General features: G+C 48.2%; 1 protein-coding gene across 1 annotated transcript; it reads left to right on the forward strand.

The window, feature by feature from the left end:
- Nucleotides 1-16,936: 16,936 nt before the first annotated feature.
- CXXC4 (CXXC finger protein 4) lies at nt 16,937-35,614 on the forward strand (the record flags this gene model as incomplete). Its single annotated transcript, XM_082315050.1, has 3 exons — nt 16,937-17,752; nt 17,804-18,007; nt 35,570-35,614. 3 exons carry the CDS (start codon nt 16,937-16,939, stop codon nt 35,612-35,614), a joined length of 1,065 nt encoding a protein of 354 aa, XP_082171176.1.
- Nucleotides 35,615-71,541: the final 35,927 nt, after the last annotated feature.

Here is a 71,541-nt window from a genome sequence, read left to right on the forward strand (position 1 = left end):
AGGTTTGGAATCAGGAAAACTGAAAAAAAAAAAAAAAAAAAAAAGGATCAATTAATTGCAGAGGGAGAAAAGTTTAAAATAAATGGAAGCAAGATATAATGCAAAGGGAATATGTGGGATTAGCTAGATGTATTGTTTTCTTCTTGAGCAATATAGCTTCTATATATGGAAAAAGTAGCAGGGCTTTGCAGAGGAGCTTTACTGTCTTACTAAAACACAGTTCTCAACCTAGAACTTCAGGTAAAACACTGCAGTTGTCACCCCCCTGCAAAATGATACCGGGGCGACCCAGTTAGAGCAGCTGATATACTGTACTCTCCTACCAACACACAAACATCTAAACCAAAAGCTTTATCTGTCTAATTATCTGCTATGGCTAGTCTAAATGGTACCCCAAACTGTGCAATTAATGTTACTCAGTCCTCTGTGTCCTTAGTCTGCCATACGCTTATGGCACTTGAGGACAAAAATGATTTTAGGTTGAATGGGGAAGTAATCCATTCCCTTCACTGATGCATGTTAACGCTGTTAGAGTGTACACAGATGATACCATATTCTATTTGATCTACCCGACTTCATCTCAAGTGTTTTAAAGGCTGGTCATAGTCAGTGGAGGAAAACATCAAACAAGAAGCGTTAGCTGAGATGAGAGTACGACTGAAGGTAAAATGCAGGTTAAAATTGTTGATGCTTTTTACAAATTACAGGAACTGAATCATCTATTCTCTTTCCTCCTACTGCCAAATCAAACAATGTGCAACTGGAACCAAGAGAACTGTCCTTTTGCGATAGAAACAACATGTGATCGTTAATATATAGCTTATGTTTTCTATGCTGTATCAAGCCATGTATCCACTTTTTCCTGGGTCATAACCAGCCGCAACGAGTAGACCGACAGCTTCCTAATGAAATGGAAGCATTATGATATTTGACTTTATCGCTATTATTGAACCAACAGACTTCCCTGCTCGCTAGGTCTGTTTCAGAGCCTACGAGATAAATCCTTTTGGGTAAAAAGCACTGGAGGAATTAAGTGGTATTAGAGAAGAACGTGTGTATGCAGATCCCAATGTATTCTAAGGCTCTTCCTAACAATTTAAAAAACCCTTTTAAAAGTACACCCAGTGTACAAAAAAACAATCTCCAGAAATCCCTTGTTGGGCAGTCTTTAATAGTACCTCTTATGGCAATTCCTCTTCCAAGACAGGGACTGCAAGAGGTGGTAGAAACTTGGTTGCCTTTGACTTAAATGTGCTTAGACTTCCCAGCAATGCAAGAGGTAACGCTCTTTCCCTAGTACAACACACGTATGGTACTAGGCACTTCTGTTTGGAGAGATCTGAATATGTTATCCTTAACGAAGAGAGAAAAGGTGAGAGTTTCAGCCCTTTTGCTCCTTTACACCAGATAAAAAGAAAAGAATAAATTAAAGCCACCCTCAGTATCCTGTATCCGGCTGATGGAGATTGCTGGAAGCACGGCAGAGGCCAGCTGTGAGGGTCCCATTTTCCCTGTGGCAGGTATTGGCAGGGACAGGGCTTGGAGTGGCAAGAAAAGGAAAAAGGCACAAGTCTGGGGAGGATAACCTTGGAATGTTTATGAAGACTGTAGGACTTCCTTAATTACATCATTGACTTCTCCAGCACCCCAAATCAGGGTGACCTAAAGCTCTAGGACAGCTTCTCACCCTGGAGTAACTCTGATTTTTGTCTTTTTAGTTACATTATTGGCATAATGGATAATCAATTAGAATCACATAAAATAGGGAGGAAACATCCAGAAATTTAAGTTACTTAGAGGGAAGAGAGATTTTATAAATATAACAGTAAATGTGAAATTTAAAGTATAATTATTTTTTTTAATTCAATAAGTGGAAACATAGCAAGGAGAAACAAATGTTGAAAATGTAATCCTGCAAACTCCCGACTTGTTGAATGGTATGTTAATGAATTGCGAAAACCTAAAAACTATAGAGAAAATAAATGGTAAACAGAGAAAATTCAATTGAACCAGAGGAAACTGTTAAAATAGGAAAAAGAGTTCTTCGAGGTTCTTTTCTGGGACCTGACTGCTTTCTCTGACCAGCGTATATTGCTGCCTGTTCTCTCTTTCGCTCCCTTTCTCCCTCCTAAGTGTTGTAAGTGAGGAATGCATCAGGGTCAACGGAGAACATACTGTGACTGTACATGAATGGGTTGTGAAACTTGCTGAAGAGCTGGTGTACAGGCTGTGCAGGCTAGAGTAATTGCAATAATTATATGTTACTATTAACATATTTATTCATCTTGGTGGCAAGAATTACTTTGAGGGAAATGTTAGCAGGTGTTTTATGGGGGAAGAAAGTAAGACTTGCGTACTAGAGATTCCTGAAGACAGATAATATGGTTGATCTTACTTAGAACTGGAGCAGACTCTTCCACAGTGACAGACAGAGTGATATTACGTGACCGCTAGACAGAAGGAAGACCAGTGAGTCAAATCATGTCCACCTTTCCCTCCCATGGCAATATTAATTTTCTCTCCTTCCATAAGGATCTCTAATCCATCCCAGCTGCATCTGCCTTTTAAATCCTTCTTCAATATCCGCTTTATACTGCAATGCTTGAAGAAAACACCTTGCCAGAGGTACCTAGCTTGCTTAGTAATTGAGGAGAGATGATTTTATCTATAGTTAAAGAGAGATCATACATAAACCAGACCTAGTAATAACTAAAACTACTTTGATTCACAACTACCCCATTGTGCATCGTTGATGTGAACATGTGACTGTACTACTATTACTCCTATCTTTTACAGTCTTCCCCTTTTCGTTGCTTCTCACCCTTGCTAATCATATTGCTTCTTAAATTAAGTCTGCTGTAAATCTGATCGGTATTTGAGTTTTGAGTCTTCTCTGTATCAGTCTTGGATTGTGCTTCGGGAACCTGTCATTTCCCTGCACACTCTGTCTTACAGCGTCTGATGCATTGCCCTCCTCATTGCGAATGGATCATTTGGGCACTATGGGTTGGACTCATCTCACCTGACTTTACCTTTTAACATATAAATCTGAGTCAAGGGAGATAGATAAGAATCTTTAAGATGCCATTCGGACCTATCTGTGACCTGTACTCTAAAGCAAATTATGTTATTGACTGCTCAAGTTTGGTCTCCCCCAGGACCACTGCGCAAGCAAACGGCCATTGTACATATGTAAATGTACATATGTGTATGCACGTATTCATTTTGAAGTCTACCCTGGGAAGCAAAAATCATTTGGAAACTTCCAGTGTTTTGTTAGGAAAAATGAATGGGTTTGTTGAGTCGGATCAAACACAAAGGAAGGTCAGGTGAACTAATGGTGCTGAAGTGATTGCTGTGGGGTGCAGTGGCCAAGGAAGAGTATCAACCCAAGTCAACAGTGAACTCAATTCTGGAGGCTTAGCATGGGAATATTTAAGTATGGGGTGCATATATTATCTGTAGACACATCTATCACACTGTAACGAGCAGGATGCAGACAGATATTTGAAATACAGATTTGATAACAATAGAAATGAAAGATGAGTAACCCTAAAATCCTTAAATATAAAAGGACATTTATCATGGCTGCAGCAGGAAGTGAACCATGGGAATGTAGATAGAATCATACACAGTGATGAATTTCATATGGTAGGAAAATGTGGGAGCTTAGTACCCCTGTCAGTGTGTGAAAACATACATTCCTTAAAGGTCCATTTCTTTTACGTACTCTACAGGTCTGCTGCGACTCCATTGTTTTACAGTCACAGCATGGCACGAGCGGGAAGCTCGAGTGTTCCTGTTCCATTGAACTTTCTCTTTTGTCCAGAGTCTGCAGCAGATTTGGCAGTGGTGGGTTTTAGCAGCTGAGATTCTCCAGACAGGAGAAGGAATGATGGGGGGGGCAACAAAAAGCTAATTCTGAGACTGACTTTGAGAAAGAGAAAGGCTAAAAAGCTCCAGTCATTAAAGTCAAAATATTTAGAAGAGTTCCCAAAGGATACATTTAATTTCTGATTCAGAACAAGACTAATGTACCACTTTTAACCTACAAGTTTACATGAGACTTAAATGATACGCAGTAGGAACTCTCTCCAAAGAGATACAAAGCTCTAAAACTTGCAGCGTGAATTGAATGGCACATGAAAACATTCATATTTCTGAGGTAAACATATTATTGGTGTTCTCGGTACCTTGCTTTTAAAGATGCAAAACCAATACCTGTTTTAGGCGACTATTTATTCACTCATACTAGTGCTTTTTACAATAACACAAACATTTAAAGAATCGTAAGATAACACCTGCAATTTGTCTAGAAATACTAAAAGAAAATAATGTTTTGTTAAACAAAATGATCAGTGTCTGAGGTCTTTGACAACTATAAAAAACACACCCTTTCACAGGCAGCACTGTTAAATAATTTTTAATTTGCAGTAATAGTGGGGTTCAGTTTCTCTAACGATCCTGTGAAAACATCCACAAAAATGTTGAGAGAACATTTATTTTGTGGCAATACTAATCCTAGGTGACAGACAGTGTTCTCAAGGCCTTTTTTTTGTTGACAAAGACAACGATAATACTTCTTCATAAATAGCTGTATAATGACTACAATCTGCAAAATCCAAAGTCATTAAAAAAATCTACATTCAGAGAACACAGTCCTCACTCTTTCTGAAAGACAGTTTCCTTATTATGACTTTTTCCATTTTGATTGAGCCAGATGCCAACGAATTTCTTTTGGGGTCTATTCTTTAAAAACTGAGAGCAAATTATTAGCAGAAGCCAGCAGCAAAATAACAACAGAGTGCATTTTGCTGTAACAAACTTGAGAAATAATCATCAGCCCCCTTATGCATCTTTACTTTCTCCATGTTTTTGCTGCTGAAGAGCAGGATCATCATTTCCATGCAGATGCCAGGGCTCAGCTCCTTACTCGTAACAGGACTTGGCTCGGCACAGCTGCGATGGGGAACGCGGATTCACACCATCTTAATATGCCAAGCGGCAATCCCTGGGACTGCAGAGGACTGGCACAGCCTCTGCATTAATCTCGAATAGCATCATTTTGCCCTCAGGACATCAAATACTGCTGACCTCTCATAAGTCTGACCCACATCTTGTCATCAGGGCCAAGAAATCAACATCAGTCTTGAATTAGCATTCTTCAGTGTCACAACCCCATTAGAGCTGGCATAAACAAAATCAAGAAGCAATACTTTCCCCTTCCCACCTCCCGGCATCCTCCTAGGATGGCTGTGGCCATAAAACAAAGATCATTAAAGAGGACTTTTGTATTAATGATTGAGTGTACATTACAGTAATCAGATAATGGCTATATCAGCTTTCATTAGAGGTCTCAAGAAACCCATCTTTGCTATGCATGATAAACTAATTTCTTCTAAATACTTTGACAGCATTGTTGATTAAAGCCTTAATGCTCGCTTTATCTATAAGAGCAATTGTTTTTGGTCAGTTTATTACCTTGTGTAACAGCAAACCTGAATATTAAATGGGCTTGAGAGGTGTTAAGGAAAACTCTGCATACTGAGTGATCTCTACCCTAAAGTATTTGTATAGCTTTCTTTTTTTATATACTTACATACAGTCCAGGTATAAAAGAAATAACCCCGTTACTTGATCTCAATTATCAGCTAAAGTGTCTTGGGCCATTAAGTACCAAGAGTAATAAAATAATAACATTAATTAACAATGGGCATTTCTGTCATCCTGCTTAGGATAACGCTTTGCAACTTGGAATCAAGCAGATCCAGCGGAGCAGGGATAACAGACAGAATTTCAAGACCAAAGGTATATTGGTCCTTGTTCAATTGCTTGATAATATCTCCTGGTATGCCTATAGCATGTTTTAACAAGATCTCTGTACTCAGGGCCTTGTTTCTTCCGTTCTGCAGATGCAGCGTAAAGCAGGTGCGCGTTTGCTCAAGGGGGCTAAAGTTACACCCAGAAAGGGTTGAAGCACTAACTGAAATGTAATCGTCATTCAGAGCACGTAGTAAGGTGTGCAGGGAATCGGCTGGCACGCCAGCGAGTGAGAGAGAGGTGAGAGGGCTTTCTCTGGGGGCTCATCTGGGCGGCGCGGCGCTGGCTGCCATAATAACAACTCTCTTGCTAGCAGGAGAGAGCAGCTTAAAATATTTGTGTGAATGCACGTTTGGACGGGACTGCACACGTGTGAGAAAGGATAGCTATCTTGTTGAAATAAGAAAGTTTGCTTATGTCCCTTGTGGTCCCTTCTGTGTTTTGTTCTGCCCTGATTTTCCTGTTAAATCCTCACAATACATTTTATCCATATTTCTTCCACGGCTCTTACCAGCTTTTTTTTGTTTGCTTTTCAATGTGTTCATTCTTGTCCTTCCTAAGTCCAGTAGCTCACATTTTATTGCCATTCTTGGGATGTAATGTATTCTTCTGATCACCCATTGGCATCTGGGGTGTCATTTCCCTTTCCCAACATCCTCTTTCTTGAATGTCTGGGGCCACAGCTGTAAGTAGGTGAATATTGAAAAGCATTCAGGGAACTGGGGTGACAGTCATAAACTGATGGAAACTGGCATTATCTAAACCTCAGCAGTTACCTGTTCTGTGAGACAAAGGAGGTGCTTAGTTGCAGTCATCTAGATGACAGACGCTGTGCTGTCAGCATCCAGCTACTTGTAGCATCTTTTAAACTACCTGATGTGTGGAGCAGTGAGCTGGCTTCCACACCTGTGCTGGTTTTGGCTGGGGTAGAGTTAATTTTCTTCACAGTAGCTAGTATGGGGCTATGTTTTGGATTTGTGCTGGAAACAGTGTTGATAACATGGGGATGTTTTCATTATTGCTGAGCAGTGCTTACACAGGGTCAAGGCCTTTTCTGCTTCTCACCCCACCCCACCAGCAAGCAGGGTGGGGGTGCACAAGAAGCTGGGAGGGGACACAGCCAGGACAGCTGACCCCAACTGACCGAAGGGCTATCCCACACCATATGACGTCATGCTCAGCATATAAAGCTGGGGAAAGAAGGAGGAAGGGGACGACGTTCGGAGTGATGGCGTTTGTCTTCCCAAGTAACGGTTACGCGTGATGGAGCCCTGCTTTCCTGGGGATGGCTGAACACCTGCCTGCCGATGGGAAGGAGTGAATGAATTCCTTGCTTTGCTTTGCTTGCACGTGCGGCTTTTGCTTTGCCTAATAAACTGTCTTTATCTCAACGCAGGAGTTTTCTCACTTTTACTCTTCTGATTCTCCCCCCCCATCCCACCAGGGGGGAGTGAGTGAGCAGCTGTGTGGTGCTTAGTTGCCACCTGGGGTTGAACCGTGACAGCACCCCTATTCGTCTGTGCCTACCTCTGAAATCAGAGAAAGAAACTAATTCTGCGGGCATCGAAAGAGGATCATCAGTACTTCTCTGGGATCATCCATCAGTCCCACATCATGCAGCGTGCGGAGTCCCGTTTTTATGCCGTCTGACAGTAAAGCCGAGGGCTGATTAACATGACCTCAGGGGACAGTAAGGGAAATGACCATCCACTGCCTGCTGGTGCTTATTTCAAGTCAGAATGATGGCCTGTGGAAGGATACGAGTGCTTCTGGCACTGAGACCATCCTTGAGTCATGATTGATTGTCATTCTTCCCAATGAAGCCTTAACCATAAATAATAGTGTTGTGTGAAATCAAGTATTTGAAAAACATAAGCGTATTCCAGATGAGCCTGAATCTTTTAACAGTGAAAATGTGACAATAGATGAGGGGAGCAAAGCATTTACAAAACTGGATAGTAAAATATACACGTACCTTTTGTCAGAGTGTGAGAACTGAGATGCTAACAGAATCTCTGGCTATTTCAATGAGAAGGTGACCAAAGCTGTGCAACATCACAACTACAGAGAAAAGACTTTTCTCTAGAGAAAAATCTCACTCAAATTCCCTTCCTATAGAAGCCACCTGAAGCAGATACTAGTTTTTCTTTTGCTGTTTTATGAGGTAGTAAAAAGGGTTGGGTTTACTTACTATTTTGGTTTCAGATACTCTTCCAGTCCAACAGAGCCTGGAATCGCTTGATGTAGCTATCCTGGGCATCTCAGGGCCAAAGTCAGGGTTCAGTCAATAGTGGTAGGAGCTTGATTTTTCATTGGTATAAGTAACGAGGTGGTTGATCACAGTGATATGACATGATGTGATATGAAAATCTGGCTCAAGATCACTGTCATTCACCTGAAGCTGGTGTTAAATTGACAAAACTCTGCTTTCTAATGAAATCCCTACTCTCCCTGATTCACTAGATGTGAAAATGGAATTCCCTCATCGGGAAACTTAAGTGTGGAGGTAAAGCAAAATCTGTCACTGCCGAGTACCAAAACTCAGAAAGCAGCCAAGCCAAGGGGGTAGAAACCTCCAGAATCTTTGCAAAGTGAAGTGCTCAAAAGCTAGGAGATGCCCGAGTTGAGTTTATCCATGCAAACCTTACTTTACCAGCTTGATACATATGCCTGATCAGGCTCTTAATTGCCTGATGGCATACTAGTCTTCCCGCAGGATTGTTTCCTCATTTAGTCCATGGTCCCTTTTCGGCATCAGTCTTTTCTTCCTTCACAAAGTTGCCCCAACTCCACACATCCATATTTCAGAATTTCTGCAGGTTCTCTCTGTGGCACCTGTGTGCTTCTCACACAGCAATGAGTCTGTCTCCACACCCTGGAAGTGGGATCGTCCTTGTTTTGATAACTTGATAAAAGAGATCACCAAACTTGAACGCTCTGTGCCAGATGCTTACTTTTTGCTATTGTCAGATCACTTAGCATTTCCACTGCGGGGAATGCGTTTACAGAGGGAATGTTTTTCAAAGATGAGCCAAAAAGAGACACTTCAGAGAATTTTTTGCTGCTGCGCTTCTAACAATTCTCTTATGTGTGAACTAAGATTTTTTTCTTATAGCTCAGAAATTTGTGCAGTTTGGCTGAATAAGGCGTGTTCACAATGACCAAATTTCAAACTTTTGCTTCTAAGTGCAAAGGCATTAGAGCTCCCTAGGAAAGTAGTTCTTAAATAGTTATTATTTTAGCAAAGAAAATGTGTTTGTTAAGAATGAAGGCTGGAAACCAGCTGAACGGTTTTAGAGACCGCATACCTCTCAAACAGGGAACTTTTAGTCCAAAGAGGTGAAACTTGACAAATTGAGAAGTATCTGAAAATAAGGCCTGAAAGAAAAATAAACTGCCAGGCGTCCTGAACTAGCAGCAGTGATACAAACCTTTCTTACAGGTTTTTTTTGGACATGCAAGCCCCGAAAGAACAAATGCACTTTCTGAGTAGCTGCCCCAGAGGAGCGTTTGTGCGATGCCATTTCACAAAAACAGAATAGCAGCCCCTTAGCACCGAGAGCCTAAAGCTGATTAGGTGAACAAGCCCACGCTTGCTGCGTACTGGCCAGGGAGGGCTTATTCTAAACCCCCTCGTTAGCTGCTGGCATGACATTTCTGGCATGTCATTTAGATTCATACAGCATTCGCAGGGTAAAAGCCACTCCAGCCGCCCTCCAATAAAGGGCAGGTTTTTAAGAACCAGAAAGAAAGGAAACGGTGGCACCAACACGTGGGCCCTCATTCACAGAGGAGAGACGTCTGGAGATACTGAGATGGTCTAAACAAACCCAGGTGTTTTTAGGAGACAGCTCTTTGGACCCGAGTTTCAGAGCTCTCGGTCTGTGTCCCGTGAGGATCCCAGCATCGAGGGCATGGGGATCACTGTGGGTTTTCTTTTTCCTGGGCACCGCTGTTTCTCAGCTGGCAGCGTCCCATCGAACGCAGCGCTGCGACGTTGACTTGCATCAGTGATGGATCGAGCCCTCTGGGAGTCGGCGTAATTGGAGATCAGCAACCTGGACTCCTGCCTAGGAAGCAGCAGGGAAGTGACTGTACTTGAAGCAGAATCAAACCAGATTCAAAGTAATGGGGAGATTTAAGCTGTGACAACTTTTAAAAAAATCGCTCTGCTACATTATTTTAGTAAATATTTGTAGGTGTCTGTAATAGGGGGGTAATCACTGTGTTTCCTTTCAAACAAATGCAAGGAGAGCAGTTTTCAGTAATACTGGATGATAAACAAGGCATCGTAATGGATGGTTTTAACCTTATTTTTGCTGGCAGATTATGCTTTACAGCAGTTCTCAGGTGTCTTTTCTTGCAGCACACAAAAACTAGTTCATGCCTGGTCTTTTCCTTTACTCGTGCAAGAACTCTACAGTAGCTGGCAAGCAGCAAGGTGTCCCTCTTCGGCAGGGAGCTGGGATGGGCTGCACGTGTGGAAAGCAGCGGGGGCAGGCATGAGGGAGGTGTTCAGGAGGTGCCTGGCCACAGCCATGGGAAGGAGGAATGGTGCGTACGTGCCAGCAGGGAGGTGGGCATCTACAGAGGAAGGAAGGAGGGTGCCTAGCGCTGCTGGAAGTCACAGAGGTGAACCGCGGCTCAGAGGGGCTGGGTTTGGTATCACGGCAATGCCGACAGCTTTCAGGTTAGATTGGAGCCCAGGTCCCAGGGAGTCCATGGAATAATTTGCAGCTCGAAGGATGTTAAAGAGTTATGAGGGATTCCAGGCAACGGGGTGGTTGTTGTGGAGGGCGTACAAGACATTTCCGTACATTTCCATGTGTTTCATGCATCAATGGAATAAAAAAGAAATTGGTTTGGGAACTTTGAGAAAGCTCGTGCATCTCTTTTTCAATTTACCCCCTCTCCCAGAAGAGGAGGACCATCCTTTCAGAGTGCCCACAAGACTGGTGCTAGAAGAAAGGCTGTGCCAGAAACACGTCTCTTCTCAGGGGTGGAAAACAGCTGACCCACCATTTCCATTTTCGTCAAGGGGTGAGGCACAGAGCTGGGGGTGGGTAAAGGAACGTGGTCCTGAATGGAAACCTACCACTTCCAGTGCAAGGCAGGAGATCTCCCAATGAGAAAGCGAGGCGAGCAGAGGCAGCTGCCTGTCCCGTCCCCATCCGCAGTTCTTCTGTCGCAGAGGCCCGCGCCCCAAGGGTAGCTTGCTCAGGACGCCTGCCCAGAGCACCCAGGGGAGACCCGGAGTCACAGCGCCTGCGGTCAGGGACATTTTAGAGCTCCTGGCCCCAGCAGAAGGGAACCCAAACGCAGCGGCCGAGCGAGAGTCCAGCCCCGACGGCGGATCTGTGGGCTTTAGGAGCCCCAGGAAAACAGCACACAAAAGGAAAGAGTAATAATATTAGAAAAAAAGACCCAGCTAGCAGTCTGTAATGAACTGCTGCATTCCCCAAGGGCTTGCTTCACCTCCTTTTTCTAATTCTGGCGCAATGCTTATAATACCGATGGATCAGGGTAGGTTTACAACGCCAGTTTGCAGGTACACACTAGAGCCAGTCACAGAGCGAACAGGAACAGAAAGTGAATTTCAGTTTGTTTCTTGTTTTGCAACTTTCTTTCAGAACAACCTTAATATTTACAAAGGCAGGGCAGCTCCCATGTTCACAATGTTGCAACATACCGCTCTCGCTGCATTCCTGCTAAAAATGAAATGGGAATGGTTTCTGGACAGAAAACAGAGCTTGTGATTTTTAACTTTCCATCCCTCCCATCAAAGCATGGATTATGGTGAAAAGGACAATCTGGAATTGCTTTCTTAAGACTCGTGATGAGAAAGTTGTAGCTGGAAGGTTGGCTACCTCACCGATAAACACCTGTACATTTTCCACTCTTCCAGTCCTCCTCAGCTCCCAGGCTCAGGGCAGACTGAAGGATAAAACAGATTCGTATCTGAAAACAAAAAAAACCCCAAACTCTACTGCGCAAAAGGTTTCAGAGAAAACTCATCTGAATTGAATTCCACACGTCTTCCCCAACACCAGAAAAGTGTGCAAGTTTTCCAGGCTGGAGCAGAAAGGTTATATATAGCACTGCAATTTAATTCACACGACAATTAAAAAATACATGGAACGGTCTTCCTTATGCATGAGAAAAGATTATCAGAGTTTTCCCCTTTTCCTCTTTTAGGTTATTAAAAAATGTAACTCCTTCAAGAGTAAGAAATTAACTCGGAAAGGATTGCTTAAGTGAGACCTGGGTTGTGATTAAAGGAAGTTTGGAGTTCAGGAGGAGTCTGTGTTTGAAAAACATCCTCAGTGTTTGGAGTATCGCATATGGCGTTTGACAACTAATTTGGGAGAAAAGTGGTAGGGAATGAACCTCAACAGGAAAAGCGCTTGTTTTTTGTCACTTTGTGACATTACCGAAACATCATTTCCCCTCATTTGTATTTTTGCCCCATAAGTTCATATTAAAATGAATCAAAACAGAAAAGACTTTGAAAAAGGCAGCAGAACTGTCATAAGGGATGACGCTAGCTAGTCGGGAAGTTATGCTTTATTATGTAAATACACGTTTGGGGGTATTTTAAAATGCATATTGTGTGGTTAGAGGCAGATTATTAGCTCGATAAACTGTACCGGTTCCAAATAAAGCGTACCAATCCATAACCTAAGTACCAGTGGTGCGACTTCTCGGAGATCTGCGAGCCACCCATAACTGTCCCTCTTCTGTACCAGTTGTTGGGGTATTAACCGCGAGGCTGCTGGTCCTCGCCAAATCCCGCTGCCGAAACCCCCCTCTTCTTGCTGCTCCTGGGAAAAAGTTCCCGCGGCACTTTCCCGCGGGTAATTCCCTAGGGTTGAGCACCCGGAGCTTGGATTCGGATTGGAGTGGAAGGAAATAAAACTTCAGGCTGTGAATAAAGCCTTCATTTACTTACACGTAAAGCCAACGAAACGGTACGACTTTCCCTTCTTTTTCTGTAATTTACAAATGGCTAAAATGATTTCCCTGGCAGGGACATCCATTTCGTAACTGCTTAGTGCCCGCGCTGGCTGCGCCAGGCTGCAGCAGTGCCTCTGTGAGTGCCAGCGCTCGCTCTGGAGGTACCAAGAGGAGCTGGACGAAGGAATTGCGATGCCTTAATTTATTCAGTGAGCATAGGCCCTTTTTTGTGCTTGCAAGAACTCCGGGGAAGGCAGGTGGGTTTGGTTGGGTTTTTTTTTTTTTTACATTTAGTTGTTGAAATTCTCCAAGGGACCGCTGTGCGTTTGCACGCAACGCCTGTGCGCCGGCGGCTCGTCGAGAGGAGCGTTTTGAACGCCGGGGCGCGGGCACGCGTGGCCCCCGGTGCCCGGCACAGGCGGCGGCCGCCGGGGAAGCGCTCCGGGTGCTGCCGGGGCACTTGCGGGACCTCCGCCGCTCAGCGCCGCGCCTAAATACGCCCGCGGTCTGCGGCACCTCGCACGCCCGCAGAGATAACGGCGTGGGGGCAGCCGTGAGGGGTGCGCTGCGTGGCCGAGCGCGCACCGGCCCCGGCCCCGGCCCCGGCGGGGGGACCCCCGCGAACTTCCCGGGGCGCAAACTTTGCCGGCGGCTCCCCGCCCGCCGGGAGGGCGGCAGGCGAAGCGGGCGGCGCGGCGCGGCGCGGCGGGGCGCGCCCTCCCGCCCCTTCCCCTCCCCTCTGCGGCGCGGCGCGGCCCCGCCCCCGCCGGCAGCCTCGCACCGGGCGGCCGCCGGCCGCAGCGCCCCGCCGCGCCGCGCCGCGCCGGGCAGAGCCGCGCCGCGGGAAGGGGGGCGGCGGCGGCGGGGTCGGCCCCCCGCCGCGGCCCGTGCGCGCCGCTCGGCGGCGGCGGCGGCGGCAGGGCCGGGGGCCGGGCGTCCGCATCCCCGCGCCCTCCCCGCCCGCTCCCTCACCTCGGCGGCGGTGGCCCCGCCGCCGCCGCCGCCGCCTCCCTCCCGCCCCCGCCCGCCCCTCCCCCGCGCCGCCACACACGCGCAGGCACGCGCGCGCGCGCGCACACACACACACACACACACACACACACACGCGCTGCCGGCGCTGTGCGCGAGGGCGGGCGGCAGCAGCGGAGACCACCGCGCACACACGCACACGCACACACACACACGCACACGCACACGCTCCCTCTGTGCCTGCTCCTTCCTCGCCCCCCGCCGCCTCCCCTGCCCCCCCCCCCCTCCTCCTCCTCCTCCTCCTCCTCCTCCTTTCTCCGCAACGAGAGGGAGAGAGGGAGAGGGGGGAAAAGCCACTCTCAGGTATTTGTTTAGTGGATCGGCGGCTTCATTTATCCCCCCCCGCCCTCCCCGCCGCCCCTCGCAGTTTGTTTACAAGTATCAAAGTTGTAATTGAGGAGCTGCCAAGGCACATCTGGATATTTTTCTTCTTCTTCTTTGTGTTAGGGACTGATGTGCAACTAATTAAAGGCAGGCAGGCTGGTAGCGTCTGCACACTCAAGCCCCCCCAAATAAAGAGCCTGGTAAGTGACTGGTTTGCTTTTTCCCCCCTCTCCTTTCCCCCCTTATCCGTCGTGGGTTGGTTGTTTTGTGGGGTTTTGTTTGTTGGTTTGTGGTTGTTTTTTTTTTTTAAGGGGGGGTGTTTTTTTTTTTAATTTTGTGGGTTTGTCTGTTGTGGTTTCGGTTTTTGGTTGTTGGTTTTTTTTTTTTTTTTTTTTCCTTGTCCTCTGGGATCGTAAAAGTAGATTAATGCTAGACTTGGGCAATAAAAGGCGCCGCTATATTAATTTATTAATTAATCTGCACCCGCCCCTCCTCCTGAATGTTAAGTACGACCTTTGATCTCTGTGTCTTTGGCAGAGCAGACATGCAATATTGAACATGTACGGTCACATTTAGCTTAAGCAGGGACAGAACCGCGAAGCCCGGCTCGCAATTTCTATTTATTTATTTCATTCGTGGAAATGAGGGCGATAGTTAAGGGGTGGGGGGCGGGGGAAGAAATCAATAACTGCGTCTCGGGTACCCTTTTCATGCTCCGGAGATGCATCGATTAAACAATAATGACCCGGTTGGTGGGCACCATCATTTTCTCGCTCCTGGTGGCAATAAACCCCGAGAGGGGGCTGCGGGGAGAGAAAAGGGAGCCGGCGAGGGAAGCTTTTGTGGAGAGAAGCCACTTTAACGCTGGGGGGAATAGGGCAAGAAAATGCGTATGTTCCTTGACTTCTGGCATAAACGGCGGAAGGCTAACGCTTTATTCCTTACCAGATGCGTGGCTTTCCTACACATGGCTGGCAAAACTAGTTTTATTGAGTAGTTGTTATCGAGGACATGCGGCTAGGTTTTTCCTTTCTGGAAACGGGAGAGGGTTTTGGTTTGTTTTTTTGTCGGTTTTGTTTTGGGGTTTTTTTGCTATATGCAAATCCTTCGCATCCCTCCACAAGACGAGGCTTAGCCTAGAGCTTTCCGGGGCAGCCTTTGTATCGCCACCAGACCTCTGAAGGCAGCGGGAGCCTGGGTTTTTCCCTGACGTGGAAAGACAGAGGTGGCTCCTGCGGGCTCGGGGGTCTTTTTTTTTTTTTCCCGATGGAAAGACGCCCGCCAGTCCCCGGCGCAGCCCAGGGTGAGGTTTCTCCCGTAGATTCACGCTCCCTTCCTCTGGATTTGTTTACATAAAGCCCGCTTTTTAGTGCACGGCGGCGGGAGAAGACGAAGTTTTTGCACTCGGGAGGTTGGGCTGCAAACGGTTCATTAATCTAATTATGATCGTAATTAGCGTAATTGATAACCATTTTGAACTAAGCATACCGGAGTCTGGGAAGTAGACGTAGCCCCACGAGTGTCTCCGAAGTGAACGTTTCTGATCGATAGCCCTACATCAGAAAAGATGCTGGAAATATCTGAACTATTCAGGTAGAGCATCTGGAAAACAAAGAGGCAGTGTTCACAAACTGAGGGCTTTTTAAGTTATGTTTATGTTTTGCTTTAGTTCGCGCAGGCTGCCGTAACGTACCTTCCTCATTGCCACAACCTAAAATACCCGCCTTCACCTCCCGGGGGGCGGGGGGGAACAAACCGAGCCCCGAGTCCTTGCCCTCCCCCGAAACTTTGCTAGCCCTGGAGCAGAAAGCCATCTTTCCCCGCCGAGGGCTAGCTCCGCAGGTACAGCGACGTGCCCTCCCCAGCCTTCCCGGCGTTTCTCGCCGGCGAAGCCCCCCGGCGGGGCTGTCCCCGTGTCGCTGTGTCCGTCTGTGTGTCCCCAGCCCTCCCTGCGCAGCCCCCGCCGCCGGTGGCGGGGAATCCTCCCGAGAGGTTGGGATAAATACTCCCGTCTTTAGTACAGCTGCAGGCGCCGGGATCACAAGCTGTGAAATTGCCTGCCTTAAGTATTGTATTTTATTATTTATTTATTTATTTATTGTACCCCAGCCCCGTCCCCCCCGCAGGCAGCCCCCCCCCCCCCCCCCCGCGGCGGGGGGGCCGGTGCCGCCGCGGCCAGCGCCCGGCGGAGCCAGCTGTGCCGGCAGGCAGCTAATGACCGCCGGGCGCAGAAGGACACCGTGGCAGCTGGCGGCTCCCTCCCCCCGCCTCCCTCCTCCTCCTCCTCCTCTTCTTCCTCTCCTTTTTTTTTTTTTATTCCTTTTATTTATCCCCCCCCCCCCCCCCCCCCCCCGCCGCCTTTTCATTTTCTCCGGTGGCGATGGTAGGTGGGCAGCTCCCGCTCCCTGTGCCCCGTCCCCCCCCGCCCCGCCCCGCTCCCCCCGCGGCGCTGCCGGCTTGTCCCGGGACCGGCCTTGCTTCGCCCCGGCCGCCCGCGGGTTCGGCGGCCTGTGCCCCCCACCCGTGTCCGTGTCCCCCCCCCCCCCCCGCCTTCCCGCCCCCCCCCCCCCGGGGTGGCCGTTGGCGGCCGTTAGCGCCCCCCGCGCGCGCGCAGCCCCTCGGCAATGACTTTCTGTGTTTCAGCTGCGGCAGCTCCCGTGAGGATGCAGGAGGAGCGGCGGCTGCCCGGCCAGGCACCGGCCGCGGGAATGCGCCCGGCGGAGGAGGAGGAGGAGGAGGATTAAGCGACCCCCCCACCCCCCCCGCCCCGTCCCTCTCCCCCCGGCCCCCCGCCCCGTCCCCCGCCACCATGAACACCAACGTGTGCGTGGAGAGCGGCCCCAACCCCGAGGCGCCGGGGCTGCCCAAGGACAGCCACCTGCCCGAGGGGGCCCTCAACAGCCTTGTGGATTACAACTCGGAGATGGAGAGGTACCGCTCCTTCGCCACCTTCTACAAGACCAACGGCGGCGCCTTCCCCCAGGCGGCCAAGATCGCCCGCATCACCACCCCCATCTTCCCCAGCGCCGCCGCCGCCGCCGCCGCCCGCATCGGCATGTCCCCCTGGAACTGCGACACCGCCACGGCCGCCGCCGCCACCGCCATGCTCTGGGGCAGCGGCGGCGGCGGCGGCGGCGCGGCGGGCGGCGCGAGGAAGCCCTCCTCCGCCGCCGCCGCCTCCGCCTCCGCGGCCGCCGCCGCCGCCTCCTCGCTGCACGCCGGCAGGGGCGGCATGCACCACCGGAGCGACTCGCAGCGGCTGGGCAAGCCCGGCTGCCCGCCGGCCGAGCAGCCCGCCCTGCCCATGGCGAACGGCAACTTCCTCTCCACCCTCTCCCCCGAGCACTGCCGGCCGCTGGCCGGCGAGTGCATGAACAAGCTCAAGTGCGGCGCCGCCGAAGCCGAGATCATGAACCTCCCCGAGCGCGTCGGCACCTTCTCGGCCATCCCGGCGCTGGGCGGCCTCTCCCTGCCCCCCGGGGTCATCGTCATGACGGCCCTGCACTCCCCCGCCGCGGCCTCGGCCGCCGTCACAGACAGCGCCTTCCAGATCGCCAACCTGGCGGACTGCCCGCAGAGCCACGCCTCGGCCTCGCCCGCCTCCGCCCTGGGCGCCGCCGCCGGCGCGGGGGGCGGCGGAGGCGGCGGCGGTGGCGGCGGCGGCGGCGGAGGGGGGGCCGGCGGCGGCGGCGGCGGGGCCGGGGCCGGGGCGGGCAACCCCGCCAAGAAGAAGCGGAAACGCTGCGGGGTGTGCGTGCCCTGCAAGCGGCTCATCAACTGTGGAGTCTGCAGCAGTTGCAGGAACCGCAAAACGGGACACCAGATCTGCAAATTTAGGAAATGTGAAGAGCTTAAGAAAAAACCGGGCACTTCGCTAGAGGTCAGAGGAGATGATTTCTTTTTCCCCAGCCTCCCGCCGTCCCTCCTCAACCCCCTGCCCCCCCCCCCTCCAGTGCTTCTTGTCTAGCTTCAAGATGCAGCATCCCTTTTCCGAGGCCTCCTTCAGGCTCTGAGGCTGCCCCCCGCCGCGGGCGCGGCCCCCCCGGCGCTGCCCCGCCGCCCGCCCCCTCTCCGCCCCGCAGGGAAGAGAAACGCCGCCCCCCGCGGCGCCCCGCCGAGCTGGGCGCCGGCCCCGGCCGCCGGCCACGCCGAGGAGGGAGGGAGGGAGGGAGAGAGGGAGGGAAAGAGGGAGGGAGGGAGAGAGGGAGAGGGCCGCCCCCCGCCGCGGGCCGCAGCGCCCAGCCTTCCGGAGCCGGAGGCCGGCCGGGGGGCGCCGGCCCCCTCCCCGCCAGCTGGAGGCCCTTACGAGACGCTGCTCGCCTGGTTTACCTGCCGTGCTGTTTCTATAAGACTGCTGGCTGTCTCTGGTTTCTTTTTCTTGTCCTTCTTTTTTTTTTTCTTTTTTTAATGGCGACCATGAGGATTGGGGGCGGTTGGTAGGGCCGGGGAGGTGGGGAAGGGCAAGTTGTGGCTGGGCGCCTGGCTCCCGCCGTCGGAAGTTCGGGGGAAAGTCATGGCGAGTTCGCCCCCGGGGTGGCTGGCAGCAGCTTGTCCGGGACAGACAGCTGGCCGGAGAGCCCGGCGGTCGGTGAAACGTGCCCAAGTAATCTCTTTGGCAGTATCTTTTACGAAATAACCCGCTCGTGGTGTATAAAACACAATGGGAGAATAGCACAGGTATGACTGAACTGATTCCTGACGGAACTGTACACATGGTGATTTTTATGACGTGTCCTCGGAACTGACAATATGTATTGCATTTCCCAAAGCTGTAACGACAGGTTTTCAGGTTTGCTAGACGTGCGAGAGACAGGCAGATCCCATGTCGCAGACGTTGCGGTTAATGTATGGGGGCCGACAGACAATGGGAACCCAAACACACAAGCGGGAGGAAAACGGCAATTGGCTGATACCGTTAGGCGAAGGAAACAAGCGAGAGGAAAGACTAGTAATCATACTTAATCCCTTGTCATTATTAAAATTATAGTGTTGCTGGTGAGGCGCACATATCGGATGCGTCTGAAGGTGTCGAGGATGATGGATTTAGTACAGAGGAGGAGTGTATGCTGGGTGACATCAAGATTTGTAGTCACAGAAATTAGCAACTAAGTGAGAAATTGCAACTTCCCTCCGTGTGTGTGTGTGTGTGTGTGCGCGCGCGTGCCCGCGCACGCGTGTGTGTGCGGAGCGGTTTATTCCCTAACTCGTTGCTTGCAGGAGTTCTCTCCAAGAAGAGGTGGGATGAGGGATTCCAGGTAAAAAGCAACACCGAGAGCCCATTAATTTGATCTGCGTTAAATAAATGGAGATAATGGCGTTGGTATTGGTACTGCCATGGGACAAAAGCAACATTTGGGGGTTTAACTGACATTTGGCTGATACCATTAACTCTTTCCTAACCAGCCTCATCAAACCAACTAATTAATTCCTCCTTGCAAGAGTGAACAGTCCTTGCCCGAAGTTTGATTTGTAGCTCTGCTTCCTCTTAGCTCTTTCTTGTGAATGTACGGTGACCCAGCATCACTAATGCAAAAACCAGGATGGACTTGCCAGGTGCTAGAAACTAGATTGGGTTTTCAGCTCTCGGTTTTCTCAATAATACGCCTTTGTTGGTTTCGTAGCAAGTTCACAAAGAAGATGCTTAACGCCATGGTCTGTTAATGATGGATTATAATGCTGAGTACAGCCTAAAAGAGACTTCTCTGAACCAGAGACATGGAGAATCCCCCCCGCTCCTGCCCCGCACCACCCAGCACCAGGGGTGCCTTTGTGCGCCAGGTTCCCTCATTAGGCTTGCAAACCGGGACGCTGCTGGGATTTAATGTTTGTGATAAATGATAGGTTCTGATGGCTTATCGATTTGTGCAGAAAGTGAGCTATCTCTTGAAGAAACGAATTTGTACGTTATCAGATCTTCCTATGGGTTTGTGTGCATCTCTGAGCATATTTCCAGAACTTCCTCGCTCTTGACAGAGGCGTTTGACAGCCTTAAAAACTGCTCAGGCGTGTTATGAGAATGCCGCCCGTTAAAATTGTTTAACCACTGTGGCTAGTAAAACCCATGGTTTTATTAGCCACTTGTGTACTCTCATAACCACCTGCCTTCGCTTCTTTTCGTCATTCTCTCTCTCCCCTGCTCTCTCTCTCTCCTGTTTGTGCTCCATCAGATACATGAACACAAAAGCTCCTCTGCTGCTATACCGTGACTCGAAGGAAACAGGTTTCTCTTTCCAGCTGTGGAGATGTCAGTAGGGCATCACTTCTCTGCAGGTCGTGGCCCATTGCAAAGTTTTGCCGTGGGATGTGGCTAATTTCTTTACAGAAATGTGGTTTGTCAGTAGGAGAGGAAGAGCGCCCAAACTGAGTAACTTTCTTACATGGTGGTTTTTCTTACGTCTTCTTTCTTTTCTTCTGGTGTGGGTTTGTTTTTTTTTTTTTTTTTTAATTTAAATTAACTAATAAAGAGCGACAGCAGGGCTGCCTAAAGCACATGTGCAGCAGTAGCGCTCTGGCTGTAAGGCCACCAGCTGGAAGGGTGTCAGAGAGTGGCAGGGCCTGCAGGAGGGCACTGCAGCAGCGGGGGTGGCCGTGGTGGGCGAGGGCAGCCTCCCTGCCCAGCGAGCTCCTGGGGCTCGTTTGGCCTGCGCTCCTGGGGGAGCAACGGCTCTGCGTGGGCGACCCCCCCCCACCTCCCTAGGCATGGTCCCCGGGAAACGCGGCAAGGATCGAGGGGCTCGTGTTCCGCTGCGTGCTTGTAAGATTTGTGAATTGTGCTCGACGGCAGCTGCAAGTTGCAGAGATGATTCAAGGCAGGGGGCGGAACTGTGTTTAAAAACCAAATAAACGAAAAATGAGAATAATAACAATAAACAGTAAACTGGCTGATCCCACGGAAACCATTTCTCTCTCTTTCCTTTAAATCTCTTCTTCTACTGGTGCAATGAAGGCGTAGGATATAACTCTCAAGGTTAGTACATGGAGTTGAAGACAGATTATTCACATGAATGCTTTCCAGTCCCTGACCCTTGCATTTTTAATGGAATGCTTCCCTCCCAGCATTTTTTTTTAAACACTTGAATTATTTTTTCGTATTTTTCTTGTAGTATTTTCACCTCAAAAGTGTCCCAATGCTCTAGTATTTTTCATAGAATGTTATTATTACTAGGAAATTTTATGTATGGTAATAATAAATCTATAAAAATAAGATTGACGTCACGTTGCACGCTGCCTACTTGTGTATGTATATTCTGTGTTCATTCAGATTTACAGTTGGTTTAAAGAGACATAATCTTTATTTACCCATAGAGACTACTTATTTTCCTCTGATTGGTATACGCGTCTATAACTTCTGCCGCAGGTTATGAAGGTTAGGAGCCTGACGTTACTTTACATCCCCCTCTCTTTCAAGTAAACCATCCCGATTCAGCACATGAATCTCAGTTGCCCCGCTCCTCGTTTTCATTAGCGTGGCAGCAAAGTTGGGCAGAGGGGCCGACTCACATTGGCAGGGTCTGAAGGGTTCGGCCCAAATGTGAAATATCTGCTGTTTTGGCATAGCCGGCACCACTTGCTTCATTCGTAACAGCCCCGCTAATTGATATGTGCGCTATTAAAGTAAACGTTTGCATACCGACCTGAAATCGTAAATACCAGCATCCAAATCCAAGGCACCTCGCTGAGTCGCATTTCAAGCCAGCAGGAGTTTGAGATGGCCTTTGCCGGGGATAGGGTTGTGATGATTGATTTCAGCAGGAACGGCGTCTGATCCTGAAAATCTTAACACCATATGGCATTGCCACGGGGGAGAGAGGCTGCGCTGGCAACCTCCGAACTTGCACTTCGTGTTGTGGTAGCGCATGTGAGCGCTGTTAAGGGAAGACTGCTGAGCTCTGTGGATAGGGGTCAATTAGTAGGGGCCTCAGAGGAAGCAATTTCCCTGCCGTCTATCTAGCTTTAAATTACACGCATAAGTTAAGCGACGGCACAATGGAATCAAGTAGTGTGAGGGGGAACTGAACTGAAAAGCTTGATAAGGAGCAGGCAGCTAACACGATCCGAGTGACTAACTGGAAGGTGGAAAGACAGACCACCTTGTAGCCTGCGTTGCCGTTCTTCACTGCGATGTTGCTGCATGGCAGTGTTTCTCACCTCCCTGCGGCTGCCACGTAGCCCTCCATCTGGCCGAGGCTCCCCATGTGTTAAACACCGTGCAAGCAGGCAAGAAAGCAGTCCCTGTCCCCGGGCATTTACAGCTGGAGCAAGAACCGCAGTCTGTCCCGAGCGCAATTCATGTTGGCTGTCAGCTGTGAAGCCCTGATCGGCCCTGAATGCTGGTTTTTCCCTCTCTCCTCCTCATGCGTGCCCATCGTGCTCTGCCAGGGTGCTCTTGTTTTTCCGTTCCCAGGCCTGGGCCTGCAGGCAGGGTGCCTGGCGCTGGAACTGGCAGCTGGCACCGCACGAGAGCCCTCGCCGGGTGACTGCCGCGCTCTCGTTCGGGGCTTCCAACAGGGTGCACGGTCGTGTGGTGACCGTGTTGGCAGGGAGTGGGGGAGGCAAGAGGCAGGACAGGATCTCGCCTTTGTTGAGCATTTTGCAACAGGTTTTGTCACTTTCATCCAGATTTTACATGTCTGGGATAAACATATGTTTGGCAACAAGTTTTTCTTTGGACCTCGGGAGGTTCTTGGGGACAGCACAAGGCCTCCGCCTGCCACCTCCAGCAGACACAGAGCAGCTGCAGGCATCTTTGCTCACCGGCGCCTAATCTCTGCCCCTTGGAAATCTCGTTGAAGCTATTTGACCTTCTGCATTGGGATCACATCTTGCAAGGCGGGGATGCGTTGCGGTTGGTGGGAGACATGGCGTTGAGGAAGACGTTGAGGGCCCAGCGGAGTCGAGCTTTTGGTCTCATTCCAGTCCTGGCAAATTACTGAGCACAAGGGATAGCCTCTGGAATGGAGCTGGATGTTGTCTGTTTTACTGTTTCATATGTTGTTGTTTCCCTTTGCTCGCTTGATACTTGCAAAGAAAGTGCCCAAAGCCCATGACATTAGCGTTCAATTTAGACTATACATTATATAAACTGCTGTTTGATCTAGTGCAGTTGTTAAAGGGGGGCAAAAATGAAATTTCTCCTGCCTAAGGAAATCTCTTAGTGGTGGGATTTGGTACTGAACTGAACAGAATTTCAAGGAATTCAGGAAAATTGTAGGCCAGTCAAGGGTTTAACAGCCTCTTTCATACAAACACTGCTTTCTACTTGCATTGGAAATTGCTTGCTTTAAATCGTTGAACTATGATTGCCAGTGAAATTGTCCGTATGGTAAGAGAGGTTAACTGGTTGTGGTGGTTCCGCATTTTGATTGCACTGAATCATTCTTTGCACGTTTTTCTGAGTACTAATATAGGTTATCCAGTTGGGGCGTCAGGATTCTGTGCCAGACTTTGGATTTCAGTGTCGTGACTGATTGGTTAGTCTATTTTTTAAAGCTGACATAATGAAATCGCTGCGTATTGTTCAGCCTGGACAAGTTGCATGTGTCATGAGAAAGATGATGAATGAAACCAGGTTTTTTTCTAGAGCAGTAATTAGCATAATAAGTACTCTTTTTCTTTTTTTTCCAAATTGTCTTAGTCACTTTGGACTACGTATTTCAGTTAGAGGTGCATAGAACCATCATGACGTGGACTCCTGTGCCAGCTACAGCACTTTTGGAAAATCTTACCAGTTCTGTGTTTGTACATGACGTTGTGCGCTATACACATCATGCCTTATTCATATAGGGAGACTCGTTTAAGCTTCTAGATACATGAATATCACCTTATATACCGCTAAGTCGGGGTGGGTAACAGTAAGTGACAGTAAGTAACAGTCTCAATTTTTGTCTGTCTGTTCACGTATGTTCATATTATTGTTTTTTTGGGCCACTTTCCATGCGATTCTGTTTGCTAGGTGGGCACCTAACACCTTTACTGAAGCCAGGGAAGACCTTACTCACTTGGAGAATGAATGAGGATGTCAGAAAGTGGTCCGTTTAGAAGAGCAACATCTTGGTACTGCATTTTTGGTTTTAAAAGAAATGTGCTCTAGAGAGTTAAACAAAAGGTAGAGATTAATTTCTGTATGCTGTGTCATGCATAGCAATAACTGAGAAGAGGTCCTTTTCAAATATCCTAGAAATCTGTATCTGTAAAAAGAAAACTAGCAGTTTTCTGACTCTTAACATGCATCTATTTTAAGTGTTAGGCTTGGTGAAATATTTCTAAGCAGGCAAACCTCAAATGTACACCTTAAAGTCTTATCAAATACAGCATAATCCTTTTGATCGCTGGTTGCAATGGGAGGGGGCTGTTGATTGCGTAGGGAAAGGCTTTAAGATAAGCTTTTTGGATGTACCCAAGTGAGTTAGGAGCAATGAGAAAATAACTTGTGTCACCGTAAGAAAGTTCCTGGGACTTGGCCTCAGTTGCTAACAACTCCTGAGTCACCGACGTTGTGCTTAAAAATTGCCAGCAGATACCATGTCTTCAGAGGAGTACCACCACCCGAAGAAAAGAGTTTCTCTGCTTCTGTAGTGTCTGTATTTTTTGATAACTCATCTACTTTGAATGATCGTACTGAACCACAATGTCTTGAAGCCTGCGGTTTCGTTTGACACTTTTCTGCTATTTGGGAGCCCAGCCTGCTGTGTCTGTCTTCTCTCTTCTTTTGGGTACCTTTATTGTTTTCCACAGTCGTATCTTGTTCAGTCACATGCAAACACCTGTCCTGAAATTGAATTACTCAGCGGTGTAATCTGAAGTCATCCCCCACTTCAGCATCCTGCGCTTTCTGTTGTGTGTTGAGTTATGTTGCACCATACTTTAGATGCGACAGCCATTTAATAATGTTGCAGCCTTAGCTCTGCAGGGGCTAAAAAGATCCCAGCAGGCTTGTTAACTCCTACTCTCAGACATTATGAGAAATATTTTCTCCTCCCTGGAACTCCTAGGCATCCTCTTAATTAACACTATAAAAATCCATAGCCAGGTATGCGTGAAGCCTGTTGAATTTTTTTGCAGTTTTCCAGAGTTTCTCCATTCCTTCCTATTTAACCAGACAGTCCAGTGCCAAGTGAGATATGAAAACGTAAAAGGAATGAAGGCAGCCTGGGTCATGCTGGATACTTCTTTCTTCGCGGGCAGAAAACTCATCAAATGCCCTTCCCTGACTCACCATAGGGTTTTGTTCTTCCTCCTGCTCTACTCAGTATTTTACTTTATCTCAGTCTCTGAAGCGTCGGACATTTTAAAACTTTGCACCTCTCCTGTCTCAGGGCAGTATTCCTTTCAGTTCCCAGACTGCTGTAGTCATGGTCTCTGTCGTACTTCTATCCCCATTAGTTGGTATCAGACTTCATTTGACTAGGAATTATTTGTACAGAGATGAGAGCGATTATTCAGTGGTTTAGGAAGTGGAGAAGCAGTATTAAAATTTGAGGTGGATGGAGGAACTTAATAAGCACTGGAAAATGATGGGAAATCCTAGCAAGTTTGGGGTGGATAATCACTTAAGATGAGGACAGAGGAGGAGGAAAGAAGAGCTGCAGAGTGCTCAGAGGAGGATGCAAAAGTGGTTGAGGGTTGGTTATAACGTGCAAAGCCTTGGTGAGGGGGTGCTCGCTCCTCCGTAGGAGTGACTCAGTTACCATGGGGCAGACCGGCTGAGCACTGGAGGGGATCTGCTGACAGGAGGGGTACAGCGGTAGTGCTGAAGATGGCCATGAGATCTCCCCTGGTGAGAAGAGCGCGGAATAGGTCTGCTGTCACGAGCAGGAGGTTTGCCATTAGTAATTCAGGTGAGGCAGTTGTAGAGTTCACCCCTAACCGTCTTCCCAGCCCTTCTACAGGGGAAGGCCAAGACTTCATACAGCAGAAGGGGACCTTGATGAGGGTAAGCAGGGCTTTCCATGTGCCTTTGTTGATAGCGTAATCCAGTTTCTTTAATTCATTTTTTAAATTGACTAGAATTTATGGAGAGAATTCGCGTATCGGGGTGAGCATGTGGTATGGGAGGAGATGCATGATCCGAACAAGTTGTTCAAGAGCTAAGGAAATGACAAAGGCATACATATAGACAAGCTGACAAATGTGAAAAAGGGAGGAGATGCTTGCAAATGAAAGGCTGAAAGTGATGATTTGTTGCACGAGGACTGCTTGGGCTTAGAGGTTTCTTTGGCGGTGTGTGCTGCGTGTCCTAGGGAGGCTGGAGCATGCTGACGGCACGTCAGTCTGCACTACGTTAACACAAAGGATTTGCTCCATCGTCAGGAAAGAAATACCCCAAAACAACTGCGGTTCAGTAACGTCCATCCTTCTGCACATCCTAACTGCTGGGTGCGGATGCGGAGGTGGTGCAGCAGCCTTGGCAGTTACAGGCCTGGAAGAGAGCTGAAGAGCTCTAGCCACCTGTGTTGAAGGTACAAGGAGGGCAGAGGGTGATTATCGTGGTGCAGTTAAAGAGGTCAGAAATGGAAAAGGAGAGGCAAGGAGTATACCTTGTTAAATATGTGATCTCCAAAGTGAGTGGTATCAGTCAAACAAAGGCTGTTGGGTTTAGAGTGAGCAAAAGAGGAGAAAATATATTTGGAAGGGTTGTGGGTTTGAACAGCTGGCCACCAGGGAGAGGGCTCGATGACACAGGCTTAGTAATGATGTAAAACCTGTTCCCTCTAAATCACTGGTTCATCTGAGCTCTGAGAGGCGGTGATCACAGTTGGCTGGTTGCTTGGAAGCTGATGTAAAATAAATTGGAGGTCAAAGTCCAGCGGAGGTGACAGTGTCATGAAAATAATCACTGAGATGGATCTTAATTGTCATCCTTGAAAATTTAAGAAGACATACCTGGGAATGAATGGGGTTCAGAGCCATTTACAATCTTTCAATGTTTTCCCCTCCGGTGAGGAATTGTGGTGACCTGCTGTGTAAGAGTTTGCATTCCTGCTCCTCTCCCTGCATCTAACCGGACAATACACAGTGCTCACCGGCTGGCACCTGTAATGGGTTTTAGGCATTGGCTGCAGATACTCCCTCAGCTTGCGTAACTGACTGAGTACTGCATTTGAGTGAATTTATTTTTTTCTTCTTATTATACCCCCCCCCCCCCCCGCCAAGTTTCACAGAAAAAGAAACAAGTAAGCAGAGGCCAAGCATTTAATGGATATATTTTTCACTGGCTCTTTTATCAACAGCATATGAAAAATCCCAAAGGACAGAAGCAGTTAGCTAACCAATGAGGCATCATAGCCGATTTTAGGTTCCACGCAGGAGAAAAAGATGCTGAAGCCCCAGCAGCTCTAGGGGAAAGAGATTTAAATTTAAGTTTGGTACTGAGAAATGTGCCTCCCCTCTGCTTGGAGACCAGTCTGTTAGAGATTACTGTACCCCAGAGCAGCAGTTTGGAGGATGATAGAGATGTCAGCCTGTGAGTGCAAAGACTTGTACCACTGGATGACGAACCAGCAGGGATTTCTCATTAATGGAATGAATGTTAACAAGAATAATTCTGTTTTGTGAGCTTGTGTGTGGGGGAAGGATAAACGAGAGGGACTGATGGATGGTCTTCACAGAGGTTTGATTAGGGAGAAGGTGAATGGCAGTGTGTGTGTGTGAGAGAGGGGGAGGTGTATGCACTGGTACCTCCATTGCAGAGGGCAGACACACTTCTAGTTGATAATGTCTGACAGAGGAGAGTCAGCAGAAGTAACCAGGCGGGTCCTAGGTGAAAGCAGAAGCTAAGCAGTGGTGTGGTTATTTCATTTTTAGTGTCTTTTGCATTCGTAAGGTCTTGGGTTTTATGTTGCATGGTGGTAACGAACCTGCATCCAAGAATTTCTGTATAAAACTTTTCTCAGTAACAGAGGTTTCTGCTTTATGTGAATAAAATGTTTGGCTATTTGATACTAATTCCCACAGTCAGTATGGGAACACTGAGTGACAGCTTTTCTGACCTGCTTAGCATCAGTCTTGGCTCTGAAGTAACACTGCGTTAGAGCTTGTAGGTGCCCTTCCCCATCCCTGAAAAAGGAGGAGACCGGCCAGACCTACTGGTTGAGAGGCCGGGCTGGCAGAACCGACAGAAACAATCCCTCATCCTGCCTGAGGCCTTCAGATGCGGCTGGAATGCAAATAGTAAATAAAAAACCCGCAAAATAGTCACGTAAGTTGAATAGGCACTCCAGTGGGCTTCGCAGCTCCATCCTCCGGTACAGGGATAGCTGAAAAATCGAAGGAACTGCACAAACTGCTCGAGAGGGCTGTAGAAATGGGGAAAGAAACGTGAATCCCTTTGGCAGCGCGATATGAGAGACCCCTAACCTGAAAACCCAAACCTCTGATGTCTTCCCTGCTGCCTTTGCCAGAAAGCGGTTAGGAGCCCCCGTCTGAGGCCGGAGCGTGGCCAGCTGGAACACGGCTGCAGGGTAGCAGACGGCAGGAGGAGTTCCCGACCCCGGCTTGCCGGGTGCTGCCAGCCCCGCGCGCCGGGTGCCAGGCACGGGGAAGCCGGCGGCCAAGCTGGCTGCTCCCCTCGGGGGCAGCGGGATGGCAGAGGTGGAGACTTGGCTCTGTCCCTCTGCTTGCTGGCCAAAAGAGCTGCGCTGGCACAAGGGAGGGAGTGTGCTGGAAGGCGACCGCAGCCAATTACTCCCAGCCTGGGAGGGAAGAGGGAGAGGAGATGTGTTTCTTTCTAGGGCTCTGCCTGCATCCTGGGGCGACGCTTGTGCCTGCCAGGCTCGGTGCAAGCCGTGCTTAGCGGCTCGAGCTGCCTCCTCGGGGATTTCAAGGCCAATGGTGGGGCATGTGAGCCGGTCCGCTGAAAGCTAGCGTGGCTGCTCTTAGCTGTAGGTGCTCACCGGCACGGAGAGGGGCTCTGTCACTAGTATTTCCTGGGACCGAGCTGTTTTTCTTTGACAGCATTAGTCTGGGTTCCTTATGATTCCTGATCTGTATTTGCCATCTGTTTTCCCCAACGGTGTTCTGCATTTTTTCAGATCAAAAAAGTGAAATTGTTTACCGATTCCCCAAGTTTAATCTCATATATAAAGTGAAAAAAATTAATATATAAAATAAACTGTGGTGTGTACTGAATGTAAATGAGGGACACATTTGCTCGTTCTTTCTCCCGTGGAGAAACACATTACTCCTTAGACTAATCCTATTGATTTAGTTGGGGAGCTACTGCCTGCTGCTGACACCGAGTCCAAGTGGCAGGATCCGGCCCTACAGTGGCAGGTCTCTAGCTCTTCCATGACCATGGGCACAAATGCTTTATTCGCCAGCTAGCCCCACTGAAATCTCCTGAGGTTACCTCTGAGCGAGCTATTTGAGAGGAGCTGGGTTTTCAAAACACGACCCCAACTTAGGAGTACATTTTTTAAATTTCTATTTGCAATGTCCCGTGTTGGAGGTTTACTTTTCACTTGGTGGAGCTGGCGGCAGAGAAAGTCAAATGAGTTTCCTAATCTGGTATGTTCTAAATCTGGTTTGTCTCAAATATGGCCTGAGAGATATGCAACGCAAGTGGAAAAATAACTGCCAGCACACAGATGCGTGTCCTCTCGGAGCAAATAAAGCTGACTTTTAAAATAAATGTTAAATCTCACCCTTGGTATGAAGGGAGACAGGCTCACAGCTCAGGTGTAGGGAGAGATATTTTAAGGTGGGCTGTGGAAACAAACTTACCACCGAGCTTCTGACTCGGTGTACGTGTCCCTTTTTATCTGCTAAGTCCAAGAATAAGCTTGTTATTGGAGGACATCTGTTACCTCCTGGTAACATGTGCAGCAAGCCGGAGCGTAGCATCACTGGGCAGCCAGGGATTTTGGCAGCTGTGGGGAGCAGCAGCTTCGTGGACTGTTTCACACCTCGTCCAGAGCCGGCGCGTCCCTCCCGTGGGCCTGCGGCCGGGTGGGAAGAGGCCAAGAGGGAGAGGCGTGGGCTGTTCCCGCGCAGAGCTCTCCCGTGCCAGCCGGCGTGCACGCGTGCCGAAGCTGCGACACATGCAGGAGCGGCGCCTCGTCCCCTTGCAGCCGCAGACGGCCCCCTCGGTGTCGGCACGGTGGGACTCTCGGCGTACCTCCAGGGCAGGGAGCAGAGCGGGAGGGAGAAACGTGCTGTGCGCTGGGCTCTGCCTTTTCCTCCCTTCCGCGTTTCCAGGAGATGCAATTCACACGCTGGTTGCTTGCCCCCAAGCCTCCTCGCCTGAAGAAAAACATTCAAGGAGACTCTGTGTGAGCTGAATCTGAGCGTGGGGAGGTTTTCCCCAAAGTCATTGCTGTAGGTAATGTATATTTATGAGCGGAACAAAGTGGGCCATAGATACTTTCAAAGGCCGCTTTCCTCTCAGGGTGGCTCAGTATTTAGGCAAGGAGGGGAGATGCCGTCCAGACCGCATTCACCGGTGGCAGAGCAAGCCGGCACAGGAGAGGCGGCCGGCATCCTTCACCCGCCCGCCGGTGGGCTGCCGCCGGGGAGGGTGCCTGCCTGCGGGTCAGGAGATGGTCTTGCTCTGCAGGTCAGGAGATCGCGCCGCTCTGCTGGGTGCCGGCGCGTCTCAGCGAGACGCACAGCCCCGTTCAGCCACGAGGCTGGGTCCGTACCACCATGCGTGCCGTGCAGCCCGGCGCTTGGCTGGGGAAGGGTCTTTCCAGAGAGGGAAACTGGGGGCGGAAAGTGAGTTTTGGAGCACGTGGACTTGCACTAGCTTCTGCGCTGCTTTTGCGTGAGCAACACTGTGTGTATATTTGACGTCATTTCCAGCGTGATCGAGCTGACACCTAAATTAGCTTGGGGCGCTGGAAATACAAGGTGTGACGTGGAGGAAAGGCCAGTTTGCGTTCTCACTGGCAGTCGTGTGAGTTTTGTGGGACTGATTAGGTGTGTAGCCCACATTCGCACAGGTGTAAGAAAAGCTTACAGTCACTGGTTTATGGCCAGTGGTGGTCAGTGTTTGCTGTGCTGGGCTGCTGATTGATCCAAATCGCCTTTTGCACAGGGGTCATGACTTTCCAGTTGAACTTTTTGGCCACCATGGAGCACCAGATTTCTCTGTCTCTGATCACGTATCTATATATGTACATATATGTGTATATTGAGATATATGTACACACATATGTACGTATATAACTTAGTGGGCCAAATTTCATGCTGTACATCCACTGGCCTAAGTGCCAAACTGCTCCTCTTGTGGAAGGCATTTCAAGAAGGGATTGTCCTCCAGGGTGAGAAGCTCCCGTGGGGTTCTGTGCAGACCTCGGTAAGGTCGTTTTTCCCTGTGTGGCCAGCACCTGTCCTGCTGCTTTGGGAAATCCACCAGTTTCATTTGCCTTGCCATGTTAATTTGAGATTCATTAAGGACAAAGTTCCTTCACCGCTGTCTATTTCTGTGGTTGTGTAGGTCTTTGTAAAGACTGTCAGGTAGCCCAGATCTTGTTGAATGTACCTCAGCTGCAGTATACTTCCCAAAGGGCCTCTGTTGAGCTGGATCGTTTCAGCCAGGACTCCTCAAGAGGAATGAGGAGTGCCATGTCTGGCCAATAATTTGCTGTAGCCAACGTGTGAGTTTGCTTCAGTGAGAGGAGGATTTTTGCTCATGGATCAAACATCAAAGGATTCTTATATAATGCAACATCTTTTAACATCGTTAAAGTAATAGGTCATAATCATGTAGTGCTCTGATATATTTTATTATTCTGTTTTATTTCTGGATGTGGTTCACCTCAACCCAAGTGATTCCCTAGCCTCATTGAAAATAATAATACCGATGACTTACAGTGGGTCTTGGTTATGCAGCTGTGAATTTGGGCTGCACCCCAAGCAACAGCATCCCAAGCAGGAGCGGCCGACTTTCCTGATTCCTGATCTCTGTACCAAATCTTTCAGGTGGCTGCGAGCTGCGAGACTCAGAGAGCTGAGGAGAGAGGCATCTCCAGCAGGTTTCATAGGCATGAGCTCTCCAAGGGATGGGGCTGGGCTGGGCAAGCAGGCAGGCCTTGGGCGAGCAGAGCCGGCCGTCTGGCCCCCCACGCCTTGCTCCATCAGTCGATCAGTCACCCCGGGGGGCTGTGGGAGGCATCATTCTTTAATGAATGCTTTTGCTGTGAAACTACAGAGTTCAGCTGTCAAAACGGAGTCTCTGGTGAGGAATTTACAGCACCTGACAGCGTGCTGTTCTCATGTGTTGGCAGCGCGTGCACGCACACACATGTAGCAAGGGTCTGCTTTTACGCTTCTGTGTGGGGCAATCAGGACAGAGACGTAGGTATCATTTTTCCGTTGCTGCTTAATTGAAGGGATTTTCACTCTTCTGTTTGTTTTGGTTGCCTTTTTTACCTTCTCCTCCCAAAATGTAGCACACTTGGTTCCCTATGTGAAGCTGATTTTTCAAGGCAACAATTAAAATTTCAAATATCAAATGTTTGAGCTACTTCTTTTGCAGCAAAAGCTGGCAAGAAGGGAACAGAATATGAGTTTGAAAGCGTGGAGGTCATTTCATCCTGGGTTTGTGCAGGGATAAATTCTCTCCAGCGCCACGCTTTATGGCATTACCCACTTGGAGAAGCCGGGGCTGCGGGTTTCTGAGCGTCCTCCTGGGAGCGAGCCTGCCATTTGTCAGCATTTGCACCGGCACAAGCAGTGAAGGCTTTTACAGCAAAACCACGCTGATCAACTCTGGTTCTGCTCCTCGCCACCCCTCCCCAGGCTTCCAGGGGGATCTGTCTTTCCTGTCACTCAGGATAACGATTCCCCGCCGGCAGCACAGAGATCCAGAAACGTGCTGTAATCTTGCCGAGAGTTTGATTCCCCAGCTGGGACTCCCAGATTTATACAGCCAGGCGGTAGATGGTCATTGCACTTCAGCTTGTACGTTGGTGTGCTGAACCACTAAATGGGCTGAAGGATCTCTTTTTGTCTGGAAATAACCTTGATTCTTGGAGTGGTAAAATCTATGGATTTCATCACATAAATTGGTTTAGATTTAACTCGATCCACCTATTCAATTTTAAAGCTTTCTTTCTTGTTTAAGCGTGGATTAATAATTCATTCCCAAATCGGGGGTTAGCGCAATGGATATTTAATTGTAAATGTATATCTTTAATTAGAACTTGGTACGCGGATGCAAAATTTCTTATCTTGTAGTTTTTCAAAAGCACACATATTAAACCACAGCTTTGCCCTTCAAAAATATTATTCTGTGTATTTAAAGGTCTGAATGACCTTTTAATCAGACATTGCACCTTCATTTCCAGCTGATATGACAACGTCTGACAGTAACTCAACCTGATGCTGCAAGAAAATAAATAAAGGCCATCTCAGTCACTACGTCTTTAAATCTCTCTGTCTAGCTGTGGTTTTGTGTTTAGGCAGATGGACCCACAGCGGAGTATTACGTTTTTAGTTTTCAGGTGAAGACAATCTATTGAGTTTAATACATTTGCATGTTTGGCTGTTCTTTTGAGGTCTATTTAGTCGTATGATTGTTTCCTGTCATTCTGAACTCCAGCCTCTTCTGCAGTCAACCTCTTTATAAATTATAAATCTGTATACCTCGCTCTCAGCAGCCATCTTACAGCCCACACAGACCGGTGCGGATGGTCTAGCAATTGCATTAGCTCTCCTCGGCGTACCTTGGGAGGAGGGCTGCTGTGCTTTGTCACTACTTGTGCTTGCACTAAACACATGTAATGGGGCAGAACAGGGACTGGTAAAAGACGGATATGAGCAATTGCTACTTTTGGGCCACCGACACAAAGAAAACTCGTACTGGTCAGGGCGATTGTATTCAATAAACGAGCTCATTGTCTTTGGAAGTTAATTTTCAGATGATTTATTAAAGCTTAACATTTGCAGAGGGGGAGCAGGTATTGAATTGACCACAGGTCAGAATTCTGGTGACACAGCAGAATTACTTTCAGCTCTGGTATTTTCATGGGCACGAGCGATAAACATAACAATAAGAGCTCCCCTTTCATACATCTTTTACAAAAAGAGGAGACGTGTACTCTGTGAGCCTGACTATCACAAAATGGGCTAATTATTCGAGAAAAAATACTTGCCATACTAATGAGAAGTTCCCTGGAATTCAGAAGGAAATATTCTGACATCAAGTACAATGCACACTGTACACTGTAGGGACCATGGTTTATTGGATTTTTATGGAAAAACTAGGAAAACATTTAAAAGGTCCTCCCTGAAACAAAAATGAAAGAATTCCTTCAAAAAGAGACATATATGACACCAGCAAAATCAGTGAGAACTCTTTCATTACAAATATTTCTTTGCAAATTTCCAGAGTTTTGCTTTTAGGGGAATTTCATCGGACGTGATACTACTATTTGTGGGCAGTTCTTAATGAAACAAGTACTTGTGAGCTGGGACTGACTGATACAAAGTCATCGCAGGGCTTGCTCTCACCTCCCTGGTCAGTGCATCATCATTAGTTCTGGAGGAGAGATGTGGGCCTAGATGCATGGGTTCAAGGGCACTTCCATCATCTTTTGACTTTGAAGGAAACTGAGGGCAAGAAGGACCTCAGAAATGACACAGCCCTTGCAGGCTCAGTGCCTCAGTGTCTCATGTATGTTGTACTTTAAAGCTGTGAAGGGAATTTGCGTGTACTCAAGTGTGTATGGAGGCACCTGAACTCAAGTGGATATCATTTTTGGGGGGACACGAGGCAGGGGAAGGAGGGAGGGTAGCAACTCTGCAAGTAGACTATTTCTGTGTAAGCCAAGGTCCAGTGTGTGTGCAAAAGAAAGTACATGGGCAGTCTGGGCAGCCCCCCCCAAATCAGTAGGATATTTCCCTCACTGAAATGAAGTCAAGGATGTGCTTAAGTGCTTTCTGCGTTGCAACCTAAAGGTGGAACGAGGTGACCAGCCTGAGGTTTGAAAATGCCGACCTCCGCTCCCAAGGCGTCTGTAGACACAGCACACTTTCTAAATGACAGATGAATGCCTTCGTTATTCCCCTATCAAAAGAAGTGTTCTTGCCAAAGTGTGTGTCTAACCTGCAAACCCACCGAGCCGTAACTGCGCATCCAGTATGCCAAGGCACAGGCAGAAACCATTGTACAGCTGTGGGGATATTCTAAAAGCACTGTCTGTTTTCCAGGAGATTTTTTTTCTAGCAATGTTTACATTTCCATGACTACCTTGTTTAAGTAAGGAGAAGACAGCATGTTAGGTGTGGTATATACTGAGTACGGTGTATCACGTATGATCCTAAAATGGTGTGTGTTTGGAGAAAGGATGTTTCTATTAATTGTCAAGCAATGTGAGGCATCGTGTTGTTCCTAGATGACTGAAAGTATGCCTAAAATGTAAAGGAAAAGAACAACTAGAAGAACTGGAGTATGCCAATGCCGCAAAAGAAAGCTTAACTTGTTTTCTTGCTTTTTTTTTAGAGAACACCTGTTCCCAGCGCTGAAGCATTCCGATGGTTCTTTTAAGCAGTAGTGTATCTTATTTTCAAGGCAGTCCGAAGTGAATGGCAAGCTAAAGTCTTGTTTTAAGAAACTGCTTAGTCCACCATTGAAGAATATACTCAGATACTATTTTCATTTATGTATAGGGGTTTCCTCAAAAGCAAAAGACAAAAATCTGGAGCCTGGGGAATTGGCCAGCTTTTTCACATTCAGTACACTGATTCTTTCTTTGATGTAACTTAGCTATACTAGTGAAGTTGTTGTCTATTTTTAAAGTGGCTGTAAAAAAAAAAAAAAGTTTGGGTAAACCCCTGCTATAAAGTCATGTATCTTTGAAAAGTAACATATCTATACTTCATTTTCAAATATATGTGTTTCAGTACTGTAAACTGTACAGATAGCCGCTTGTATTTTGTGTGTTTAGACACAAGGAGACAATCATGTCTGAGCATCTATGGAGATTAACGGTTTGTACACAACGGTGTGGTTCTGTGAGTTAAATCCGGAGCAATAAATTCTAGCTTTAACTATTATTTTGCTAGTTGTTTAGCAGCAGCAGCAACAACAGCAGCACTGTTTTACCATGCATCCTTCCATAGAGACTTGATGCCAAGTTTTCCAAGATAAAAAGATTGTGATGCATCTAGCAATTACCTTCCGTCACGGTGGCGTAAGAGGGGAAGACGTAACATTTAAAATTAATCTTTCAAGCACTATATTAGAGTAGTGGTTTGTGCACTTGCATTGCTTCCAAAGAAGCATTACAGAGGGGTATCTCTCAAAAAATGCTGTCTGGTGTCTGACTCGCTTTTCACTGTGCTTTGAGGTGGAGTGCCCAGCATAGGTGGATGTGCAAAACCAGTCGTCTATATAAAGGTTGTTCTAGGATGCAAAACAAAGTGAATACGAGACCTTAGAAAAAATGATGACTCAGCCTACTTACCCTTCACCTATGAGTTCTTATGTAACGTTTTCAGTCAATGGAGTAAATTTTTTTATAAAGTGGAATGCAATATTTTTGGTCCAAGTGGAGCTCTTCACAGTTAAGTGAGTTTTGACAGTTGGACTGGTTTGGGTCTCACTTGCACTTGTGTTCTTTTAAGAGCCTGGATATTTTTGCGGTATAAAAACGAACTTTTTTTTTTTAAATGTTTAAAAAAAGACCGCTTCTCCCCACATGTTTCTTGGTCCACTGATCTTGGCTTTGCTGAACAGCTGGTCCCTTAGGCCCCCAGAAGAATGCTCCGCCATTCTTCTTCCTGCCCTAGCTGCGCGGAGAAAACGTCTGCTCCTCGAAAAGGCAGCGCACGGAGGAATGTAACTCACTTGTCATAAAAAATATGGAGGATACTGAACTTAGGGATACTTCTTATCAGTTGATCATCACTTTTTATTGCTTGGCTTCGTCATACCACTCATGAGTGAAAAGGCCATCCCATCAAAGTAAGCGAATGCTGTTGTGCCATGTATTTGATAAATTTATCATTTTATACAAGATAGGGCTACCAGTAGTTTCACAGACAAGGTGCTGGGCATGGAAATAACTGGTTAATGATGCACAGCATGTTCAAATATCCTATTGTTTCAGCACTTTCTCCGTTTTTTGCTAAGTACATAAGCCTTTGGCCCCTGGTCACACTCACTTGGTGAAGTACAGGGGATGGTTGGGAGTGCCGCGGTGTGGGACCTGTGCAGGCGGGGGAGACGCCGGCTGTGGCAGGGGAGGGAGCTCACAGGTCTGGTGGGTGTTGGGAATGGCCCAGAAAGCAAAGACCAAGGGATGGAGGAGGAGGGACCTCCTGAGGTCACACATGTGTGTCAGCAGGGCCGGGCAGAGCGTGGGTGACCCGGGGTAACTGGAGGAATGCAGGCGGGGTGGGCTTACACCTGCGTCCTCAACTTAGGGTCGATGCACATGTCTACGTCTTTGCGTTGTATGATGTCACATACATGGCTTCAGAGATGGAATATCACATTTGAAATGCTTCTATCATGGTGCCCCTCTTACAGTTTGTAAGAGGTCCTCAGTTGAATACCCATTCAATACCCATCCAATGAGCTTTATGTCTGTTTGTATGGCAGCCATGTATCAATTTTTTTTTGTGTTGGGAGACTTTTTGGTTAGGGCCTCTGTTACTGACCACTAGACCAATACGAGCTCTGTAAGGTCTTCTCTACCAAAATGCTGATTGATTTACAAACTGAAGCCTTATTTGCACATCTGGTTGGTAAGCTTGCCTTGCTTTTTGGAAAATTGTGATTGCTCTTACAGAAGCAGAGACAAAATTAAGTTCAGGCTACATTAGGTGTACAAAGATATTCATAGCAATGTACTTACTGTCTAATACCCTAATGTTGCATGTCTTGATGTGGTTTCTTTTTTTGTTTTGTCGTTTTGTTTTAAAGAACTGATGGATCTGTATATTGTAATTGTGGTGTTTTACATGTCAATTCAAAATTGTTAAAACAAACAAACAAGCAAACCTGTTAATTATTGAAAATGAGGAAGAGTTGATTTTTCTTTGATTTACCCATACGATTTTCATTTTGGATGTTGTTCCTTTGCACCATCAGATTTTTAGATTTTGCTGAAACAGTATTTATGTGATGTAGTGTGCATAGAGCATTTTAATTAGTGATGTCTGAAGAAGGAAATCCCTTTTCTGGCCTGTCTCTCTCCACCCCAGCCCTACCCGCCCCCATGTTCATACACATGTTTGTCAATCGGATTATTGTCAAGTTCTAATTACCAAATTTGTGCTTTTCACAAGGTCCAAACCCATTTTCCAGGATGAGAATTTGTATTCCTCTATGCCTTTCATTCTCACGATAAAAAAAAAAAAAAAAAGGTAAAAAAAAGGCAGAACATACTTTCGCTGTCTTCTAGGTTTGAGCACTAAGCCTAATGGAAGCATTTTTGGCATACCCCAGATAAACTTATGAAAAATGGTAAGGCTGAAAGGGAGGCACACGTACCCATTCTGTCAATTAATAACAGACTCTCCCTACGAGGGGAAATACTCCCTTTTGAACAGAACCCCTGGTATGTAAGTCCTACAATTAATGTTGAAGAATATAAAGTCTTTAAATGGGCTATATCTGTAATCAAATAATGAAGAAAGAAAGTAGTTAAATGAACATACCATTCAGGGTCGAATGCATTCAGCAAAAAGCAGTAGTGGGTCTTTGATCATGGTTAGATGCATAGTGATATCAAACAGTGGGTTCTCATGTAACAGCTAAATGTTTCAGATTTTGTTTTTATTAAATTTGGCAGTTTCACGCTGAGCTCTACTGTATTCTTAGTGAATAAAAGACAGCTCCTATGTTAGAAAGTACTCCATTTTCACAATTGCAGGGAACTAGGAGGATTTTTTCAGAAACACGGGCCACAGAAATGTACTCCTTTCACAGTGTTCTCCTATTTCTGAACTGTGCAGTTATCTATTAAATTTTCTAATAGATATTTGTGTAAGGTGTATGTATGCTTGTGCAATTATGGAAAAAAAACAGTTTTGGAAAACAGTGTATTTATGAAAAAAATAATCACTTATGGGGCATGTACAAAACTGTATAAAAACATACAATTTGCCCAGTAAAGTTGTTTTTGTGATATTTCTGTGTTGTTGAATAAAGGACTTTAGTATTCAAAATATCTCTCTTTTTCCATAAACAGGTTTTGTTTGTGGGATCTTAAACAAAGAAAACCTCTTTAAAAAAAAATCCTCCAAATGAGCGAGAAGGTCCAAATGCTGACCTCAGTCTTCCGTATGGGAATGAATGCTTATGAAGTGCCGATACAATAGCTACAAAACTAATTCCTTCTCAATTGGCAGTCGATGGAAACCCCATAAGTTGTACACCTGAAGGTAACATTATACTCTGGATTTTTTAAGATAGCAGAAAAAAATACCGCCTTTTTAAGACTAGGAATGTTAGGTTGAGATTTTGAGGCTACAAAAAGGTTAGTGAAGTAGGTGCAAGATGGATTGCAGAAGAGCCTTCAACCCTTTAATGCAGACCTCTGTAGTATAAAAACCAGTGGATTAGTGAGGGTGATGTGATGAATCAACAGTTAGCTTCGTAGGGAAAAACATACAAAGGTGAAATCTCATCTCTAACTCTTGCAACAAAAAGTAGTCCTGAGATTACATCATCCTGTTTCTGTTGGAATATTTGGGATTACGAATATGGTTTGTGAGAGAATGACGATAATATCTTCCTGTTTGTTTTACTGCTTCTCAGTTCCAAGTTCTGCTCTTTACCTGCCTCGTGAACTATACATAGCAAAGGAAACGGTTTCCCCTTGCCGTTTGGTTTCCCCATACTACTTGCGGACATTAAAGCAACTTCAATAGGTGGGAAAGTTCGTGACTGCCAGCAGCACGTCACCTGATTTTGGTGAAATTTCGAATGTCATTTTTCTGTGAATATTCCTTTAATAACCAGAATGTCTGCTCTTGGGTGCCAAACCAGGATTTTGAAAGGGTTTGAAACATGAGGTAGGTCCTTTGGTCTGTGAGATTCCTTCAATGCCAACTGATTTTCCAGGGGGAGCCTCAGTGTATCCTTTTGTTTTTTAAAGAAAGCAACAAAAGTGAAAGGAATAGAAGTGGATTTTCCACTGATCCTGTCTGCTCATTGAAATCCGTAAGGATGCATGTTCTTGGGAGACGTAGACCGCTCATTAGACAATGCCAAGAGTGAATCTTGAGGTCTGTTTGAAGAGGAGGAAAAGGGCTGCCAGGTTGCTCAGGCATAGTCAGTGATCTCTCTGGATTAAATATAGAATTCACAGGGAGGAAATACGCTCATTTCATGAGATGGTCGATTTGGAAGCGGGAAGAGGTCTCTGAGTTCCTATTCCTTTAATGCTTTCTCTTTCAACTTTTTTTCCCCTTGAGTATTGTTTTATACTAGTCTGAATGAAAAACGTCCCTCAGCTCCAGAGAAATACTCGTCCCAGATATGAACCTTGCAGCTTAAAACTACCTCTAGGTTTTTATAGCTTTTATTTTTTAATTAAAAAAAATTCTAAAAAAAAACATACAAGAAGCAGGTAATTCTTCAAAGCCAAAACTGACAAACTCATTACCGAGCCTGTTAAGAGGAAGGAAAATACCCTTTTGTGTGGAAGCTCAGTTCTTCTAGGCTGTGTTGGACTCAATTTGGTTTTGCCACTAGCCATTTCAGCGCTCTCTTATATTTCTCCAAGGAACAAGTCTGAAATTATGAACGGTCTAGTGATACGGGGCAACGTGCCTCGTGGGAGGCTCTAGTCCTCCCCAGATTCCCATGGGCTTTACTAGGTAGCTCATGAAATTGGAGGATATTATATAGGTGACTTAGTTATAAGTTCTACCTTACTTTGCTGTAAGGATCTACTCAGTCACCAGTGTGCGGTGAGCATGGATAGATGGCCCCAAAATCTATAAAGGTAAGAAATACGTCTTCTCAGTAATAACTGCAGAACATACAATAGAGTTTGAGACCACTGGAACTATCTGAGGAAAGAAAGGTGAAGTTCAGTATCAGCAAAGATGTCAGGATCCACTCCCACCGTAGCTTTTTTTCTGTTCGCCGTTTGGTTTTTAGGATGGACACACTTGGCTGGGTAGCTGGGTCCTTCAGAAAGGCACTTTTGCCTAAGAGAGAGTGAAGGAAATGCGGGTAGCAAATTGTAATCCTGCAAGACAAGGATCTAGACTGCCTAAAGAAGCTGGGATGTTCAGGAATTATTTCCATTGTTCTTCTGAGTTTTCAAACAATATTAAAGGATTGTCACATTATTCTTAATTTAAGAAGCAGGAATAGTTTGTCATGCTACTGCCCATTCCCTGAAAAAGGTTTTTTAGAAATTAACCTTCATGGGTTAATTTCCCAATAAACTTTGAAGGTACTTCTTAGTCTACTATGACTTCCCCATAAGAGAATATGCTGTAACTGGGGGTTCATTCATCTGTATAAGGCCCCTTTGACTTGCAGAGTCAAGGCTCTTTGCTAGAAAATAATTCAGCAGAATTGTTGTAGAAAGATCTACAGGTGTCATGATATCAGGCAGAGCCCAGATTAATTATTCAGTGTGGTTCTCCACCGCTTGGTTTATGATGTGTATAAGCATCCTACATCTGAGAAGAAAACACCTTTCTTCTTCCCTTACTCCTTTAAATCCGCTCTCTTTGCAGAGTTAATAACACTAACCCTCCGCACTTCTTCAGGAAAAAACCAAAACATTAGAAGAAATACATCTCTTTTTGACTAGACATGTTGCTCTGGAAAGAGAGAGAGAAGAGTTAGCCCAGGTCAGAAACCCCTATTGCTTGCCCAAATCTCCCAACTCGGGGTGCTCTCTGCATCCGATGTAGCTTGTGAGCGAAGTTCCTACCTCAGCTTGGCAATCGGACACAACCCAAGAGAAGATCAACACCAAAGCAAACAGGACCCAGTGGGGGACGTTCCCACCACCGTCTCCCTGGTACATGCGAGACACACACAAGTTTGTGCCAGAGGCCCAACACCCCTTCCCCGTCCATATATATGAGAGTTTGGATCAGGTTTGCTATGCCCAGGCGAGAGGTGAACCTCCCCAGAGCTGATGAGCAGAGAGCGCGCTGGAGGGTTTTTAAGAGGAGAGAAGGTTTACATGTCCGGACGGTGACTAGAATGTCTCGACCCTCGTGTCTCGCATTAGCTTCTGATTTCTAGCTGTGAGTGTCTGAGGCCACCAGGCTTTAGGAGAAGTAGCTGAACTGTTGAGTATCCGTAGTCTTTTATGTGCCTACATTTTAATCCTCATACCTAGAGACTGACAGTGAATTTGACCAGCTGATACGTTGACCGAGAATGTACTGTTTAATGCAAAATTATAACAACTGGCTTTCAACCTGTTTTTGGAGAATTAGTGGGTAAATAACCTGATCTAAAGAAATCTGTCACCCACATTAGGAACTGTGAACTAATTATTGCTTTCTGATATTCTGCTCTTACTTGTTTTGCCTTTTTATCCTGATTGTTTGCATTCCTAGAACTGATTTGCCTTTTTGATGCAATGCCATGTGATCTGCTGATTAATTTTTGTGAGCAATCATAAACTCCAACCTGTGGCTGACTCGGTATATTTTTATGCTACGCTCCATAAACATTCATTCATTTCTTATGATTGCTGTGTGGAAACAGACTTTTACAGGCTAATAAACTTGGATTTGAACTGGATGAAGAGTTTCCTTGTGTCACTTCTTTCCTCTTTTTAAGAAAAAAAATGAAAATGGAGACATAAAGGTGCAAACCTTGACTTGATTTAACCAGGTCTCTGTAGCTATCTCCACAGGTGCTATCAGTAGTAAACTTGGAAATACCGATAGCAAAACCTTATTCTCGAGTTGATTTCATTGACGGTGAGAAACGGTCCTTGTTTAAAATAAAACAAACTTTCTGGGTTTAGGGCTGGGAGAGAGGGGGAACGGAAATGAGGGGTTTTCTTTAACTGGTTACTCTGGTGTCTTCTCTCCTGTAGACCTGCTTCCTTAAGCACACCGACACGCAGAGAGCAGCTTCCAGCTGAGACCAATTAAGCAGAGCATTTGCCTCCAGTATGGCTCACTTGCTCGACGGGGCGATGCTCGTTGCAGTCTGCGCGTCGGTGCAGGGGACAGCCGGAGCACGCGTGGGCCAGCGACCTCTCAGCAGGCAGAGGTCCGGGGCCAGCATCCTCCCGCACTCCTGGCGTCCAACGCTCCCCGACCTGCGATGCAGGGCAAAAGTCCGGTCAGAAATGACTCTGCGGGTGGTGGAGGTATTTTCTCTCTTAGATGGCTAGTTCAAACTGAAACAGCTTGGAAGCACTGATAGTAAGTGTAGTAAACAGAAGGAAAATGAATTCTCATGTCATAGCTGTTTAAGGCATGTCAAGAGATGAGTAAGCTGGCAGTAACTGTTAACCCTTTAAATGGTCTCATCAAGGAGACCATTGGGATGGAATAACAGTTCTGCAGGGAGAGGCAGCAAGGCTAGAAATGGGTTGGCCTGATGCCTGCACACAACTACATGTAGTCCTCTGATGTAAAGAAGCCAGCATCCTTTCCATATGTCAGGCTGATGCCTGTCACAAACATTGCGCATAAAAATTGTATTTTTTCAGACTGTTCAGGCCACTACTGGAGGCCCAGGGCACGCACATGATCTTAATCTCACCAAAGAGCATACAGGAATTTGATAGCAGAAGGAAGGCTAATGCTTTGTCAGCTTTCAGGCCTTGGATGTGAGCAGTGAGATCAAGTATCACTGAACTGCGCAGCTGGCCTAGATGGAACCCAGCGCCCGTACGCACTGACCCTGCCGGAGGCGCAGCCGTCCTAGCCAGGGATCTTTGGGGGGCACCAGCCTGGCTCCTGCCTTTCATCTCCTAGTTCTGCTGGAAAGAGCGACTTTATAAGATGGGGATGATCCCGAGGCAATCTCGCCACAAAGATGAAGCATGAGCAGGATTATTAGCTGATCATTTTTTTCCCCGGTTGTGACCCAGCACATCTTACTCCAATAACATAAGCTAGAATTGCAGCAGCTGAAAGAAGAAGAGAAGCCAGGGAAAACTGCAGCTCCCCCAAGCCAGGCAGAGGAGAAAGCTCACTTGCTCACTCTTTCTTTCTTTTTTTTTTTGCCCCTTCCCCTGTGTTTCCTTCCTTTAACTCTTCCCTTCCCTAGAGGAAGGCAGCTGTGGCAGCTGCCGTGGCTCCTGCCGGCGGGTCCCCAGCTGCATGGTTCGCGTCCCGGGAAGGTTGCGGGGCTGCGGCTGCGCAGAGGCGTGAGCTCCCGGAGGCTGGAGCACCTGCAAGGTAGGGAGGATGCTCGGGGTGTGGAGCGGCCCCCCAGCAAGTGTCGAGGGTGGGAAGGCAGCAGTGCTCTGGGGCTGCTGCTCTTCTGCCTGCGCCAGCAGTTTCCATGGGGAAATGATGGGGGATGTTGGCCCGAAGCAGTCGATGCTGAACTTTTCACATCCCCAGCGTCGCAGGGGCAGGAAGCCAATGCAGGTTGCAAGAGTAGCAGTGAATAGGTAGGCTGCTTCTGCCCTAAAATGCTGGTGCTGACCAAATCTAGGTGGATTCCTAAGGGGCAGAGGGTGACATGTGCTTGATCCATCATTGGTGTCTCCTAAACTTTCCCCTGCCAGAACTGAGGGTTCTGCAAAACAGATTAAAATAAGCCAGACCCTAGCTAGTTTTTTCCCCTAATTATTTTCTCGGAAACAGCTGAGCTGGTTTTGCTAGGACTTTGAAAGCACACCAGGCTCAAGGCAGACGCCTTGCCTGGAAGCTTTCAGCCCGCAGAATTAAAGGTCTGAATAAAGCTACAAACTGCCAAAGACGGGACTTTGTAATAGGCACTTGAGGCAATGTGAACTGCAGGTGTTGCCACCGGCTTTGCTGGGAATAAAGGAGGGAGCAAGAAGGGCATTAATTCTGCAGCGCCGCATGGGGACACCCAGGCTGGTTCTCTGCCAGCCAGGCTGGAGGCAGCCGAGGTGGGTTAGCGCTTTTTGGGTAGGCATCCCCTTAGCATAAAACACCGCTTGTATGATGGAAAGCACGGCTGCTGGGCCAGCCAAGGGGGTAGCTGTGGCTCCTGGTGCAGCAGCAGCCCTGGCCAAACAGCTCCCCATTGTTGCTAAATCGTGCCCCAGGGAGCAGGTGGGCGAGATGCTCGCCCGGCATGTGCGCCATGTGGGCTTTCGCCACGGTTTCTGCCTCTGGCTCATCTGAAAAGAGCCAGCAGCCCAGCTCATCACCTTCCCGCTGTGCTACGCACAGAGGCAGGTTATATCCAGAATGGTTGTTTAAAGAAACCTCCCGGGCGTGATGGCGATGCCCCAGCAGAGCTGTGCTGGGGCATGCCGCGGCCCCTTCCCCGCGCCGCTGTGTTTTGACGCGATGCTCCGCACTGCTGTTCTGACACATCGCCGCTCCCACCGCAGTCACGGCATTTCTCTTCTGCTTTATGTTAAAACAAGGAAGGTGTTTAAATATTTATTATCTCTAGAAACTCCAGAAGCCAAGTTTCATTTGTATAAGCGCCTGGGATTTTTTTTTTCCAATTGTCAGTAATAATTCATTAATTATTATTTTAAAGTTGTTGTTGTTCTCCCTGCAATGTGTCACCTTCCCACCGACTTGGCAGCAATCTGTACAAGACATGGGACATACAGTGCCGTGGTCCTTGCTCCTGTGGGTTGTCACTGCTCCTTCAAATATCTTCCGCTTAAAGAAAGTGGATGTTGGAGTTCCCAGTGTCTGTCGTACCACAGGGAGATTTTTTTTTCTTGCCCTTCACCCAAGTTATCTTTTTGTGTCTGAGTACTTTCTGCTGCCATTACCATATCTGCAGAATTGGGGTCTGCTCCTGCCCCTCTGCAGATGCAGGAGCCACAACTTGCGTGGCTGTCGGCACCCAGGGATGCTGCGTTTGGACGTTGCTGCTTGCCCTGGTGGGTGCATCGAGCTGTGCCAAGCCTCGCTGGTCCTTAACACAGGCTCTAAGCAGCATAGCCTGGAATACAGAGCCGTGCAAAAGCAATCTTGCTGGCCGAGGCAGGTTGGCATTTTTCTTAGACTACTCTAAATGCAGAGCGTTGCTTGCTTTCCCCTGCTTCTGCCTGCAGATGAGGGAGGCGGTGGCTGGGGAGCGGTAGGCTGCACCCATGGGAAATGGGAATAGGAAACTTGCACTGGCAAATGCTTCTTGTTTGCTTTTTTAGCCCAGAACGTGAAGTTTCTCTCTTAACTTCCCTTTTTCCAATGCCTTTCCTTGAAACACTGTCGTTACCACTTCTGTTTTTGCCACTTTTGCTGGAGAGGACTGTCCCAGGGAGCAAAGCCTCTCCCCATCTGACCCTACCAGGGACATGCCTGTGCCTAATGCCACAACTGCCATATTCCCATAAATCGTGGCTGAGCTGGGCACCAGAGCCACCAATGGCCATGGAAACTGGGTGGCAGGCTGCTCAAGGCCATGCCCTAACTGGGCTGTCCAGAACCTCTGCTGAGAGCTGGGGAGGAGGCAGGGAAAGAGCCACCGGGGTCAGTGAACCTGCTCTCACCTGTGGTAACCACAGGAGCTGAGCATCCCCAGTGCAGCCCACGGGGCTGCTGGAGCAGCTGGGACTGCACTGGAGTAAACACAAGCATAGCAGCAGCTGTGCTCATAATTTTTTGGGGGAGGTGGGGAGATGTAAAATTTTGCCTCCTTTCCATGGGACGGAGCTTCGCCTTCACCACAGCAACAGCTCACAGGAGATGCTTTCTGGGAGGCAGGGCGAGCTGCAGGAGCGGGGTGAGCTGCCAGGGCTCTGCGGGATTCGCTGTCTGGATAATACACGGCCAGGGTTCAGCCTGAATGGCCGGCTCGCGTTGTGTGGTCACGGGAGTGATTTGCCGAGAAGGGTGAAGATGAATTGCTTCTCTCTCGAGAGGCCCAGGAGCGGGGGGAGCCCAGCCCCAGCCCCAGCCCAGCGGTGCCTGCGGTTTCTGCCGCCCCTCACTGGGGGGGCTCTGGCCCGCGGGAGAGCTGCTCCCAGGAGGTTTTTAATGGGGAGCCCAGCTTTGGGTCAGGATTGTGAATGCTGCCGGGGCATCCAGCGGAGCTGTGGTAGTAAAGGAGAGCTTTTGGTGAGGATGCTTTAGCCAGAGAAGGAGTGCTGAAACACTGCTTAAAACATGCACCCCCACAAATAAAGGCACTGCAGCTTTGCAGGGTAGCCAGGTACTAAAAAGCCCTGAGCGCGGACCTAACCAAATGCATGCAAGCATCACTTGCTGTGCTGGGAAATGTGCTGTCAGTCTGTCCCCCATCTTTTCATCAGAGGAAGGTGGTAGCGCTGTGAGGAGAGGAAACAGGAGAGGAAAAAAGCCCGACAAGCACTGCCTGGGTGCGTATGGAGGAGGCGAGCGTGGGGTGCTGGGTGCATGGCCGTGTCCCTGGGGGTGCACCTGGGCTCCTGGCCCTGCCTGCGGCCCCAGCTGGGCTCTCCTCCCTTGTCGCAGCCGCCCCAGCCAGGCACCCGCCTTTCCCCGGCCCCTCAAAAGGTGAGGTTGCTCCTCGTAGCCCTTCCCAGTGGCTGAGGAGCCTGGCAGGGTGTAAGGGATATGGCCACATCTCCAGGAAAGGCCCTGCAGGGACGCCCTGCTCCAGCCGTGGGACTGGCATGGGAGAGCTGTGGCGTGACACAACGCCTGCGCTGGCTCTGAGGCTCTGCACTACGTGGTGCTGCTCTGAGCTGTCTGTTTCAGGTTTTGGTGACATTTTTGCTTCATTCCTGCTCTCATGGATACCTGTCACAACCATTTCTCAAGCCCATTTTTACTTTGCCTCTTCCTTGGCCCACAGAGGTGTACGCAGCACCTAGGCAGGGCACCAGAGGAGGAATTCAGGGAGCTGCAGTGGTGTCCAAGTGGCATGGTGGGGACTCCCTGGGGCAGAGTGGAAAAGAGGACCTCAACCTCCACCAGGCAGTGGCAGCCTCTTTCCCCAGAGCGTGCAAGGAAAGCCTAAAGCTGTGCAGCAATAAACGGGGGCTGCCCCTGGGTGGTGGCTGCCTCCCATGCCCGTGCCTCTTCTGTACCATGGGCTTGACCTCCAGCTCCATTGCCCATGTAGCGATCCAAATAAGTATTGCTGTCTTTGCACGGGCCACTATTGCAGACCACCATCCCTCTCCCGCTTCCTTCCCGGGTCCTTGGGGCACCGGCCGCTGCCGTTGCCGGCAGGGCTGCGGGGAGCAGCGTGCCTGTGCCCATACGTGCAGGGGAAGGGGCCACCAGCCGCGCCTGGTGTTGAACCATCAACCTGTGCTGAGCAGCGCAGAGAGCAAGCAGGACTGGGCTGGTCCGCACCAGCCTGTCTTCCCTTGCAGCCACCAGCCGGTTTCTAGTGAGTCGATTTAACTGTGTTTCCTTTAACAATGTGGCTGCATAATGCCCACCTTCGCAAAGGTCATGCTTACTGGAAAAGTGATTTTTCTATTTGGGTGCCGATGGCATCCACATTGCACGTGAGTATTGCAGGGTGGACCTGTAGTCTGGGCTTACTTCTGGTTCTGCCTTTATCCAGGAGCATCTCCAAGTCAACTGTGTTTCAGATGCTGGCAGCAACTGGGGTAGGAGTAATTTGCTGGGCTGGGGTGTCGCTCAGCAATGAGCGGCGGGTGACAGCCGTGATCGAAAGGGACATTTATTTGCCTTTAGGATGGAAGGGACGTGACACCTCTTGTCAAATCCCATCTTTGCAAATTTGGGCTGTGAGGCAATAAGGCAGAGATCACGGCAAAAGGTCAGACAAAACAGCGCTCTGCCTAGGCGGGCGTTTGCCCGGGTGCTGCAATGGCACGAACATGGTGCAGGATAGTGGCAAGCATGAGGAGCAGCTGGTTCACCTTCCGCAGGCTGCTCCCCTTAACAGCTCAAGTGGTTTTGCCAGTAATGGTTTAGATGCCGTTTCGACACGTGCACACTTGATTTTACACCTCGGTGATATTTTACACCACGAGAGTTACTCAGAAGACCGAGGGATGCTTCACGTGTTGCTCTCTGGTTTGATGGTGCCCCACGTGGGTTTTCACTGCTTCAGAGGCCTCTTTGAGAACTGGAGGTGTGCAGCCTCTCTGAAATATAGGTACAAGTACGGATTTTAAAAACCGATTTAAAAATCTCTTTGTTTAAATACAGACGCAGGTCAGTTTGAGTAGTTGAGATCTGGTGGTCAACATGGACTGAAGCAATGCGAACTAAAAGTGACTATCAGCTGCGGGCCATAAGAGACTCCCACGACCTGCTCTGCTGCCATAAACAGAGAGGTAAAGACAGGAGACTCAACGGATCAGGAGAACACAGGTGAGGGACTTCCAGGCCAGGGAGGTGACTCGTGCTGGGCTGCAGCCCGGCCCCTGCCCCATCCGGGGCGTCAGGGTTAAGTCCCAGGTCTCGTTCCCACCTCTCCCGCTGCCAGCGACACCGTGGCCACCCCGCAAGGCTGCGGCGTGCATGCAAGCCCTTCCCCTGCCCTTTCCATCTCTGGCCCTGCCAGCGCTTTTGAAAGCTGCTCTTTTTCAGCATTTGTGGAAAAACCAAGCCTGCAGTTTACAAAGACTCACTCAGCTCCTCTTTTCCCATCAGTAAACGCATATAACCAGCACTTCGCACCATTACACCTCCTTAGAGATGCAGAAAACACATAGGTTGTTTGTTTTCACATATACCTACCTAATTGATGGGTTGAGAAAGGGGAGGCGGGAAGGGAACTTCAGCCCTATTAAACTGTTGGGAATTGCATGCGTTAGATTAGAAGTGTTTGTATTATAAACACTGCGAGGAGCTGAGGCGGCAAGCGAGCTGGCTCTCGGCATCCGGGATAAAACCGCTGGCGGTGGTGGAGCCCTTTATAAACATTTGCATTTTTCCGGATGCAGGGGATAGCTAATCCAAACGACACGCCTGGAATTTTGCTCCCGTGGCAGGCGGCGGCGTTGCCTCCGCGCTGGGACAGGACCTTAGGCAGCAAGGCCGGGGCATGCACACATCCCTGCCTTTCCTGCCCAGTCCTGTTTTCCTAAGGAACTGCTGGCAAGCCGCTCCCTGGGTGTAAATACCCGCAATCTTTGCAGGTGGATTTTAAAATCTGGAGTCAAGCTTTGCAGCTCTGATCTATTTATACACAGTGTGCGGGGCAGAAGTATATTCAGGTGAAATTTTTCAGGGACCAGAGAGATTTGTGGCTTTATTTATAGATGAGCGTAAGAAAAAAAAAACAAAAAACCCCAAAAAAAACCCCAAACACCCAGAGTTTTCTTCTTTTTTTGTTTCCACTTTATGGCTGTGCACCACACTAATGCCTCACCAGAAGGAGGGCAACCGAAGCAGACCCAAACAAGGGTCTGAAAAGGTATTTCTCAGGTAACACCGATGGCTTTTTGTTTCTGGGAGCGGAGCTGCATCCTGCGGGGTCATGGCACCTGCAGAGAAAAGCGCAGTTATTACGGAAACAGAACCAAACAGATCCCACTCCGTCTCCTCCTCATTTCAGAGGGGTGCGGTGAAATTTGGATGGGCAAAACCTCCTTTTGCAGCCTTTCGCTTTCATCCTGACAGACGGGCCCATCACCGCGAGCGCTCCTAGGTTAGAGATTTCTCCCTGTGCTTCTCCCCAGACCCACGTCCTTAATCGTGGGCCGCTGCCCCCCACCCCTGCCTGCGGCTCGGGCCAGACAAGCAGCCCAGGGCACTGGGAGAGCTGTCAGGTGGATTGGGGCGTGCTAAGTGAAGTGTGCAGGGAGGAGAGCAGGGGAAAGAAAAATACCAGGGCTGTGTGCCAGTTCTTCAACCTCTGGTAGGGTGACAACCTCGCAAGGGCGGCGGAGCTAAACGTGGCTAAAACGGCTCCTCTGGGGTGGTGACTCTCCACTTGTCACCCCCAGCACAGAGCTGAACTCTGCCTGGCTGCCTGCAAAGCCGGAGGAGCGTATGCATGGATTAGTGATTACCTTTCCCCTAATAAAAAAGGAAAAAAAAAAAAGGGGGAGAGAGCGAGAGGTCCTTTAGCAAGTTATTGCTTTTATACGCTGCACCTCTGTGCACTGAGCTGAGACAGCTTCCTCTGTGCATTCAACTGAAAACAAAGAGTGAGAGGGAGAATGAAAAGAGCAGGACGCAGCCTTCCCCACAGCCAGCTCTCAAACCTGAGCCTCGCTCCGCTGCCCGCCTGCCTGCCTGCCTGCGTCGGGGGGGACCCTCTGCCCTGGGCGCGGGGGTCTGCGGGGGCACCCGTCAACCTGCGCTCTCCTGCCCACCTCCAGAAGAGGCAGGGTAGAGGACGACTTGGCGTTATTATGCAATAACTAAAAAAAAAAAAAACCAAGCCTCCCCTCACCCTCAATAATAATAATAATAATAATAATAATAATAATAATAATAATAATAATAATAATAATAATAAACTACTCGGGATCACTCAGGCAATAATTTCAATGTGCACGAACCAGCCTAAAATGGAGAGCGTTGCAGAACCGCGGTCTGGTGTCTCTTAGGTAAAATGGGTGCGTTATCTGCAGTAATATAGCGATCTCGCTCTTTCACCTCCACCGCTCTGCCGGCATGGAGGCGATTGCACAGACAATGTGTCATCCCTCGCTCCCTCCACTTTTAATTCCTCCCCCCCCCTGAATCTAGGCAATTTTTCCATTAATAAAAAAATAAGAAAGGAACTAAGCTCTTCCTCAGAAATGTAGACATTAGCATACTCGCCCTAATACTTTAATCCCCATCATTGTTTATAATCGGGCTACACACAAGGTTACGCACAGTGCCGACAGATTTATGAATCTATATATATATTTTTTTTGTTTTAATTGAAACGGCAACATTTAGGTTCCACCTTAACAGCGCACCTTAAAAGATTATCTCGGTTATTTCACAGGCACCGAGCCGGCACTAATAGTCCAAGGCAGATATTGAAAAGCAGCACAGGGCCAGGCAGATCTATTAGAAATTCCCATCCACGCGCCTCATACATATTGATTTCTGACACCAAGCAGCAGTGAAAGCCCCCGTGGGAATAATATATTTAGCAGGGTTCGCTGCGAGGAGGTCACAGAGTGCATACAGATTAGCTACAGAGGACCAAGGCACTAGTGTTGGAGCCAAATGCTAGATTTTATATCATTTTAATCTGAACTTTTATAATCCTTTTAGTTCTTCTTTCTCTGGATGGCAGAGGAAAGGCTCCTCCGCATGTATCATGCGTGTTTTTTTTTCTTTATTCCTCCCATAAATGTGCAAATGCTGTTGTAATGGGGAGGAACGTACCCTTAGCATTAACGGGAAGAGGCACAAACAGATTTGGGGTTTATATATAGGTACGTGTGCGTGTGTATATATGCATTTTATATATATATATATGTGCCTGCGTGTGGGTAATAATGGTCAGTTCAGCTGGAGACATCTTTATTTGAAGGTTTCCTTCCACGGGGGGTGGGAGGGGGCGCCTGTAAATCTCAGCCTCCAGCTTTAATGCGCGGAAATAAAGAACCGCCGTAAGACCTTGCTTTATTTTATTTTTATCCCAGAGCTTAATTGAGCAGAAGTTGCGTTCATGCTGTTGAGCGGCGGAAAGCAACAACCACCACCACCACCACCAAAATACCTGAACAGCGTTAATTACCTGCCTGCAGAGGCGGCTGGGGCGGGAAGGCCCGCTCCCGGGGCGGGGCGGGGGCCGGGGGCGGTCGGGGGCGGCCCGGGGCCGGAGCTGCCAGGCGGGGACACGGGGCTGAGATGCGCTCCCACAACAAAGAAAAACCAGGAGGCTGCAGCTAAACAGGCACAAAAGCTTGCGGGCGTCTTGCGGGAGAGAGAAACGCACTGATTCTTTTTTTTTTTTTTAGGAAAAGTTCTCCATTCTTCCCGGTCAGTATTCCCACACTGCTCAAACCCGCCTAAGCCAGGGGCGGATTTTCACTCATCGCCTCTAATAATTAAACCCAAACCGCCACCACCTGCGCCGCCCCGGCACAGGCGGGTCCCCTGTCCGTGCCTCCAGCGGGAAAGTCCCTCCTAAAAGCCGTGCGAGACGCGGAGCCACCTCTGCCAGGGCCCCCGGCGGCAGCCCCCCCCCGGCGGCAGCCCCCCGCCGCCGGGCTCCCCCCGGGGGACGCAGCGGCTCCGGCTGCTGCAGGGGGAGCACGGGCCGGTTCCTGCCTGGGAGGCGAAAACTCCTTTGAGGCTTGTTTTCTAATTTGCGACATGAAAGGGAGGAGCGGCTTTTGCCGCTTCTGGCGTCCCTCGAGCCAGCAAGGTGCTGTGCCTTGTGCCAGGAGGGGCTGCAAGCGGTGCCGGAGAGACTCGAGTTGTCTTCTTTTTTTTTTTTAGCTCTTTGGACGTTGGTTTCCCTGCCAGAGGTGTCCCCCTGTACCTCAAACGGGACGCCGGGCGGGAGGAAACCTGTAAGCGGTGCTGGGGAAGCAAGTGGGTCAGAAAAGCCCTGGTGGGTGCTATAGTGCTCCCCACCGCCTGGGAAAGGACAGCCCCCCACCCCCAAATCTCACCCCTGCAGCGTGGGGCAAGCAGGAGCCAGGCACGGGAAGCGGGTAGCACTGGGTGGGTTTGCAGCTGCTCAGGCCGGGACCACCACGTCTCCCCTGGTGTAGGGAGAGCAGCCGGGCAACGCGTGATGCTGGGGACCCCGGCCCTGGGTGTCCCTGGGCTCCCGCTGGCCTGTGGGGTGCCCTGGGGACCGCCTGGCAGTGAGCCGGGTGGCGGTGGGTGGGCAAGCGTGCCTGGGTCCCAGCCAGCCACCTGCGTGACACCAAGGCCTGGGGGCTGTGGCGGCACAGCCGGGGTGTCCCCGGGACATCCCGGATAAGGAGCGGGATGTTTGGTGCTGTACGGAGCACCCACACTTGGGTTTGGTGCAGGGTCGGGTACCACTTTTCCAGGTTGTGCACTGTCCTGACGTGCACTGAGTGCTGCCTGCATTGTCATGCCCAACCGTTTGGTAAAGACTCCAGTGCAAATGGCTGGTGCTGGCCAGGGGTCGTCACCAGCAGAAGCAGAAAGAGCAGCTTAGTCCTTTGCATCCAAACACTGAATTTATATCCACTTCAGCCTTTCATGCGGATCTTGAAGCCGTTTGGAAGACATTTCTGCTCTGAATAGCAAGCTGCAGTAAAGTCATGTGTACCTTCACAGTTGACTATTTGAATGTAGGATTTCTTTCGAAGAGTGTATCCTCTGCTCCATTCTTGATACTTAAAAAGTCCCAGACCAGATCAACACAGGATGGGTGATGCTAACCACCTCTTTGCTGTTCACCTGCACTCTCCATGGACACTCAGTTGCAAGCTCTTTGGCAATGGGTGCTCCTAATCCCACGGGTGCTGCATGACAGCGACTGCGGGCTCGTTACAGACTTACTTACTGTTGGTCTTGTCTTTGGATGCCTCCTGAGAGCAAAGATATATCTGCTTCTTCCTGGGTTTCTGCAGTCAGGAGAAAGATTCATAAACTATGAGGAAAGTGCAAACCAGCCGTGCCATGTCACTAGAGAGAACAGAGCTCTTCTTTCCCTGTGCTTCAAAAGTGCAATGGTTATAAGCACCTCAGCATCATGCTTTTGTCTTCTTCCCTGATAAACCTTCCCAGGCATCTGCCTTGATGCCCCCCCTAGGGACTGCTGGCGAGCACCCATCTCTGTTAGCACAAGCACCCATTTCTGTGGGTGGCTGTGCTGTGCTTGGCTTTCGTCAGTCATCAGAAGCTGCAGCGGCACACATCTCCCAGCTTGCACAGGTGCACTCCCTTGAAAAACCCCTTTGCATCACATCTGTGCTTTCCAGGGGCACCCAGTGATAAACCCTGTGGCAATGGGTGCTCCCAGTCCCGTGTGTGCTGTGCTGTGGCTAATGCACCTACGTGTCCTAAAGGCAAGCTTTACAAAAATGGCACTGATGGTCAGGTCTGTACAAGACCAAGAAGGTTGTCATCTGAATCCTCAGGTTACAAACCCAGGGCTGCTTTCCCAAGGCTCCGAACAAATCTGTCACATGGGTCTTGTTCAGTGATCCCCAGACCAGGGCTTAAGCTGATGCCAAAGCTTGTTAGGGGGTACGGGGTAAGTCTTCCCACCCGAGCACTTCATGGGCTGCTGGCGGTGGCCACTTGCAGTTACCACCAGTACATCCACCACCTTCTTGTGAGAGCTCTGGGGGCATTAACAACTGCTTTGCTGTGGCTCTAGTAAAAAATTTAAGAGCTGCATAACAAGTATAATCTGTATGCTCTGACGGGCTTTGGGTTTGAGAAAAGGGATAAAAATTGGTGCCAGTTGAGGAATATCAATGGGAGTTTCCACAAGAAATATAGGTGCTCCTTGTGGGTTATGGGAACCTTAGGTCTCCTTGTGCAGCCCCAGCAGGCACGGGGGAGGCTGCTGAGACAATTTACGGTTTTATTAACCAGCTGCATTCAGCCACTTGTCTCTGGTTTTGAGCAGTCCCAGTCAGCCCTGCACCCTCTCTCCAGAGGGCAAATAAGCCTCTGGCAGGAAGAGACGTATGTAAGCTTAATCGTGTTGGAGTGGCTTTGGTTTCTTGCCTCCTGCTTTGTACTCCTGGCAACATGAGCAGGTCTTCACCATGACGGACAAACTGTTTTTCCTTTTTTTGCTGCTGTTGCTGCTTAGTTTGTGATGCAGAAATGTTCTGGTATTTCCATTGCAGATTTCATAAGTTAAAAGCCCAGGGTGCCACTGTCGCAGTGCAGTAGCCATGTGTCCTCTCAAGCCAGCAAAAACAAATGGCTGGCCAAGCCGCCAGAGGACAGCCAAAGAAACCAACTTCCCAGAAAAAAGCCAATGGCAAATGCCATAAGATTAGAGTTCTTTTTAAATCAATGTGGCTTCTGATGTTGCTCTATGTACATGCTACATCTGTGCCACGGTATGAGGAGATACCTGTTCAAATAATCGGACAAAAAGAGGGTTGACTATTAGTTTGTTAACGACAATATTGTAGATGGTCCATTGCAGCTCCTGCCTCAACAAAACCAACTTCTGAATAATGTCAGTGCATTTATTCATGCTTCTTAAGGTCAGCATCAATGACTGCAACTGCATCTGAACTGCTAGGCCTGCCCTAGAAGACTTAAAATGTGGTCACCATCGAGTCTTCATGTGTCTTCCAAACCTGATGTCTGCTCTATGGTATTATGAAGTGGAACGAAGCAGCCAGTGTTCTCCGTGCCGCTTAAAGGCTGAACTACAATGGGAGCAACAAACCTGCTTGGTTTGAATCCCTCAGCCACCATCAGATCTTTCATGATGCTTTGCATTTTAATTAAGAATAATCTCTTTAAATGGTGACACTAGCAAAGAGGTCTCTTCATCAGACTCAACCTCCTGTGCCATAAAACTCAGCATTTCTTATGAGTTGTGCTTGGTTGAGCCAGATGCTGGTATTTCGCAGAAGAGTTTGGTGGGAACTGTCTGTGTCCAGCCCAGTCCTTTGACATTTGAAAAATACTAGGCCCATGTTGCACCTGCACTGCTGGTGAGGTTATTCAGTTGAGCAGCTGCCTGGAGCCGAGTCGCACCTGCAAAATTTGTTCTTTGAGCTGGAACTCAGTATTTGGGCACAGTGCAGGTGTTGCCAAGGACCTCACTTGTCAAATAAAATATTTGGAAACCTTAATTATCTCTGTCAAGATAAAAGATTGGGTTTTATCCTCTGATGTTTACTACTGGATACTTTAAATTACAGCTGAAAAAAACATATTCATTGACCTTAAAAACTAGTGGAAAGGGTGCCTGAATGCAAAAATGTTTAGGAACAGGGGCCTTTACAGCAACCGCAGCTTGATCCGTGTCAATAAGGACACCGAATGGAAAGCCACATTTTAGGTTTATATACCACCTCAAACACCTGGCTGCACTTTTTGGTTTATCCAGGACTCCAGCCCAGCACCAGTCCATCCATTCACCACTGAAACAAGATTGTTACTGAGAACTTGGGACCTGATCCCCCTCAGATTTTGGGTTTTTTGTTTGTTCGTTTTTGAAGATCTCCATCTAAGTGGCGAACAGACCTAGCATACTGAGGTGAGGTCACTGCTGGCCCTTGGCCAGTCTCTTCTACACAAGTGCCCCGTTGCCTTCTGTGTCTGGAGGAGATGACTTTGCTCGTTCCTAGGCTGTTGTCAAACCATGCTTTATCCTCCCCCCTTGGTGCTCCCCTGGAGCACTCTTTGTTGCTTCTTAGTGAGAACCATGCAAATCCTTGAAGGTGGCAGCTGTCTCACCTGAAAGCTTTCTGCCTCTCTGATGGCACAATCCCTGTGCATTACTTCCCTGGCGCCACTCTTGAACTAGAAGCACACCTGGAGAGGTGCTGCAGGAGAGTAAAAGCTGATGGCGGTGGGTGTGGCCAGGAAGCTCCCGACACTCTAGCTGGAAATGGGTTCTTGTCAGTAATGAGAAAACCTGTATTCAGACCCGTTATCAGCTGCTGTGCAGGGACTGAAGTCTGTCAAGACCAAGAGATCGCTGAGGTCAAAGCGGGGCGAGAAGGCTGGGGGGATGCAGGGCGGTCTAGAGAGCAGCCGGGGGCAGCCTGGCCAGTATTTGTGCTTGTGAGGTCGCTTTTGCCTGCACAGCTGGTCAGCCAGTAGCAGGCACTGGCTTTGGTGTGTGCCGGTGAGGTCACTTCTGCAGGAGGAGCTGGTAAGTCATCAGAAGACCCAGATCTGGAGTATGTGGTTCTGAGGTCATTTTTGTCAGCAGCTTTCACGCGACTGGGGCATGGGCTTGCGAGCTCACTTTTCCCCAAGCAACTGACTGGCCAGCAGCAGAGCCAGGACCGGAATATGTGGGTTTGAGGTACCTTCCGTCAGAGCAGCTCATAGGACAGCCGATGGCAGGGGACTGAGGTATGAGGTTGTGAGGTCACTCTTCGCCAAGCAACGGATTGGCTAACGGCAGGCACGTTCCCGGTGTCTGCGGTTGTGATGTTGCTCCTGACAGGCCAGCAGCAGGACTATGGCCCTGCCCGGGGTCCGTGCCAGCTGCCTGCGGTTGCTGAGGGCTGTTTCTGGCATTGGGGTGGCTCCTGACGCCCGGGCCAGTTTGGGATGGGTCGCTGGTTGTCCTCCCTCCTCACGAGGCCCTCTCACGGCTGTGGTGGCTGGTGCCTCGCCGTGAACCCAGCCATGCTAACGACAAAGAGGCCGCTCCAAAATTCGTGTCTTTCTCTGCTGTTGTGCTTGGTGGGTGTCCACATGCTGCCATGCACCTTTTTCCCCCTCTCATTTCCCCCTCCTTCCCCAAATTGTTAGAACCTGGAGTCTGCAGGCTGCGCTGAGTGATGGATTGGTTATGGGTGACACGCCAGGGTGCGCCCGGGCCGTGATGACGCAACACAGTGTCCAGACTTGGCACTGCCCCTTGCAGGGCAAGGCCAAGGAAAAATAGCAGTGCGTAGGGGGGTGCAAACTGACCTTAGGCTCTCAGAGGTCTCGTCCCAGTGAGGCAGGAATTAATAAATTCTTCTTTGTCTTTTCTGACGTGGTGGGAGTTTGATGGCTGCTTCCTTAGACCAGTCCTTGGGTGACTGGTTTTTACTAAGATGGACAAAATTCCCTGAACACTTGTACTCAGGGAACATTTATTTCCTATCCAGTACTGTAATTAATCTCAGATACAAGTGGCTTGAGCTTTTCTGGCATATAGATAAGATCTCGTAAGCACCACATTCCTGAAAGATGCTTTTAATTGTCGGGGTCAGTCAACATTATCTAACAAAACTGGTCTATTCACAGCTCCCCACAAGTATATTACAGTTTTTAAGGGGCTGCATGTTTTTTGTGGGAGTTTTGTGGGGTCTGGGTTGGGTTTTTTTATTCTTAAAATTTTTGTAGTGCAGACCTCAATACTGTTTGCATCACTCCCAATTAAACAAAGATCTTTTATTTTTTTAAGAAGTAGTCTCCACTCAGGATTTCTCCCTCTTGAAGAGGGAGTCCCCAGCAGATACCGTCAAAATCCCCCCAAACTGATCTTTAATTTCAAGGTCTTGGGATAATCTAGGGATGTTCCTCCTTGATGCAGACCATTGTGTTGGTCAACACAAATGCAATGGCCTAAGTTTTTGCGTGGAGGAGAAAAGCAGGCGGTGGGGCAGACGGGGCTGTGTAGGTCCCTGTTCCTTGGTCCCTGGCTTTGGAAGGGCTGCACCATGGCTGGATTCACATCTGGCTTACGCTTAAAAGCATCTACACACACACCAGCTTCCTACTGTTTATACAGCTGGGTTTTAACACACCAAGCTTGTTCTGGGCTTTTGTCTCATCATGTGGTAAAAAGCTGAGGCTTGTTGGTATTGCTTTTGGCACGCTACCTCACAGGCCGGGATATCTGAAAATGAGCAGTGTTGGTACTGGAGGAATACCCTGTCCACATGGGCATCCCACCCCTTCTGGTTTCAAAGTACCAGCTTGCTTTATACTCATATATTTATATTTGTTATATATTTATATATCTATATACATCCATGCATTTAGATACATCCATATATATATACACATTTTATTGAGCAGTTCTAAGAGAGGAAAAGGAAGTGTTTTATTCTGATGCAGATAGGCACAGCATCTTGCCTGTATCAACTACAACTCTACCCTGTGTGTAGTTTCAGCTCAGATTTGAGCAAGTAATGGAAAATGGTGAAAGCTAACAGCTAAAGTGTTGACTTCTGCTCCCGTTGGAAAGGGAATGCAGTACGATGCAACCTCTCCAAGGTGGCCTTGGGTGTGCTGGAAAGAGGAGTCTGAGACAGTAAGGAAAACAAGTGGACTTTATCGACAGGAAGTACTTTGTTTAAAATGTGAAGCTAGAAGTTGGGTTAGGAGAGTCAAAACATAAAATGATGTGGTTTGTAATTCAGAGAAAGAAAAAGAACAGTGATGGACATCAATAAACTGAAAGATTTGGTAGATGAAACCCTGTGAGAAGTAGGGCTGTAGTCAGTGAGTAGAAAAGAAATACCATGGAGCTGTGTGGGCAAAATGAGAAGGTCCAAGGCATAAAGTGAGATACAACCTGCAAATGACATGAAGAAAAAAAATGTGTTCCACAGGTATTTTAGTTACTTCAGGAAAGGGTGGCCCACTGTTAAATGAGGTGGGAAAGCCAGCAATAGGTGATGTCAAGAAGACAAAAGCACTCCGTATCTTTTTTTTTTTCCCTCCAGCTTTACTCATGTCATCACCCATGAACATTTTTTAGGTTGACAGTGTTCATCTCAGCAATCAGGAGGTCAAATTTAGGGTGGAAGAAGAAGACAGCAGGATATTTTCCACTAGACTGGATCTGAGGGAGCTCACAGAAACAGTCATTTAGCTGTTGGCAATTTTTTTTTGAGAACTGGTGGCGACTAGGGGAGGTTCCTGAAGCCTGGGAGAGGATAACCAGAGTGCCCATCTTTGCAAAAAGGCAAACCAAGGGGGCCAAGGAGCTGTGGACCAGTCAGTCTACTTAGCGCATGGAAAAATGCTGGAAGAAATAATCAAGCAAATTATTTATGAACCTCTAGAATATGGCACGGAGATAAGTAACAGCCAACAGGGATTTGTCAAGAACAAATCATGTCAAACTCACCTTATTTCCTCCTATGACAGGGCAATAAGCCTTGTGGAGAGGCAATGAATATCATGTATCTTTGCTCAGTGAGGCTTCTGACGCTGTCTCACGCCACACTCTCCTGAAGACGCCATGGGGACACAGACCGGGAGAAGCAGAAAGCCGCCCACCATGAGCCGTTACTCATGTGCCCCATCCCCGTGGTGGGATGCATGGCATTTTCGTGAATCCCTTTGGGATGGGCGAGGGAGGGCAGGGGCGTCGAGGGAGGAGAGGTGGGGAGCTGGTGGGAAGGCAGGGGTTCAAGATGCTTGCAGGGGTGGTGGGGAGAGCTGGAGAAAAGGCGATGCGGTTCAGTAAGGACAAGTACAAAGGACTGGTTTTAGGTAGGAATAAATGGCGTGCATCCCGTGTGAGGAACTGTTAGCGAAATAGCGGATCAACAGGAAAAAAGGATCTGCTGGGGTTGAAGAGCATCACAGGCTGAACACGAAGCATGGCTGCGGAAAAAGCAAATGCCTCACGGGGCCAAGCAAAGCGGGGGATCACGGGCGAGTGAGGCTTTCTGCACTGTGTGGTGCTAGCACGGGCTCAGCTGGCATTGTTTGCCCTGGTTTGAGCATGGCTGTTCAAGAAGAACATGGATTAATTGGGGAGAATTCAGTGGAGAGCACTGAGGGTGATGTGCAGTCTGGGGAGCACGTCCTGCGCAGGAGGGTGGAAAGAGCGGGGTGTATTTAGGCTGAGGCTCCCCACATGATGGGTGCAGGATGGCAGGGGGTGAGGTGATCTTCTCCCTGCTGCGGAGAGGACCGGGAGCCATGGCTGCATGGCAGGAAGGGACTAGGAGGCTGGAAATGAGGGAGATGGGCGGTGAAGGGGCAAAGCACTGGAAGAAAGCGTGTGACCTGCGGGGGTGGTGGGCTGGCCTCTGCGGGGAAGAGTTTGGGCACAGCTGATCCCACGGGGTGAGCAGCCAGGGTGGTCCCTGGGGCTCTTTCCAGCCCTTGTTTCGGGGGGGGGAATTAGGGAGAAGGGTGAGTTTGTTTTTCTGAAGTTTTCTGTTCAGCCTGGGCTTTGTGCCGCACGAGGATGCTCTCCTGAAATCAGAGCAGGCTGATGCTGCCTCGTCAGCGTTTGGGATACTCTTCTGTCGACATGCTGAAACGAGACCTGCATTAATCAGCACAACGGGGAGGTAATTAATTATTCTCAGCACCTTCTCAATGGAAATGTTAGAAAGGAGGGCTAAACCGTCCCCGCTGCCCCCCTGTAATCCTATGCCACGGCTGGCTTTATTGGCTCTAAGGGGAAAAGAGGCACATTTGCTTTCCCGCTGATACGGTGTTAAGCATGCTCACTTCACAGGCGCGTGCAGATGAAAGTGTAATTGCATGGAAGGTGAATTGATTGCAATTAACCTCGGGACTTGGCCTCGGGCTGGGGTGTCCCACCTTCCTCCCTGGGAAAGTGCCATCAGGGGCATGGCACGCGGCTGATGAATACGTATATCATGGCATGAAACACATACGTTATGGGAGAAAGTACATAAATCATCTAGGAAAACATGTATTATACCGAAGTGATCAAATTATAAATGAAGCACATAAATCATGAGATTACACCGTTGGATTGTATCAGGGACCATAAATTACATAGTGAAGCCCGAGGTTCACCGAGAGGTTCACAGAATAATGAAATGGGACTCATATAACTTAAGGAAAATGCCGTTATCTCCATGAAATGCAAACGCAAATATCCAGCCCGACCCGCATGTATTTTTGCAACATCTTCTATCAGAAAGGCTCACAACAATAGGGCCAGTTAAGCACAATAAGCCCCAAGGAAGCCTCCCCTGCCGAAGCAAACAACGATTACACATTAAAAAGCATGTTCGAAAGATAAGTTTGTAAGGAAGATAAAAAGTCTCCAGCAGGGCTGATAGTTGGACGCCGAAGCTGCTCCGAAGGTTGGTGACACGCGAGCAAGCTGAAAAAGCCTCGCTGCTAAGCGCGAAAAGTAGGAAGAGTTATTCTGTGAGCAGCCGCTTGATTTCCTATTGATGGAGAGCGCGGGGTGCTGGGGCTGGTGGGGCGCTCGGGACGGGAGCTGGAAATGGGCTCAGCAAGGCGCTGCCTTGCAGCTGCAGCTAGGCAATTAAAAGTTAACATGAAAAAAAAAATTCAAATCAATACCCTCTACAACTGGAAGCCAATGGAGTTGAGGGGAAAAAAGGGGAGAAGGGTATTGAGTGCAATCATTTCGTACCTGATCTTCTGCTGCTTTTTTGCTTTTGTTGGTCTATTTTCCCTTCCTTGCTTACTCCCAAAAGTAATTTGCTTTTCAACCCCCTCCCCTAGGTTGGTTGTTCAAACAGATACAATTCAGCAGAAGAAAGGCCAGTCCAATAAAAAACAGGCTCCTCATTTATTTTTTCGAAATACAGCTTTGTCGCTAATCAAACAAGCAGTCGTGAAAGAGGCCGGCTGGCCCTCGGCTGTTGCGGGATCCCATGTAGCGGGACAAGTCAGGGTGTTGGTTTGTTTCCCGGTTGGTCAGTGCGTGAATGATGTTGGTGCTGTAGCATAACTCCAGGATTTACACCCGTTCCCAGCATTGCTGAGCTGTGGTTGTGGTTGGCATGTGTGTACTAGAGGATTCCTTAGTCGTAAACAAAGTGTTTGACCCGTTTCATTCCTCAGGGCAAGCGTGAGCTGGAGCCAACTGAATTTATGTACTGGGAACAGCTAGTTTATGGCTGACTCTGGAGGGGCACTGACTCAACCTATTTCTGGCTGAAGATGCTAATAAGGATGTAGAAGATGTCTCAGGTGGGCAGCAAAACTATCATTTAAGGGAGAGTGCCTAAAATGTTTCGTAGTACATAGACATCATTTTTAATTAGCAAGCATACCAGATGCAGCACCTGCTAATATGCAGTAGCAAAATCCATCTTCAATAGCAAAACCAGCTTCAACTCAGATGCTCAGCTCCTGTAAGAGAGGGCTCCCTCCTAATTTATTCTCGGCAAGCTTGGGATGGGAACCTGGGTTCGTATCCTGGGAAAATAAATACACTTTCGAAGAAAGAATGAGTCCTGGAGTGCTAATCCCTGGGAGGGGGAGGGCCACGCTCAGCCTCCTAACCAAAATAAGTTGCTTAAAAATAAATAAATGGTTGAACCTGCTAGGTATGAGCATAATCATTTTACTATATGATCTATGCGTTTCATTAGTTGAGGTACACATTTTGCTATGATAAATGTGCTTCAGCAAATGATCTATGCATTTCTTTCTGGAATGTATGTGTTTCACTGGAAAAGGTATGTGTTCATCAGCTATGAGTAATGCTCCTAACGGCGCTGCATTATATTGCTCGGCTGGTATCAGTGCAGCAGTACACATCCATTCCCTTATGGCCACGGAGACGCCAATTTGGCAAGACAGCACATATCAGGCCCTGTCACTCCCGTACGGCAATGCCGCGTGGGCCAGAGGGCTTTGGCGCCGAGGGAGATGGCGTGAAGGAGGGGAAGCGGAAGGGCTCGTGCACGATGCCTGCCTGCCTGGCATGCGTTAGAGGTGTGAAAAGCAGAGGAGGTGGTTGCAGAAGGTGGCTGGGCTTTGGCAGCACACACAAGGGGTGAGCCTGCTGGGGATGCAGCCGGGGATGCAGCAGGGGATGCAGGGGGGATGCAGCCGGAGGTTTGCCCGCACACTCTGTCCTTGAGCGCTCAGTGGTCCTTTCGGGTTGCCTGGCAAAGAGTAGGATGATTTCTTTTGCTTCCCCAGCTCACCCAATGCAGTAGCATCCCGCCAGGGCTCCAGTGGGCCAGCCCCTGCCGGAGTCCCTGTGGAGGCATCCCCATCACTGCTCCAGACTTTGAATTTCCTCCTCATGTTCCTTGACATCGCTGCTGCCTTTTGGAAGCAGCCCCTGCCAGCACCCGAGGTGACTAAAACTACAGGAATAATTGAGAAAAGGTTTCCTAACTGCTTAATAATGAATCCCCTCCCCCAGCGAGGCTCCTCGCCCATTACAGCATTGTTATTCACTTGTAATGAAATCGCTTATTACCACAGAATACATATTAGTCTTAGCCATAGGACTAATGATTTGTATCTAAGCCTTCATTTTAAAATCACTTTTCATCAATACATTCATTTTTATACATACAGATTTATATAATTCATTACACATATTTCCCTTTACTGACCTATTTTGCTGTATCCTGCATCTATCACTGTAGATGCTATTTTGCTCTTCTGAAAAAAATCCTGCATTTTCTACTTTTCTGTTCATTAATATGCTCAAAAGCTGCAGTTACATGTATTTTTGTATTATCTTATAGTTTTCTCCCCTCCATCTGAAAAGAAACATTGGTTCTGGAGAGGATTGTAAAATCTGAATGAATCTGAATTAATTAGGAGCCCTATTGATGTTACGTAATGCCCATTTCGGTTTACCCAGTATATGTTTTCAGATTAGTTCCATTTGCTTTCTCTCTCTCTCAAAAAAAAAAAAAAAATTAAACATTTCATAGCATGTCATTTGGTAGCAGCAGTTTTAAGGGAAACCATTTCTGATGGAACTAGTTCAGCACTGAAATAGGGCTGAGTGTAGCTCACGCTCCAAACTGGGTCAGCCAGGAACACTGGAGACCATTAGGAGACCTGGAGTGTCTGTTTTGCACGAGGGAATAAATATTTTGGGTCAGGTCCTCAGCAAGTATGAGTTAGAATAGGTCACCGATTTATAAGCAGCTCTGGATATATGTTGTTACATACACCTCTTGGTAATGCGCCAGTCACCGAGCAACAGGATCATCATTAAGTGCCTCATTAAGGGTGGATAATGATAGTCCCTCTTGGCTGCGAATTTGGGAAGCGGCAGTGTCATGGATGAGCCTGCTACTTTGGATGTTTTCATCACCCCTCGGCGTCTCTGTTGGTGTGGTACCTGCAGGCCCAAGGGAGGGAGAGACGCCCCTGCGCTGGGCTCTGTATGTGGTCCCAGCTCGAAGGACCCAAACCGGGGAGGAGAAGGGGGCCAGGAACGCGGCCTCGGGGCTGGAGCAATGCGCTTGGGGTCGCGGTGGGGGTCCCATGCTGTCTCCCATCACTTTTGCCCACTGCCGAGCGCTGATACAGCTGCCCCTGGTGAGAGCTTCTCCGTGCTCTGCAGCTCCGTGCCGGTCTCCCCGGTGGAGGGGACCTGGCTGGAGCAGAGCGCGCTCCTTGAAGCCAAATCTCAGGTCCCACCCTCATATGGGTGGGTACAGCGTGGTCATGCTTATGGGTGTCTTCAGGCCCTGCTTCAGCCCTGTGGCTGTAGAGCTCAATATGGGGCGTGAGGGGAGAGGGGGGCTGAAGGTGCTGTCACTGATGGACGTTGCAGCTGCTGTCGTTGATGGACATACCATGGTGCCACCGCTGGTCTGCAGCGCCCTCCTTCTCTCTCTTGAAGATGATGGGAGATGCTCTTGCTTCTTCCCCAAACAGCACAATTCCTGGCTTATCTCCTGCTTTTTTCCTGTCCTATTTCATTCTGGGCTTGCGGAGCACGTCAGGATACCTGCCAAATATTTGCTGAATCAGGGCTATGATTTGTATACTGGCTTCTCCGTACTCATTTGCTGACTATAAATTTTTGCATAGACTCTGGGACATGCTTTTTTAATTTGCTGCAAATTGCTGTATCCTTTTCAGCTGTTTTTGCTACCATAGCATTATGGTTATGGAACGAAGTTCAAAGAACACTGGTGAGAAGAAGATAGACTGAAGCATTACTTTTGCTTGAAAACGTCTATAGGTTTTGAAAATAATAAAATAAGGGGAAGAGGGGAAATCAGATTATACAGACAACCACAAATCCTAAATTACTCTGGTGTTTTGGTCGTCGGCTGCAACTCCAATGGGGAGATAAATCAATTTGCAGCAGCTGCAGACAGCTATCTGAGTCAGGGCCAGAAGAGCTTGACTGGAGAGGCACAGTAAAAGTGAAGCAGCCGCTATCACAGGAGGTTTCCTGAAGGTGTGGAGGGGTGGGGAAGGACAGGGAGGAAATGAATCCATAAAACAATATTCCGAGTTATCCTGCCATTTTTATGAATTCAAACGTATATGTGGTGCCTGCTATTTGCAAGCTTGATGTGCTCCCGCCTGTTTCCAATCTCTAAAAGTAACGCAGAGTGAAGGAGGTTGCAGTTGTCCGAACCCACTTTGTTTGTTGCAGTCAACTGCTGCTTATTAGAATGTGATTTAATGTGCACGGCAGCAGTAAAACTACTAGTTTTATGTTCTTTTAATCTCAGGTGGAAGCTAAACTTGGCTTTCCAAAGTGCTAAAACCAGCTGTGATCTAATACAAGATTCTTGAAGGCCGTAATGCTAGGTTCTTGTCAGGGTAGAAAATCTTTAGTAATAGCGTCCCAGATTGTTGAAAAGAAGTATTTACAATGAGAAATTTTTTTTTTTAAACCATGGAAAGAATATTGTGTAACCTATAGTTGGTCTGCCTCTTGCTGCAGTTTCCTTTACTTTTTTACCTTATATGCAGTTAATTTTGGATTTTGGAATATATCATCAGAGATTCTCAAAATAGCCTGAATTATTAGTGCGTTGCTCTTATCCTTTTTCTTTTCAGTCTACAAGGAACAGCCACCATTGGCTCATGATTGTCTAATATTTGTCACAGGCCATCTTTTCTGCAAATCTATTTCCACATGTGATAATCACATCCTGTTGTAGACCTACGGCCGCAAAAGGCTTGAACAACATACTTGATGCATCCATGTAATGGGTGGCATTCTCATGCCAAATGATTTCAGAGTACTATCAGTGCCAAATATATTCCTGGCTTTAAATGCTGTTTTTCCCCTCATTGTGCATATCAGCTCTGCTTTCCTTGCCATAACTCAGTGTTTGGAGTAGCTAATGATGGTGTCTGCTGATGCATTTTAATACATCTAGCAGGCCAATACATGTATAAGATTCTACCTGCCTCCTATTCTTCCCCCCACGTCAAACAGCGGGCAGACAAAGGCAGAGGTGGATTTTTATTTTTTTTCTCAGGATTGGTGACGCAATACCAAATGTTGGTGGGGTTAAGGCCGAAACCCATTGGGAGAAATCAGTTCTTGTGGAAATGTCCGCGGAGGTCCTTTCCTGACACCTCCTCCAGGCACTTCCAATGGGTTGAGGTCTCTCAGCAGAATTTTGGATTTTGAAGCATAAACCAAGAGAAAAGCTTGGAAACGGCATCAGCTGTATGGCAATTTCCAAGTGGTATTTTTGAAACGTAAGTACAGGCTCATCTTCCTACCCTTCAGGCATACGGGGGGTGAGTGGGTGGAGAAAGAGAGAGCAAGAGAGCACGGCATGATCACCAGTCAAATCAACCATTTCCCTGCTGATACCACTGGTTTCTCTAGTTTCTTTTACACTTACCATTATGAAAGGATGAAGTGTTTCCGACCTCCTTTGTGAACTACTCGAATACATCATTTATAAGTACTGCTTAGTAAAACCTTATTGATTGCTCCTCAGATCTTGATAGACTAATATGACAGCTGAAAACTCTGATTTATGAAAATTTTTGAGCAGTAAGTAATACTAATAGGGCAGGGGTTTTGTGGAACAACCCCACAGAAAAAATAGGGTTTTCCCTGCCTGAACCAAGAGTATGTAGGAAAAAAGATATCACTGAGGTCTTCGTCACTAGAAAAGATTTGACAGTGCACAAGTATACAGTCTAGGACTTTTACAGGTGTTGGTATGGGGTTCTCCACACCTATAGAAAAAAACTCCAGATTCAAAGCTCTCCTCTTGCTGCCTGAGCAAGACAACGCGTGAACAAGGAAGCACCTGTAAGGGGGAACTGTGCCCCTTCGAACCCCAGGGAAGGCTCCTGATGGGAAACCAGGCTGTGCTCTCTCTTGGTAGTCTGCTATTTGCCGGTGGGTCACACATGTTTGGAGGTGAATGTCTGAACACAGGTCATCCTGACAAAGAGATTTCCAGAAATTCAGGGTCTCTTGAGGGTGGTGGTTATTCCAGAAGGGCGAAGTGGGGGAGCTGAAGGGCTTCAGAGAGCAGCAGCTATGTCTTCACAGCTAGAAGTTTCACCATGATCCTAATTATAATCTCTGATGGATTACTCAAGCTAAACTTTATTATTATTATTATTACCATCATCATCATTATCATCATCACCATCACCACCACCACCACCACCACCATCATCATCATCATCATCATCATTAATTTTGAGGCAGGAACTGTAGAGGTTATATGTATGTACCCCATAATTAGGATTTTAACAAGATTTGAACCCTCAACAAGATGACAAAGCAGAGAAATTTATTGGTCTGCTTGTCTATAAAGCCATCAGGGCCTCATATCAAAAGCTCTCTTGCCTGTGATAACCAAGAACAGGGCTTCAATTCCATGGACCTTTCTAAGGGTGGAAAAAAAACCCCAACAGTCCTCAGGGTCTGGTCATAACTTTCTGGCTGCATGTTCATGGCAAGACTGGAGAGCTCTTGTAACACCCCATTTGGTGTCTGAAATACTATTTGGAGCATGAAGCTGCTCCAAAATCATACGGTTACGTCACAGTAATCAAGTACAATCAAATCCAAGCTTCCACCTGCAATTTGCAATTGCACTTGGATGGGGTTTTTGTATAAGCAGTTGTGTCACACCAGTAACGCAGGTTGATTAATTCAGGGGATAACATGATGCTGCGTTAGCCTTACAGCACAGTTGCTGCCTGGGTTTGCTCCAAGAGGAACCCCACATAATTAACATGACTCTCACCCTTTCACTTTTAACACGCTTCCTAATTAAGCTCTCCAGGATCTGAACTTCACTTTCTGGCTGCAGTGGCTGCAAAATGATTTATCCCCTGATGATGGTCACTAGTTCCAACCTTGCTGTCAGGGAAGCATGCTGATGCATTTAACTCTTTGAATTATTTTATCCCTTCTCCTCTCCTGTTTAAGTATAGAGGTCTGGTGCAAAAACTTACATTTCAGAGCCAGAACGTAAATGTGCAAATGTATCTATAGGCCATCTCTTACCCATATGTGTATAATGGACTTATACGTAAGAAATGATAAGGATGCATATAGAAAGCCTTTGACCTGCAATTAGCCTGTCTTGCCTTTTTTTTTAAAATCTTTATGTCACTCCATTTGCAGATTAATTAAACCTAATAGATGTAATGAAACGCAAAGAGAGCCGATCACTTTGTAGAGATTTAGTATTGATTTGTACGCTAAATCGGCTTTAGTGGATTTTAAACAATTATTGTCAATAGATAAATTTCTGCAATGACTGTTTTATGTATCAACAGATCGTACTGAGGTACAAAGTCTACCCATGTATGTAGTGGATAAGTAAAAACACCCACCTCATTTGTATTTACACAGCACCTCCAGATCTTTGGCCGAAAGGTGCTGTTTACACAATATTATTTTAATTTCACATGACAAATGTGCTACCACGAAGCTAAACATTCATCATTACCCAGGAGCGCTTTCCCCTTCTGTGGGAAGAAGCGCCGTCAACTACGGACACGGGCTCTCCGCAGATAACGTTGGCTGGGGAATAGCAGTCATGCACTGGAGAAATCTCATTTCCAGAACAAACTCTCTGCAGATGTGCCCAGGGGCTGGGGGGGCCCCAGGTACCGCGGCCCCTGAATTGGGCTGGGCTGGGCTGCCGCCTTCCAAAGCCGTGCTTCCCCGGCTGGTTTGAATTGCGGCCAAGCGGGCTGCGAGGGCAGGCAGCCCTGCCTGCCTGCATCCATCGCGGCTGCTGAAATGGGAAGGACGTGGAGCCGGCAATGATGAGGAGGGCTCGCATGAATCCCCTGAGCCAGCAAGCAGGGTTTCCTAATTGTCAGCTGCGCTGCGCCGGGCTTGTTTAAAATAATTAGAGTGTGGCGGCTTAAACAGACTGGGGGGGTTGGGGTGGGCTTTTTTTTTCTTTTTTTAATCCTCCCGCATGGGTTTTTATCGGTTGCTATCAGCTCCCTGCTCATTTCTGACACCGTCACTCTGCCAGGCGGGGGGATGGGGAGGGGGGAGGGGGAGCGGGAAGAAAGGTATTATATTTTAAGTACACGGACGCAGTCAGAAAGAAACAGGAGAACCAGCCCTAACGTACGCGATGGATGGAAACAATACACCCAATACATCCAAACTATGTTATTTTAAAAAAAAAAGGGGGGGGAGAGAAAAATCTGCTTTCTCCTCTGCCTCCTCTTTTTCCTCCAAGAGGGCTAGCTGAAATCTTTCTTAATTACCGCTTATTTCAATGACAGAATTGTAATTTATCATTTAGTTGTAATTTGACATATGTTCACACCTTTGCCATTTCCAATTTCCTCCTTCACTCTAATTGTCTGCCTGGCTCGCCTGTCACGCGCGCCTCCTGGGATTAATTCGAGCTGTCTGTCTGCAGCGGGCTGCCGGCGCGCTCGGGGCTGCCGGGAGCGTGACAGTGTCAGTGCGCACACCGTTTAGCCAAGGCATTACCCGGCCGTCACGCTCCCGCCCCTCCTCGGCCCCCAGTGTTTATTGTTTAGCCCGTTTTTGCATTTGTGACTTTTCGGGGTTTTATTAGACTCTAATTACGCTCCCCGGCTGTCAGCTGAAAGGAGAGGAAACCTTGCCGTAATTAGTGGGAGGGGGCCCTGGCAGCGGGGATGCATGGACCGGTAGATGTCTCTCGCTCTGCCTCGAAAATACACACCGGCTTTAAATGCCGTGCCTTCATTTTCCTC

This window comes from Platalea leucorodia (genome assembly GCF_965183815.1).
Source record: "Platalea leucorodia genome assembly, chromosome: 6".
Taxonomy (NCBI): Eukaryota; Metazoa; Chordata; class Aves; order Pelecaniformes; family Threskiornithidae; genus Platalea; species Platalea leucorodia.